Source organism: Primulina tabacum, chromosome 2, assembly GCF_025594145.1.
Source record: "Primulina tabacum isolate GXHZ01 chromosome 2, ASM2559414v2, whole genome shotgun sequence".
Taxonomy (NCBI): domain Eukaryota; kingdom Viridiplantae; phylum Streptophyta; class Magnoliopsida; order Lamiales; family Gesneriaceae; genus Primulina; species Primulina tabacum.
The window spans coordinates 11,169,111-11,232,714 of record NC_134551.1 but is presented as its reverse complement, the minus strand read 5'-3'; the positions used below and the strand labels follow the sequence as shown (position 1 = coordinate 11,232,714).

Genomic DNA, 63,604 nt, shown 5'->3' with positions numbered 1-63,604 from the left:
GCATCTCTGTCTCTCCGAAAGTTTTTGCTCTGTATCGTCACTCTCTCACACTTTTGTTTCTTCTCCTTTGAGTCCTATTTAACATAGAAAAACCAATTTCATTAGGAAACAAACTCTTTTTAAAACAAGGATAATATCTTAAAGATATCATATCTTAAAGATATTACGAGTCATATCAAAATATAGTCTTATATCACATATTGAATTTATAAGAGATCATATCATCAATTTCGAGATTATCCTCATGTCTAGAAAGGCAAAATATTAAAGATAAAAAAGGAAAATATATCAAGGAATAAAATTCCTTTCAGTGAATGCCCTGGATGGCAAGGAAATGAGCAAACAAAATTTCAGAATAAAGTTGATTAATGGAGTCTCCAGTGAGAACTGATGGTCTCCAAAATCCAGGCAGATCACTGGAAGTGTAATGCAATTAGAACAACAATATGAACAACATATACTTCAGCAAGGAGGGAAGGGAACTTACCCAGAAATTGACGAGCTTTTGCAACAAGAAACACTCCTCGATCATCTCGCACAACTTCACTAAAAATAAAGGTATGCGTTTTCCAGTTGCTTTGTGAAGAGTTGAACTCCCGCCGATGACATGACACGGCTATCTTGCCGCTGGATCACCTGAGGAAAGGCTGTAAATCACAAACACGACCATTAGAAAAGGGGTCGGAGGTGAGCTCCAGTGCATCCTTACGACGCTCAAGATAGGTATTTGTAAAAAGTGCATCCAACTAAGAACTGCAAAAAAAAAAAAAAAACTAAACGCAAATAGAACACGAGATGATGAAAACTTGATATTTATAGTGAGGAAAAAGTTACCTATAAAGTTAAAGGTGTATAAGTTCTAATAAATCTTAGGGGTTAAGATCCTAGATCGAGAACTGAGTCCTTCCCAATTTAGGCAAGTCAATCAACCTCCAAGATCTCATCTTACGAGAGAGAGGGTTTTTTTTTTTTAATTAATGTAAAAAAAAAAATTTCAAAAATAATTTTAAAAAAAAAAATTTTGCATAATTACTGTAATCCGCGCTTTGTAAGCGCGGACGCTCGTCCACGTATATATATTATTATTTAATATTATTTATTATTATATTATTATTTATTATTTAATATTATTTATTATTTTTTAGTATTTGCCCGTAAGTTTATTATTATTTTAAATAATTAATTTAATTCGAATATATTATAATTATTATTATTATTTATTATAATTTTTAATTATTAATTTAATTCGAATAAAAAATATGAAATATAAATATTTATTATATATGTTAATTATTAAACATTTTGTATTATTTGGTTGGATGATTGAAAAATTAGACATATTAGAGGATTGAAAAGAGAAAATTAAAGAGAATAAAAATAGTAGTCTTTCACCAATACACCAATAAGAGGTTTAACTTTAGCATATAGTATCGATGAAACTTACGCTGTATTATAATATTTTCATTCTATTATTAAATTTATATTGTTTATTTTCTATTTAAGCTATTATTTTTAATTTAATTTCAATCGCAACATAAAAACTCAAATGACTTGAAAGTATATTTATAAATATATTATTACTTTTATTATTATTATTATTTTTTATAATTAATTTAATTCGAATGAAAAAATATATATAAATATTTATAATATATGTTAATTATTAAATATTTTGTATTATTTGGTTTGGTGATTGAAAAATTAGAGATATGAGAGGATTGAAGGGAGAAAATTAAGGAGAATAAAAATTGTAGTCTTTCATTAGTACACCAATAAGATGTTTAACTTTAGCATATATTATCGATAAAATTTACATTAATTACAATATTTTCATTTTATTCGTAAATTTACATTGTTTATTTTCTATTTAAGCTATAATTATTAATTGAATTTCAATCACAACATTAAAATAAAATATTAATCACAACATAAAAATATAATATTAATATATTATACAAGTAATTATTAATGCTTGCTTGCTTGCTTGCTTCACTTTTGGCCTTATCATTTTTATAGATTGATTTATTTAATAAATCTATTAATAATAATAAACCGATTATATATAATTATATGTTTTACAATTACTTTTTTTTTTTATGAAATATGTGTTTATATAATTTTGAGAGAATTCGAAATGGGTCTTCCTAAAATATCCTTTTGACCAATTGATTTTATTTACGTTTTCTTGAAATAATAATTTAAAAATAAAAAATATTTTTCAGTTCTCTCATATCTCTCTTATTTTTTAAAATGAAACAATAATTTAAAATAGAACAATAAATATTTTTTCAATCCTCTAATATTTTAAAAATATTGATTTTATGTATGTTTTCTTTCAATCCTCTAATATCTCTAATTTTTAAATCATCCAACCAAATAATACAAAATATTTAATAATTAACATATATTATAAATATTTATATTTTATATTTTTCATTTGAATTAAATTAATAATTAATTATTTAAAATAATAATAAACTTACGTGTACAATCACAAAATAATAATATATATTATTAAATAATACATAATAATATAATAATAAATAATATTAAAAAATTATAATAAAATAATAATAAATAATATTAAATAATAATATATATAAAGCGCGGACGCTCATCCACGTGGAGCGTCCGCGCTTTTTAAGCGCGGATTTCAGTAGTTATGCAAAAAAAAAAATTAAATTATTTTTGAATTTCTTTTTTTTTTACATTAATTTAAAAAAAAAACCGAGATAGATATAGAGACATCTATTTGCTGGATCTTCGGTTTTCTCGTGCCCAAATCACAGTGGAAGTTTTAAAAATTTTATTTTTATTTTGACAATCAAAATATTATTTGGATACTCGTATGCTTTAAATAAAATAAACATACAAAGGATGTTTAGTAAATTTACCTTTTGTGAAATTTTCACTTGGCTCCAGCTACTGCGATATTAACGGACATAGTTCTTGTTGTAAATCACTACGAGCATTCTTCGATCTACTAATTCGGTCCAAAACTAAAATATTTATTCCTCTTCTAATTTGTATTAAAAAATATAGAAGATGTTTTGAAGATGAGATCAAGTTTTGAGAGGAAAAGGGACAATTGAATTTTGGAGACCTTCTCCTTTTCCTAAAGCCACGGTCCCCCTCAATCACCAACCAAAGTAATATATTTTATTACGTTAACTAATAATTGCTTTCCTTAATTAATCATATTAATTAAGTTAATGATTTCAACATATATATTAGATTCTCGAAAATTGCACACACCACAATCATGTATAATTCGAAAATATGCATATATATATATTATTTAGTTTGTGTGCAAGTTTTTAAAAACTATAGTATCATGAATATTTTCATATTACATAAATCAATACCATATTTTATAAAAACTTAATGAGCTATATTTTAACTCAATTAAAATATAATTAAATTATTAAAGCTCATTTAAACTTTAATAAATTAGCATGATGGACTTATACTCTTAAAAGTCCATGCTCCCATTATATTAACATCATCATAATCTCGATCGATGATATCATCAACATGACAATTTTAACTTATTTATTATTATGATGCACATTTTAATTTCGAGATCACCAATGTCTAAATAAGGCAAGTGTACTCCTTTTGACTGTTTTAGCAGTCTGCTCTCATGATTTCTATAAGCTTTTATAAACTTTATTTATAAGCATATCGATTGATCATATCAAACTTATTTCTTATAAATTCAACTCATTGAATTTATTATCTCAACGAGAACAAGTAAACTAGTGCTTGTGTGTCCCTCAATAGTTCAGAGATACAGCTAGCCGTGGGTTCACAACTCTTTGTGATTTAGAACATAATCCTTTATTCGAGCTTACCCTAATTTGTCCCATTCTATGTATCAACTATTGATCATGAGAATGTTAGAAATCATATTTCTGATTAAATCCATCGAATCATGGTAAGAGCGTGTAGTAACATCGCCTCATAATTCCCTAGGTATCACTGATAATGTCTGCATGAATCAGTCGGTTATGATTAACGTACAGTACGGTCCTTTCATCTCATATATCCCGATCGAATCTGCAACCATTGGTTCATCGAGGGTTGCATAATAATTTGATAACTATGTGACACATCTTTGAGAATAAATAGTGGCATCGCATGTACAATTGGAGAACTCTTCCTCTAACGTACATCTAATACTCTGGCCAGAGATTCCATTCACTATTATTTAATCAGATTACATATGATATTCACACCCGTAGGTGAGCGGTGAATTCCCGACTACAATGCACTGGCTCCTACATGTGTCGCAACTATACACAATCTCGCCACCTGATGACCCTCTTGGAGTCGGTAAACGAGTCAAAGCACAGTCCTAACATATAGAGCCTCAATGTTGTCCCGAGTCATAAGGACTAATGGTGTACAATCATAACCACGGACTTATCCTCTCGATGAATGATAACCACTTGAAAAGTCCGAGGGAGGGTAGTTCGATATAATCATCATATGACTATCAATCTGCATGTTTGGACATCTCTGTGTCCTTACCAAGAAACACGGTAGACAACATCAAAGATGCTAGTCTCGAACTCAAGCGACATTTATCCATGTTTTAGGCGACTGAATAGACTAGGAACAGATTTAGATTATACAGTGTTTACAATTGAGTTTCAACATCGAATTACGATTCATTTGTATTAAAGTATAATCAAGGTCTTTATCTATGTTGATCACATGGGTATACAAATAAAGAAATAATAAACCATGAAATAATGAACTATATCAAAATAAAGATTGTTTATTACAACTGAGTCAATAAATTCCCTAGCCAACAGTTGGCTTACAGAGCATCTACTCTGACACTATTTTGTCCCATGCAACTAAGTCGCCAGTAACAAAGCTCGATTATGTAGCCGATCTCGGGGACATTACTGGTCTCTATCAGAGATAAATCTATTTGTGTGCTTGATTCAAATATGCATTCGAAAGATCATCGCTCTCACCTACGTAAACCAAATAATACAGATCTTGAAGGATTTGCCCTGCACCAAGGTTGACACATAAAATCACATTCATTAAGATCTTCTCAATCAAGATGAATGCACCCTTTGCACCTGCAAAGTCATGGCTTTATATATATGCCCGAGTTATAAATTAAAAAGTCGAGCTCTCCATCCATGTTGGCAAACCATTTGTTAAAATTAGAACTTGGACTTAACTCATCCCCAAAAACTAGCTCATTTATAAGAATGCCTTTTAATACTCCCCCTCAAGCATGGAATAAATCAAGTATTCCGAGCTTGTATGACATATATCGGTGTTGGCTCTTGCTCAACGCTTTTGTTAACAAGTCCGCTGGTTGTTGATCTGTAGGTATGTGCAACGTCTCGATTAGCTTGTCCCGAATTTTTTCTCGAATTTGATGACAATCGATTTCTATATGCTTCGTTCTTTCATGATACAACGGGTTAGCTGCAATATGCAGAGTGAAGTTTACAAATGACCAAACTATGAGCAGAACGGGTGACTCAACTATGGACTGCTCATCATATAACGGTAGAGCCTGAGCTATGATACCATGTTAAGATTGAGATTTAGACCTAACTCCTCCCTTGAGCTAGCTTTTGGGGTTGAGTTAAGTCCAAATCTTAATTTTAAAACCCTTCTGTATATAGGCCGAGCTCACTAGTGGTGTTCATTCGGTCGAAGCCAAAAAACCGAAACGAATTGAACGATTCGGTTAAAAAAACAAAAATTTGGTTTTTGGGTGGACCGAATTTTTTTTTAAAAAAATTGTTATTATTTATTTATAGTTATTAAATAGCTTTTTTTGAGATCAACTCATGATCGTTCAGGTTTTTCCTGGAAAAGTAATCAAGTATTTGTAATAAAAAAATATTTTAAAATTTCAAATACATGAATTAAATTTGTAATTTCAAGTGACTAAGTTTATTTATCTATTTTAAATATATACTTGTTATAATATTTATTATATCAAAATGACTAAATTAAAAAAATTTAAAAGTACTTAAGTTATTAATTAAGTGAACCTTAAACCGTATTTTTATAACACTGAATTTAAAATATATGTGTAAATATATATCTACTACGACAATAAATTGAAAATGAAAAATATTTATATTGGAAAATGAAAATGATATTTAAAATTTTAAAATATTGTAGCTCTTATTTTCAAAATTTATAATATAACATCTAAATCAAAATACAAATAAAGTGTTGATTATTTAAATATAACATTTAAATTATTAAATATAACCTCTCACTAAATATATTTGAATATAATTTTTTAAAAAAATGGAACCAAACTGGGCCCAGGCTTCTTGGGCCAAACCGACCTCACCCATATCACATTCCGATATGAAAAATTATCCAAACAATCATATTATTCGGACAAATAGCATTTACACCCTCGTGAAAGTCTAAACCCCCATTTATAAAAATTATGAGATTAATTGCCCATTGATTCACAATCGAGTTTTTTCCATTTTTCAAATCTTTCCGCTGGCGATCCAAACAATCTACGTTTGTAGTGTAATACATGAATAATGTGGTTTTTATAAAAAAAAAAAAGACAAATAAATAAGATTAAATTTTTTAACAGTGGCAAATTAGAAAAAAAGAATAAAAAAATATAGATTATATGAAATGAAAGTTGATGAATTTTGATGTCATCGAGAAATAACAAAAGTCAGTGGAGTAAAATTTGAAAGAATATATATTTTTTGCATTTTTGTCTATAAATCGTTAGCAATAATAGTTATATATGAAATTCGATATCTGTGTAACTAAGTCGGAGCAAAACCGTTTCTATGATATGCTAAACTTTGTAATATAGTAAGGGAGTGTTTGGTTTGATGGATAAGGTGGGTTTATTTTTTTTAACCCACCTTATCCCTCGTTTGGTACGCGTGATTATTTAACCAAGTCAATATCTTATATGAATGATTAGGTTATATTAGGTGGGTTAAAATAATACCTCATCACCCCCTATGATTATTTATTCAACTCTTAATCCTTCCTATTTTCCAATCTTACTTTTCTCCTATATCCAAACTCACAACCACTTCCCGTCACGACCGCCGCCGCTGGCCGTCCGTCAAACCGTCGCCGGACCGCCGCCGGCCGTCCGTCGGACCGCCGCCGGACCGCCGCCGGACCGCCGCCGAACTGCTGCCGCCGCCACTCCGCCGCCGCCGTCGCCGTCGCCGGACCGCCGCCGTCGCAGCCGGAGTGGAAGAAGAAAAAAAAAGAAGAAATGACAATTTTGTCATTTCATCAAAAATTCAAAATTATCTTACACTTAAAAATTATACCAAATATAACATCATATATTACATTCATGTTTATTATATAGTAACGATATATAAAATAAAATCTCAAATTTATATTGTTTTTCTTAAATTCATAGAGATTAAGCTTAATGTAAGAGAGTCCGCCGGCCGCTTCTTATACCCCTCGCAAGGGAAAATCGAAATCACCAAAGAAAGACGCAAATGATTGGAGGTGAATTTCATCTACATTACCACCCCCTTAGTTATGTAATTTTCTTGGTGCTCGCCTTTTTTCCCCTTCATTGACCTTTTCTCTCTCTGTCTCCTTGTCATTATTTCTCCATTTTACTAGATGTATGTAGCTCTCTAGCTTATTCTCTTGAATGTTTTCGTTGAGTTGACTGTTTCAAACCAAATGCCATCTGGGTTTTGTTGCTTGTTGCGTTTTTCATTCGAGGAACCCGGTTTCTTGCGTTGATTATCAGCTCTTTTCTGTTCTACTCCGAATTACTGTTTATGTAGGAGTGTTGGATTTGTTATATCAGATTCTTTATTGTGTTGGGTTATCTGGTGTGTGTCAGTGCATGCGGCCTGCTTTAAAATGTGATTTTTGATGAAGTGTTATACATTTGGGCATATTTCTTCCCCTTTTCCATGCCTAGATTTTCTCTGAATTTCCAGTCTTCGTAGTAATAGAAATCAAGGGAGCAACGGTGTTTGAAATTTGGTTCGGTCTTGCTCCAACTTTTTTTTGTTATCGAATTTAGACTTATTGGGGTTATAATGTCGAAAATGGGGTTCTTTACTCATAGATATTTGTTCCTTTTTTTCTTATTAGCCTTAGCAGTGTTCGTATTATCTTGGTTGTTAGTGTTAAGGTCGACTGGCCGAACTTATTCTATTGACTATTCCAAATTTCTTTACATGGCAAAAATTAATAATCTTGACGGAAACCTACCAGCCAGAGCTCCATATAATAAAGAAGCTGTGATCTTTAGTAGAAATTCAAGAAAATGTGGTTCTAGTCAGCAGATTCTCAGGGTTTTCATGTATGACTTGCCGTCAGAGTTCCATTTTAATCTGTTGGGTTGGAAAAGCCTGGAAAGTGGTGTTGTTTGGCCGGATATTCGTTCCGAGGTCCCTGACTACCCAGGTGGATTGAATTTGCAGCATAGCATAGAATATTGGCTGACTCTGGACCTCTTGAACTCTGAATTTACCAAAGACTTGGGAGGCCGCAGTGCTATTAGAGTACCTAATTCTAGCGAAGCTGATGTTGTGTTTGTTCCTTTCTTTTCATCCATTTGCTATAATAGGTACTCAAAGCTGAAGCCAAACCAGAAAAGGAGTACTAATAATTTATTACAGGAAAAATTGGTTACTTTTTTGACGGCTCAGGATGAATGGAAAAGATCTGGTGGAAATGATCATATCATCATTGCCCACCACCCGAATAGCCTTTTAGATGCTAGAACGAAGCTCTGGCCTACAATATTTGTTCTTTCAGATTTCAGAAGGTATCCTCCAACTATTGCTAATGTTGAGAAAGACGTGATTGCGCCTTACAGGCATGTTGTTGGAAGTTATACAGATGATGCATCCGATTTTGATAGTCGCAAGACGTTGCTCTATTTCCAAGGGGCTATTTATCGAAAAGATGTAAGATATATGCTTGTATTTCTGAGGCAAAACACTTGTATATTTTACACGCAGCTTTGAGTATTGCAACATGTGCTGGATATTTAAAAGTTATGTCCCATAAGATTTAGTTCTTACTGATGGGTTAAATTGTGTCTTATTAGAAACTAAAGGATATGTTTTTGTGGTTTCTTCTTGTTTGTCAATTCATACTTGGTATTTAAGTTACTAATTGACCGTGTTCGGAAGATATTTTATCATTTATGTCTTGGCTAATATGCACTATTTGTAGTTATTTTAATCCTCAGTGTTAAAAATGAATGAATCCGTGTGATATTGCCATTGTTTTTTGTTCATAGAAATATGATGATGCTCGTGGCAAATTGCTGAGTTGGTATGATATTTTACTCATCCTTGGAACAGTTAGCTTCAGGATTTCTTTAATTGAACTACGTCAAACACTTTCTTGGCTACTTTCAGGGCGGAATAATTCGTCAAGAATTGTATTACATGCTGAAAAATGAAAAGGGTGTGCACTTCGCATTTGGAAGTGTTCAAAAAGATGGTATCAAACAAGCTTCCACTGGTATGCGCTCATCCAAATTCTGCCTCAACATTGCAGGCGATACTCCCTCATCAAACCGTTTATTTGATGCCATAGCTAGCCACTGTGTGCCTGTCATTATCAGCGATGAAATTGAGCTTCCGTACGAAGATGTTCTTGACTATTCAGAATTCTGTGTGTTTGTCCGTGCATCTGATGCTCTCAAAGAAAAATTCCTACTAAACCTCGTCCGGAACATTACCAAAGCAGCCTGGACCAGAATGTGGGGAAGACTAAAAGAAGTTGAAAACTTTTATAAGTTTCAGTATCCATCACAAGCAAATGATGCTGTCCAGATGATATGGCAGGCCGTTTCACGAAAAATTCCTGCTGTCAAGCTAAAGATTCACAAGGCTGGTCGTTTTTTTTCAAGCAAACACCCCTAGAGAAGAAGGTATTAAGTCTGTTGCTGTACCTAGAAATCTTGCTTGATCGGTTATCGGGCTTTATGGTGTCAGAGGCATAGCTCCCTCCACTTTTTTGGAGATGAAATAGAGGAGTATTAGATTTTAGTTGATCTATTTGTTCATTCTTTTAGCCAATGTGTTAATTAATTTTGTAGGTTCTAGCCTCTGGGATGACATAGATTCTTTGTTAAATTAATTACCGGTAAGAACCACGCATATCCTGCATCTTCGTCACGTTTGTCGGAAGCATTTCACTTGGTTAATCTTAATCTGTATATTGTAAATTGTTCAACGCCAAAAGTCTCGTTCCAGATACTGAAAAATGCATTTAGGCTCTAGTATGAATATTCATATTTTGATAAAAATTACATTTCAGACTAGAAATATATACATATCGTATTTGTCCTTTTATACACTCCAAATTTAAGCTTCAAGATTTGAACATTTAAATTGGGTCAAGAGATGAGAATGAAGCCAAGATCAGACATCGTGAACTGCAAAACCTCGACTCAAAGCAAGCAAATCAAATTCCACACAAAGTGAGGATGAACTAAGCCACAAAAAATCCTCACTCCATTCGTTTTTCTCAAGTTCAACCAAACGTCTCGACGAGGAAACCTATGTAGATGCTCATAAACTTGGCCACAAATGCTGCAAGATAAATCAAGAGAAAGAAATGAAATAAATTCAGAAATTGCTTCAATGGGAAACTGCTAATCTCTATGTTTCTAACGTTGCTGTAGCCTGTAAGATGTTGGGTAAAACAAATAAAAAGAAATAGCGGAGAATTCTGCAGTACGGAGTCGGCTTCACGTCGTGTAGGATCTTGACTTTCTTTTAGGCTTTATTTGCTCTCTGTTTTGTGCAAATAATCAAATCAAATATCCTGTAAGATAAGATGAAGAAACTAGAAGAAATAATGCACTTTGAACTTTCTAGACACAAGATGACATGAATCTGGCCGGGCATGACATGCTAAATCATGCGAGTCGAAGCCTCAAAGAATTCGGCATGCATAGCAATGAAGTTGTAAAATATTTTCAATGTTATTAAAGTGCTAAATAATGAAAAGGAAGTCAAATCAAGACCTGATACCCGAAAGCCCCGCGCTAGGGCGGTCAAACATTACCGCCCCTGTAACATACCGTACTTTTAAACTACTTGAAATTTGCGGAAAAAATAAAAAATTTCTTAAATACCAATAAACTTTCAAATTGTGATCATAAACGAACTGTCCATCCAAAAGTATTTGCAATAAAAGAGATCACCAATAAAGTTTGCTAACAAAAGTACTTGTTTAAACAACGTAAACAAAACGTGAAATCAGAGTATTTTGAACATTTCATAAAACTTAAAATAAGGCGATCCTCGGGTTTAGCCTCCCGCTCAGTCCAAGCCTGCTCACTGATCCTCACCCCTCGTCTCCTCAAATTCATCATCACCTGCATCGATCAAGTCTAGTGAGTCTAAAGACTCGACACGGATAAACTGGGAATAACGAGTAATACGTAATAAAATCACATGTAGCTTTAAAATAGAACGTACATACTGGAACTTGAACTTGCATAAGATTGAGCATACGTACATACATACATAGACCTGCCATCATATAAAACTTTTCTTAAACATGCTTGCATCGTACATACTTGAACATACATAACTTCATCATTTTGCGTAGATGCATGTTTCAAAGCAAGTGACCCATACATAAATACGTCTGATCAGACTAAACCACAATACTGGGCTGACAGGAAAGATCCACTGCCACATACATGAGATCCCCGTTCATAATTTAACGGGTGGATTGGTCCCTGGTCATACTTTACCGCTTTCCAATCCTGATCTAAACTCGTTCATAATTTAACAGGGGTGGATTGGTCCCTGGTCATAATTTACCGGTTTCCAATCCCATACATAATTTTGTCACAAGACATTTAGCATATCCTCAAAAACTTAAAAGTATTTTCTTTGCACGTCGAACATACTTACTTGGTGTTGAGGGATTCACTGGATCACGCTTGGGCCACTGCTGCACATACTATCATGAGTTCAAAATACTTAACTTGCATAACTTAGACGTAGGTATTCGTGCTCACAACTGAATCAAATAAATAGCTTATAACATTCTAGATTACTCGGGACTTGATCTCGTTTAATAATCGTACTAACCGTGATCTTGAACCCCAAATCAAATCTTAATGTGAAATTAAAATCATTCCCAAAAAAAGAAGGTACACGGATTCCGTACCCAGGTCCGGCTCTGGGTCCGTGTATGTTCTGGAAAGACACACCGAAAAGAAGGAAGGACACGCACCCCGTGCTAGGGTCCGTCTAGGGGTCCGTATAGGCATTGGAAAATGGCACTTCAGAAGAAACAAGGGCACGGACCCCGTGCCAGGGTCCGTGTAGGGGTCTGGCTAGCCTCGGGTGAAAACAAACCTGCGGAAATTTTTATATTATGCTTAATTCTCCCAACTTGATTAACTTGATTGAATGGACTAAGAATTGATACTTCGAGACCCATCTTAGGACGCTACGGTATTGACTCCAACCCCTGCCAACAATCCAACAACCCCAACGTCGACAGTCAACAACAAAACGACACAACTCCAAAATTCGACACCATTATCTTCCTATGACTTTTATTGTCTCCCAAGCCATCCCCGACTCGAAACAAAACCTCAAATAGTACCTACACACATCCCACATCATGTCTAAATGCAGTAGTGATGGCCTAGCGATGTCCAACGAAGCCTGCAACTCAAACACTTCAAGAACACATCAATAATATATTTTTCAGAAAGACGCAGTTTGAGTAGTCCCACGAAAACAATCATATCGCACTCAATTTTCATCCAAATATTTCGAATTTTATATCAAATCGAAGGTATCTAAAAGTTCTACGTTTCATATGTTGAAAGCTTTTCCAGAAACTCGACCGAAAAAATCGCAGTAATTCAAATGACAGCAAATTACGAGTTTTAGATCTAAAAACGTTTCAAAAATCGATCCAACAATTTTCTGCTCAAACTTTGCACATCACACATGGATTTTTACGCATAATAAACAACACGACGCATAATATGACGAGATCGACGCATGAAAAATAGAATATACATGCCTTTAAATCTTGAACGTTACCGAACGATGACACTGAAGCGAGAAGGATGCGAGAGGCGATCCGGGACGAACATGGCGTGATTTTCTTTGAAGAAAACTCAATGAAATCTCGCTGGAAAATCAGAGGGCGGGGGCGGCTACTCTATGGTAGAGGAACCCTAGGTTTTTCTCTCAAAATAAAAATCTGATTGTGGAATAGAATGTGTGTGCGTGTGTGATATCGGTATTAGTGTGTGTAAAAGTGTGTGCGTGCGTGAGTTTGATAGTAATTAGGGGAATAAAATTGCTTAATAAAAAAAATAAAGGTGTTGATTAAAAGTTAATCCTCTCTACCTACACCAAATCCCCTAAAAAAATAAGATGCACACTCATTAACTTTTAAAAGTAGTAAAATCATAAGATCACTTAATAATTAAATTAGGCGTTTAAAATATTAAAACTAGGTAAATTAATTAAAACGCCCCAATCTAACTTAAAATAAAATACCACATTTAAAATTGCCAAAATCGTCACCGATCTCTTTTCCTTGATCCCGCATTGAATAATCGTCCGAAACATGAAACTCGAGAAAACATTTTAACGTGCATCACATAAACATAAATAATTTGAAATAATACAATTTAAATAGGTCATGCATCGTTATAAATCATTTTAAACTTAAATAAATAATTTAACTATTAAATAAATGCATGGGTTTTACGTGTACTGATTTTGGGCTCTACAGCCCCAGCGCCAAAGCCATTGTCCAGAAGGCGAAGTGTGAGAACCAAATTTTTTTTTTCCCCACCATATGATTAAACATTTGTAAGGAAATTAAGAGTATGTGATTTTTTTTTATTGTATTAAAATAAGATATGTATATTGAAGAATATTTTATATGAAAAATCCTTAATGTCAAGATATTAATACATGCACTTGTACAAGCATAATTTCGAAAATTTGGGGAAGTAGATTTACAAGATTTGGGATATCAAACAAGTAGAGGAATTAAGGTTAGATATTGCTATAAATTTTCGAAATTTCCCTAGAATATATGGCTAATGATTGTGATGGGTAGATACATAGTTAATTGGAAATAATCATCAAACTTGTGCACAAAGAAAAATCCTTACCCTAGCCACCATATTTTCGAATTAATGAAGGGCAATGGGATCAAGAAATAAATCCCACAACTTAGGTAGCTAAATTTTCAAGAATGGCAAGGATATTTGGAGTCAAATATTATGAGATTTGAGGCAATTTTGGCATGATTTAGCCACCATATTTAGCTCCATCCTCATCTCCTATAAATAGTGCATCAACCCTAGCCATTCTCCCACCACCATTTGAGATCCCCTAGCTGAAACTTTCGAAATTTTCAGCAGCATCCCCTAGCCAAAACTCTGCACAAAATCGTCCAAGAAATCGAGCCGAAGCGCTGTCCGAGCAAGAACAAGAAGCAACCCAATTCCCGAAGCCAAGCACCTATGTTCTTAGCAATTAAAAATACTGTAAGTGGGCTGTTTTTAAATGTTAAAATTTCGGATTATGCATGTGTTCGGTTTTTGAAAAATTCGGTCGAGCACCATCCTTCTGTCTCTACATTTTTGTGAAATTTGGTACGTTTATCTGTTGGCACTGTGAGGATTCTCTGAAAATGGGTGGAATTCCAACATATGGCCCTTCACGGTGGGATAGAACCGTCTTATGACCTCGCCTCCTTGGAGGATTAAAACTTAGGGACTGATATCAGTAAACCATAGAAGGTGAAAAAATCGCAGTGCTATTATGTTACGAATATGATGTTACGTTACGAAAAGCATGATGTATTTATGTGTTGTTTTCGAAAATGGAGCAAGTATTTTTTTTGTGTTGTGCTCGATACGCCCCCACTTGCTGAGTATTCCTAAATACTCATCCCCCATACTCTTCCCTCCCAGATAAATCCGAAGAACTGGTTTAGGAAGAGGAGTCGGACCAGTTTTCGGGATGGTGAAACTCGAGACTTTGAGATTTAGATTGAGTTGAACTTTTCATTTAGTTTTACGTTTCCGCATTAGACTATGTCGTTTTTTTGGGTTTTTTGAGGGTTGTAAAAACAATTGTTATCTCATTTGAATTATGTGGCTGGTTGTTGTTGATTGTGTGATTGTTAAACAATGCCGGTGTCAACCCTGAGTTTCGGGCCGTGACATTTAAGTGGTATCAGAGCCGCCAGGTTCATAATCCGGTTGGGGAAAAATGAGAAAAAAATTTGCAAAAAAAAAAATTCTGTGGAGAATTTTTGAGAAGGACCGATGCTATCCCCTCCGAAACGGTCCAACGAGTGGAAATCACCACTTTGTCATGAGGTAGGGGCTGAAATCGCGACATTCCTTCGTTTAGACCTCCGAAACGTCGTTTTTGCCGTTTTATGAATCACTTCGCAAGAACAGGTGTCCAACCTTCAGTGGAGCTACCGACCCTGAAGTTAGCCAGAGCTGGCTGAAAAGTGTGAAGACTCAGCTGCGACTATTGGAAATTCCCGAGGAACTGAAAGTGGACGTGATAGTGCCTTTCCTGGAGGATAAATCAGGCAAGTGGTGGGAGGCAATCTCGCCAGCCATGACAGCTGCAGGACCAATCACGTGGCAGCGTTTTCGAGAAGTTTTTCTGAAACAGTATTATCCAGCCGAGGTCAGACTGCAGAAACTGAGTGAGTTTGAAAATTTCATTCAAGCTCCGGATATGGCAGTTGTGGAATACACCTCCTAGTTCAATACCCTTGGATCTTATGCTCCGACAATCATGGAGGATGAAGCTTTAAAATTGCATCGCTTCAAGAAGGGATTGAAAAGCATAATCCAGTCGGCTTTGGCAGTCTATCAGCAAGCGAATTTTCAGATTTGATGGGCGCAGCTATCCGAGCTGAAACTGACATCCAGCGCAGGGAGAAGGAATTTAAGAACAAAAGGCCTATGAGTAGTCAATCCTCACATAATGGTCGGAATTTCAAGAGGCCTAACCAGTCCGATGGACCATCTAAAGGGCATTCGCCTGCCACTAACTACCAAGCTATTAAGCCTTGCCCAACTTGCCATTTGCGACACCTTGGAGAGTGTCGTAGAGCGAGCGGTGTCTGCTTTGGATGCGGGAAACCAGGACACCATATGGCAGAATGTCCAGACGCCACCAACAGAGCAACTGGACCGAGTAGAGGAGAAGGGTCAAACTCAGGGGTGAATGCCAATAAACCACGGGAGAACAAACCAAACGCCAGGGTGTTTGCCATGACGCAAGAGGAGGCAGACGACGCGAACGATGTCGTGTCAGGTACCATATTTATTCAGCAAGTGCCTGCTTATGTGTTATTTGACTGTGGTGCTACACATTCTTTTATGTGTAAGAGATTTGCTAAGAAGTTAGGATGTAAGCCCGAGAAACTTAATGAGCCCTTTCGAATAGCCACACCTACAAGTAGGGCCATTGAAATTCACGAAACTTACAAAGATTGTAAAATCAGTATCAGTAATCAGACTTTTAGCGCTGACTTGATACAGTTGATCATGGTCGATTTCGACATCATCTTAGGGATGGATTGGTTAGCAAGAAACAATGCGATAGTAGATTGTAAGGGGAAGAGAGTCAAACTACGAACCCCAGATCAGGAAGAAGTCGTGTTCCACGGTAAATCCAAGGAACGGAAATCGCTGCTTTCCGCAGCTCAAGCTTGGAGAGCCAAGAAATCCGAAGAAGACATCTACCTAGCAATGGTCAGTGAAATAAAGGAAGAAGTCGAGCTGAAACTGGAGGACATCCCGATATTGAGAGAGCTCCCAGACGTTTTTCCAGAAGAACTCTCGGGGACGGTCCCGAAACCGCGAAGTGGAGTTCGAGATCAATCTGGTTACCAGTGCTGCACCAATCTCTAAAGCACCTTACAGAATGGCACCAGCCGAACTCAAGGAGCTAAAAGAACAACTCCAAGAATTGCTAGATAAAAGGCAAATTTGACCAAGTGTGTCCCCGTGGGGAGCTCCAGTACTCTTCATGAAGAAGAAAGACGGGAGTATGAGATTGTGCATCGATTATAGAGAACTGAACAAGATCACAATCAAGAACAGGTACCCACTACCGCGGATAGACGATTTGTTTGATCAACTTAAAGGAACCGCCGTCTTTTCTAAATTGGACCTGAGGACAGGTTACCACCAGTTGAAGGTTAGGGCTGAAGATATCCCCAAAACAGCCTTTCGAACCAGATATGGACATTATGAATTCACAGTGATGCCTTTTGGTTTGAAAAACGCACCGACATCATTCATGGACCTGATGAACAGAGTATTCAAGCCATTCCTGGATCAGTTCATAGTGGTATTTATCGATGATATCATCGTCTATTCTCCTGATGAGACGAGCCACGAAGAGCACCTTCATCTTGCTCTACAAATCTTAAGAGAGAATAAGCTCTATGCTAAGTTCAGCAAGTGTGAATTCTGGCTAAGGAGTGTGTCCTTTCTAGGACACGTGATCTCGAAAGCGAGAGTGTCAGTGGATCCAAGGAAAGTAGAGGCAATTGCAGAGTGGTCGAAACCAAAGAGCGCCACCGATATCAGAAGCTTTCTTGGATTGACATGTTACTACCGGAAGTTTGTCGAAGGATTCTCCTCGATAGCCATGCCACTGACGAAACTCACACAGAAGAATTATAAGTTCATCTGGGGTGAGAGTTGTGAGAAGAGTTTCCAGACATTGAAAGAGAAACTCGCATCTACGTCAGTGTTGATCCTGCCCGCAGAGAATAAAGATTTCACTATTTACAGTGACGCCTCTAAGGAAGGTCTAGGATGCATACTCATGCAGGAAGGAAGAATGATCGCCGACGCATCAAGGCAGTTGAAACCGCACGAGCAGAACTACCCTACTCATGATCTGGAGCTGGTAGCGGTTGTCTTCACCTTAAAGATTTGGAGGCACTACCTCTATGGTGCTAAATGTTAAATTTTCACAGACCATCAGAGTCTCAAGTACTTGTTCACCCAAAAGGAGCTGAATATGAGGCAAAGACGATGGATCGAACTTCTGAAGGACTATGACTTGATCATAAGCTACCATCCGGGTAAAGCAAACAAAGTGGCTGATGCGCTAAGTCGGAAGGGCCCAGGCAAAGTGACTCTAGCTTCCCTCTCATCCCAGCCATGTCTGCAGGAGATCGTCAAGTTAAACCAAGATCGAGACCCGGTACTGACTAAACTTAAGGAGTAAGTCAGAGAAGGGAACTCTCAGGATCATCAGATTGATAACAAGGGAATCTTATGGATGAAAGGAATACTGTGTGTGCCCGACAGTGATAACCTTCGCCAAGAGATAATGGCAGAGGTGCACAAGTAAAAATTCTCAGTCCATCCAGGCAGTACGAAAATGTACAGAGACCTCAAAAATAATTTCTGGTGGAATGGCATGAAAAGAGATGTAGCCGAGTTCGTCTCCAGATGTCATGTATGCCAATAGGTCAAAGCAGAAGACCAGAGACCTCGAGGATTACTGCAACCTCTAGAAATCCCCGAGTGAAAATGAGAGCATATTTTCATGGACTTTGTGGTAGGATTGCCAAAGTCTAGGCAAAGCCACAATGGTATATGGGTGATCGTGGACAGATTCACGAAGACTGCACACTTCATACCCATCTGCATGAATTACAATCTCGACAAGTTGGCTTTACTATACATGGACAACATTGTGAGACTGCATGGAGTGCCAGTGAGCATCCTATCGGATAGGGATCCGAGGTTCGTCTCGCGCTTTTGGAAGAGCTTTCAAGAGGCCATGGGAATGAAAGTAACCCTAAGTACGGCCTATCATCCTCAAACCGATGGACAAACTAAGAGGACCATACAAACCTTAGAAGATATGCTAAGAGCATGCGCCCTTGAATTTAGTAGCAACTGGAGCACTCATCTACCCTTAATTGAGTTTTCTTACAACAACAGCTATCACAACAACATCGGAATGGCTCCATACGAAGCTCTTTATGGAAGGAAATGTCGGTCACCACTTTATTGGGATGAAGTGGGAGAGAAAGCTGTGGTGGGACCAGAGCTAGTACAGATGATCGTGGACAAAGTTAAAATCATTCGGGAAAGGCTCAAAGCAGCTCAAGATCAACATAATAGCTGGGCAGATCTTAAAAGAAGGCCTGTAGAGTTCAACATGGGCGAGAAGGCTTATGTGAAAGTCTCGCCTATGAGAGATGTTGTCCGATTCAGTAAGGCGGGGAAACTGAACCCTCGATATGTTGGAGCCTTTGAAATCTTGGAAAAAGTGGGCACGCTGGCATGCAGACTGTCACTGCCACCAAACATATCAAGAATCCACAACATGTTCCATGCGGCCCAACTGAGAAGGTACATTCCAGACCCGAGTCACGTGTTGGAGATAGAACCGCTCTTGATCGAAGGGAACTTGGGAGAAGAACTGAAGTACGAAAAAGTCCCCATCCGAATTGTGGACACGAAGGAACAAGTTCTTAGACGACGTATTATTCCTTATGTCAAAGTGCAGTGGTCCAACCACACTGAGCGAGAAGCAACTTGGGAAATTGAGGAGAAGATGCGAAAGGAATATTCCTACCTATTTGGTGACCAAGCCAACTCAAGTTTCGAGGACGAAACTTCTCATAAGGAGGGAGGGATGTAAGAACCGATTTTTTTCCCACCATATGATTAAACATTTGTAAGGAAATTAAGAGTATAGGATTTTTTTATTATTGTATTAAAATAAGATATGTATATTGGAGAATATTTTATATGGAAAATCCTTAATGTAAAGATATTAATACATGCACTTGTACAAGCATAATTTCGAAAATTTGGGGAAGTAGATTTACAAGATTTGGGATATCATATGTAATGCCCGAGAATTTTTTTATTGTAATCTGAAATGATTTATTGATAATTGATGTGATTATAGACGGAAATGATCAGACCGGGGAAGACCAAAAGAAGACTTGAATATGTGTGAGGCTGGACCCCTCGCGCATATGCGCGACCGGACATGGCGTATATGCGCGAGGTAGGCAGAGAACCTCGTGCATAAGCGCGACCAGGACCCATGCATATGCACGAGATTGACAGAGAACCTCGCGCATATGCACCGGGTGAGGGCGCGCATATGCGCGAGCTGCCGAGAAGACATGCGCCGAGACAGAATGTCTCGCGCATATGCGCGAGACGTGCAACTTAAAGGATGAGCCATTTGCCCTTAGACATGCAATATATAAGTATAATTCCTCCATTCTTTCAGATTTGGCAGAGGAAAAGAACGAAAGTCCCTGGAGAATTCCCAAGCTTCGATAATTTATAATTCGATTTGCGGAAGATCTGTCCGTCTGATTTTAAATCCGATTTCAGTACTGTGTTCCTATCGACAAGAGCTTCAACTGGACATTGATATCGAAGGTTTTGAAGACAGATCAGAGCCGAACCCCAACGAAAGAAAGGTATAAATCAATGTTGAACCGGGAAGATATGACTCGAGTTTGATTTGACTTGAGTTTCCCAAAACCACATACTGTACTTTATTGCATTGATATTTGCAATTTATGAGATTGATATGCTTAGTCTATTGATTTATAGTAGAGCATATATTGAGTCATGGGCTGATGTGCCTAGTCATTGGCTGAGATGCCAAGTCTCTGGCTGATGTGCCAAGACACTGGATGTTGGTTTATATCGATGTTTGCTTAGGAGCGGATCAGCTTCTATCGCTGAGATTTAGTATATTGTGCCAATGTTCAAGAACTGGGATCCCTAGATTAGAGATGAGTCGAGTATGAGATGACGAGTCCAGAGTTATTTACATCTCTATATCGATTCATGTCTTTCAGATTTGGTACATGCTATTTATATCTGTTTTATGCTTTTATATATATTTATATGATTGCATGTATACATTGTTTATACTGGGATGTATTCTCACCTGAGTTATTCGGCTGTTGTTGTGTTTGTATGTGTGCATAACAACAGGTGGGACAGGATCAGGGTCACGAAGAGAATGAGAGATTCAAGATTAGCGTGGAGATCCGGACTTAGAATAGATTGATTTTCAGTACTTGATGTAGTGGGTGAACTTTAGTTTGAGATAAACATATGTTGTACAAGACTTTTACTTTATTGTTGATTTGTATATCAGATGGCTTTCATTATGTTCCGCATTTATGTATTTAAAAAAAAAATTTAGACCCAGATTAATTAAATGATCCTAATAATGATTAAGAAGATGAATTAGGTTTGGGTCCCCACAGCAGGTGGTATCAGAGCAGTAGGTTACTTTAGACTGAGATAGAAGCTAGTGAGCGGGGTAGATTGAGTTTTCTTTCCTGCTTTTGCTATGCTAGCATGTCTTATTGCTTTGAAATGCATGTTTACGTGATTATCTGATTTGATTGGAAACATGTGTTATTGAGAATGAATCAGAAACGATTCTTGATCAGCAGTAAGATGATCAGAGGAGGACTGAAACATGTTTGTTGTATCTGGTTACTAACCATTTTGATAATCAGATATGCCTCCTCGAAGAGTACCAGAACAGGATAATACTTCTGCTAATACGATGGATGTGACAGAAACTCCGATGGAAACGTTACTGAAGAGATATCAGTCGTTTAAACCGCCAACTTTGAAGGGTACAGAGAATTCTGTTGAGTGCGAGAGTTGGCTTGATGATATAGAGATGATATTTGATTCATTGGATTATACTGATGAGCGCAGAGTCAGACTGATTGGGCACCAATTGCATGACATTGCAAAGAATTGGTGGATCACGACTAAAAGGGCTTTGGAACATCGAGGTACGGCTATTACATGGAAGATCTTTAAGACTGGAATTTTATCAAAGATTTTTCTCAGTTTCGTACAGGAAAGACAAGGGTGCAGAGTTTGCCAATCAGAGACATGGTCAGCTGAACATTGAAGAATATGTGGCCGAAGTTCTCTACCTTGTTACGTTTTGCTCCACATGTCCCTGAGAACGACGAAAATGTTGCTGATCAGTTTATCAATGGACTGAATCCTGATATCTTGACATTGGTAAACACTAGGAGACCGAATAATTTTGCTGATGCCCTGAATAGAGCCAAAGGAGCTGAAGCTAGCCTGATTAGGCAGAAAGGAGCTTCGTATGTTCCTCCAGTACCGAGACAGCAACAAACTTCTACTCCATCCCAGCAACCCCCTCCCTGATTTGAGAGTGACAGTAGCAGTGGTGGGAAGAAAGATTTCTTGAAAGCCCGAGGAAAACAGTTCAAGAAGTCAGGGAGCAGTTCATCTAGTTCCGGTGGTTCTCGACAGAGCCAGAGTAGTACAAGGGTCTATTGCAAAACTTGCGGAGGAAGACATCCCACAGAGTAATGCCAAGGAGTATTTGGTAGTTGCCGTATTTGCAGACAGCAGGGATATTTTGCTAGAGTTTGTCCCCAGAGAAGTTCTCAAAGATCCCAAGGAGCAGAATCATCTGGATCAGTGGCTCAGACTGATAGACGATCATCAGCTGTTCACTCCTTCCAGCCACCACCGACTACTCCTCAGTCACAGCAGAGGCCAGGAGGAAGCCAGACGGTTAGCCAGCCTCCGAGACAGCAGGCCAGAGTATTTGCTTTGATTGAAGAACAGGCACAGGAAGCACCAGATGATGTTGTTGCAGGTAACTGCTCCTTATGTGGTTATCCTGCTTACATATTGATTGATACGGATGCGTCCCATACATTTATTTCTGAACGATTTGCATTGATTCATGCGTTGCCTATTGAGTCATTATCTGCTGTAGTATTTGTCTCTTCTCCTTTGGGGACATGTTTGATTTCAGTGAATTCTGTGAAACATTAGTGTACTAAATATGACGGTCATGAGATTGAGTTAGACTGTATTGTACTTGGGTTGTCTGATTTTGATTGCATTATTGGTATAGATATGCTGATCAAGTACAGAGCTACCGTTGATTGTTTCCATAAGATTGTGAGATTCAAACCTGAGATGGCTGATGAATGAAAATTTTACGGTAAGGGTTCTAGATCGAGAATTCCTTTGATATCTGCTATGTCTATGACTCGATTATTACAGAAAAGAGCAGAGCGTTTCCTTGTGTATTCAGTTGATGTACTGAAATCGAGCCCATCATTGGCTGATTTGCCAGTGGTATGTGAGTTTGGTGATGTTTTCCCAGATGAGATTCCGGGTTTGCCTCCGATTCGAGAGATAGACTTCAGCATTGAATTGGTACAAGGTACAGTTCCAATTTCTAGAGCTCCGTACAGAATGACACCGATTGAATTGAAAGATTTGAAAGAGCAGTTAGAAGATTTAATGGCCAAGGATTACATCAGACCGAGTGATTCTCCTAGGGGTGCTCCAGTACTGTTTGTAAGAAAGAAGGACGGGTCAATGAGACTTTGTATTGACTACCGGCAACTGAACAAGGCTACGGTAAAGAACAAGTACCCTTTGCCTCGTATTGATGATTTATTTGATCAGTTGCAGGGTTCTTCTGTTTATTCCAAGATCGATCTGAGATCTGTATATCATCAGTTGAGAGTCAGAGATTCTGATATCTCGAAGACAGCTTTCAGAACCAGGTATGGCCATTATGAGTTTATTGTCATGCCATTTGGGTTGACTAATGCTCCAGCTGTATTTATGGGTCTGATGAACCGTGTGTTTCAGAAGTACCTTGATGAGTTTGTGATTATTTTCATTGATGATATTTTGATTTATTCGAAGAATATGATTGATCATGCTGAGCATCTGAGAACTGTATTGAGAATTTTGAGGGCTGAGAAATTATATGCAAAATTGTCCAAATGTGAGTTTTGGCTGAGACAGGTGATATTTCTGGGGCATATTATATCTGGAAACGGTATTTCTGTTGATCCTAGCAAGGTTGAGGCCGTGATCAGTTTGCCTAGACTGACATCTGTGCCAGAGATACGCAGTTTTATGGGTTTAGCAGGCTATTACCGTCGATTCATTAAAGATTTTTCGAGTATTGCTAAGCTTATTACGCAGCTGACTCAGAAGAATGCTCCATTTGTTTGGTCAGAAGACTGTGAATCTAGTTTTCTTGAATTGAAGAAGAGATTGACCAGTGCTCCGGTGTTGACTATCCCGTCAGGTACTGGTGATTTCGTTGTTTATTGTGATGCTTCTCACAGAGTATTGGGTTGTGTTTTGATGCAGCGAGGACATGTCATTGCTTATGCCTCGAGACAGTTGAAGCCACATGAGTCTCGCTACCCAATTCATGATCTTGAATTGGCAGCCATTGTATTTGCACTGAAGATATGGCAAAACTATCTATACAGTGAGAAGTTTGAGATTTATTCTGATCATAAGAGTCTGAAATATCTGTTTTCACAGTCCGAATTGAATATGAGGCAACGAATATGGCTTGACTTAGTGAAAGATTTTGATTGTGAAATCAAATACTATCCGAGAAAGTCGAATACAGCAGCTGATGCACTGAGTCGAAAAGTATGTTCTTTATTCTTATCGACGATTGGTGTTTCGAATTTGATTGAAGATTGTTGTTTGTCTGGATTAGTATTTGAAACAGATTGTAAGCCATTGAGATTATATGCTGTTCAAGTCGAACCAGAGCTGATTTTGAGAATTAAAGCGGCTCAGAAAGTTGATCATAATGTTCAGAACTTGATCTCGATGGTCAGAGCAGGGCATCGGTCAGAGTATCAGGTACGTGATGGTGTACTATATGTGAATAATCGTCTTGTTGTGTCGAATGTTTCATATTTGAAACGACAGATATTGTCAGAAGCGCATAGCAGTCGATTCAGTATTTATTCTGGTGGCAGAAAGATGTACAATGATATGAAAAGATAGTTTTGGTGGAAACAGATGAAAGCTGATATTGCTGAATTTGTATCCAAATCTATGAATTGACAACAGGTAAAAGCCGAAAGAAAGAAACCTGGAGGACTGTTACAGAGTTTGTCCATTCCAGAATGGAAATGGGATCACATTTCCATGGACTTCGTGACGAAGTTACCACGTTCCTCCCGAGGTTGTGATGCGATTTAGGTTGTGATTGACAAATTGACCAAATCAGCATGCTTTATTCCGTATAAGATGACGTACAGACATGACCAGATGACATAGATTTATGTCAGAGAGGTGGTCAGATTGCATGGAGTGCCAAAGTCGATTGTTTCAGACCGTGATCCTTGGTTTACTTCGCACTTTTGGCATAGTTTACAGCAGGCTCTAGGTACGAAGTTACATCTGAGTACCGCATATCATCCTCAGACCGACGGACAGTCAGAGCGGACTATCCAGACACTGGAGGATATGCTGAGAGCTGTAATGCTAGATTTTGGCACTAGTTGGCAAGAATCTTTGCCACTTTGTGAGTTTTCGTACAACAACAGCTATCAGACGAGTATTGAGATGGACACCGTTTGAAGCGTTGTACAGCAAGAAGTGTGAGAACCTGAAATTCCAGCAGTAGCAGCAGCTAGCAAATTTCAAGCAGAAGCTAACAATTCCAGCAGCAAGTTAGATTTCAGAAGATGGTATTTTTCCAGCAGACAAAATCCAGCAGACAGAATCCAGCAGCAGAAGAGTTCAGTAGCGAGATTCAAGCAGATAGCTACTGGTTCTGCTCAGGACTTGTAACTTAAGCATTTAACATGGAATAAAGGCTGTTAATGGAAGATTATGGTCATTAATTGGAAGGCTAACAGTAAGATTTTGGCCTATAAATAGCACTCTCAATCTCTGAATTGATGTTACCAAAATCTAGAGTTATCACTTGAAATTAGAGCTAAGAGAGTGCATTCTTCGAAGCTGTAAAATCCAGTAGCGAGGCAAGCAGATTTCCAGACTTCAACCGAAAACTCTAGCAAATTACAGGTAAGTGGGCTTATATATAAATATCTTGAAATCCGTTTGATAATTCTGTTTTAAAGTTCAGTTTCTGTATGTTTGATTTTTGATTTTGAAGCACTGAAACTCCATAGTGAACTAATGGTAGGAATATATATTCTGAACATTTCTGAATTCTGATTCTGATTCTGGCCTCACCTCTTAGAGGAAAGAACATATAGGGGACTGATATCAGTTTAGCCATGAAATTCACTAACGTGCTCAGTGCTTACTAATTCTGATTTCTGTTCTGAAACCTGTGATTTCTGAATTCTGATTTCTGTTCTGAAAATAAGAGTTTTCTGCATATTACTGTTTTACTGTCCTGTTGAAAATGATTTCGAAAATTGGGAGTTATTCCCGCCCCTGCTTACTGAGTGACAATCATATCACTCACCCACCAAACCCATCTCAGATAAGAACGAGGAAGAAAAATTAGAAGAAGAAGAGCAGATTCAATTTTGGGGCTGGTGTTATTTTTATGTTAATTTCGCTGTATCTGTTAAGACACTCTTATGTCTGGTTTTACATTTCCGCTGTAAAACGTCAGTATTCGAGTTGTAACAGACAATTAATTTATTTCGTATTATGAATAAAAGGACTTGTTTCTGAATTCTGTACTCTGAGGCTGGTTGTTTTCGAATGCAAATTTGAGAGCAACGCCGGTGTCAACCAACCCCCGTCTCGGGGCGTGACATTGAAGTGGTATCAGAGCAAACCAGGTTTCATAATCTGGGGAGGAGGAACTAGAAATAATAAGTTCTAATAGACTTCTGAAAATAAGTTCTGAGAACTACTGTAATAGACTACTGAAAATAAACTACTGTAATAGACTACTGAAATGCTAGACTAACTACGTACAGTTAGGAAAATCAGTAAGGGAAACAAATCAGAATACAGTAGAGCTCTTAGTGTTTCATTAGCATGTCTGAAATAAGCAGCATGTCTGAAATGAGTAAAAAAAAAAAAAATTAGTAGACCCAAAACCAATAGCCCGAAACCAGAACCAGTAGATGGAAACCAGTAGGTCTGAATGCAGAAGACTGGGCGCAAACTTCAAACGGCCATAACTTTTGATCCAGGATGAATTTTTACTATTAAAAGTATGCGTTGGAAAGGTCTCGACGAGGAGAACCTAACCTAGAACTAAACTTTCGTTCTAGAACCGCCAACGAACCCCAAAATCCTTCTTTAAGATAGTGATATCATCATTCCCGTAAAATTTTTCAATTTTTCAAAACTTTGAGGAATTTTCATTTCCAAACGGCTTAGCATTTTTACACCAAACTTGGTACCATTCATGTTCTTGATGTGAAGGATTTTTAATAAACTTTTCACGGAATTTTGAGACCGAAAAATTTTGAGCTATTTTCTTCCATTGAATGCATAGACAGTACTGATTTTGTTCATTCCAGTAATTGTCTATAACTCAACCTGTACTCTTGAGATCAATTTTGAACATTCACTCTCCTGTTTTGGATGAAGATTATGACTGATCAGAGTAGCTACATTAAGAGCTTAGAGAAGAAGAAGTACCTATAGATGTAGTGGAAAAAGAACAGTGATGATGGAGAGATGGTAAGGTAGACTAGATTGCTATTATCATACGAAAAGAAAGAAGTGTAATATTCTTTGGGAATGTACCAAGATAAGTTGAATCATATTGGGAATGTACCTATCTGATACAAGTTGACTGACATTTTTGGGAATTTACCTATCAAAGATAAGCTTCTGACTTAAGATGAATTGTTTGACTCGCGGATAATATATTTTTTATGAAAATATGAGATAAGGATTATATAAGCTTTGAAATTCAGATGTAGGAGTAAAATTTTTATCAATAATTAATGGTATGTACATTAAATTTGGGATGCTAAGAGAAAGACATCCAATGAGACTTGTTTGTGTTAAAATATGCTGGACTCATAGTCTTGATTAAGGAATGATTTAGTAAAAGAAGAATTGTCTGAGGATTTAGTTTCTTCTGTTCAAGGTTGAAAGAAATTTTAACTAAGTTATAATTATTGGGACTTGAAGCAATCGGCTGATAAGGAGTTATATTCTATGATTCTATATTGGTTTCAAGATTTGAATTAGTAATCGTGGTAAATTTAAGTTAGAATAAAATAAGTATGGATACGCATATATATTAAGTGCCGATCTTATACAGTGTACTATGGGAATTGATAGGTTGGACAAGAATCATGTAATGTTAGATTGTCGGGGTAAGAATGTCAAACCCCAATCCAAGAATAAATCGTACTTCATGGTAAAGTTAAGGAACATAAATCCTTCTTTTCTACTTCTCAGACCTAGAAAGTCTAACTAGCAATGATCGATCAGCGAGGTAAATAACGAAGTTACTCTAAAGATAGAGGATATTCCAGTTATTTAGGAATTTCCGGACGTCTTTCCTGAAGAACTCCCCGGCGAACTTCCCGACGGCGAAGTGGAATTTGAGATTAATTTAGTGCCCAATGCTGCACCAATCTCAAAAGCACCATACCGAATGGCTCCGACAGAGTTGAAAGAACTCAAAGAGCAACTTCAAGAATTGTTGGATAAGAAGAAAATCCGACCAAGCGCATCTCCGTGGGGAGCTCCTATCCTATTAGTAAGAAGAAGGATGGAAGCATGATGATGTATATTGATTACAGAGAGCTGAATAAGATCACAATCAAAAACAAGTATCCGCTTCCAAGGATAGATGACCTGTTTGACCAACTCAAAGGAGCTTCAGTCTTTTTCAAGCTCGACTTAAGGTCAGGCTACCACCAATTGAAGGTCAAGACAGACGATATTCCGAAGACAGCTTTCAGAACAAGATATGGACACTATGAGTTCATGGTAATGCCATTCGGATTAACAAATGCTCCGGCAGTATTCATGGATCTTATGAATAGAGTGTTTAAACCGTTTCTTGACAAGTTTGTTGTGGTATTCATCGACGACATTCTAGTGTATTCGTTAAGTGAAGAAGATCACAAGGAACATCTTCGTCTCCCTCTCCAGAAGCTGAGAGAAAAGAAACTGTACGCCAAGTTCAAGAAATGCGAATTTTGGCTAGAGAGCATCACATTCTTGGGACACATAATATCAGCAGCAGGAGTATCTGTGGACCCTAAGAAAGTAGAGGCAATCTCAGATTGGCCTAGACCAAAGAATGTGACAGAAATTCGAAGCTTCTTGGGACTAGCAGGCTATTATCGAAAATTTGTTGAAGGATTCTCTTCAATAGCCATACCCCTCACCAAGCTCACACAGAAGAACTCTAAATTTCAATGGAGTGAAAAATGTGAGCAAAGCTTCGAGACTTTGAAGAAGAAGCTTACATCCACGCCAGTGTTGGTATTGCCAACTGAAGGCAAAGACTTCACCATCTACAGTGATGCATCTAAAGAAGGTTTAGGTTGTGTACTCATGCAAGAGGGAAGGGTGATTGCATACGCATCAAGGCAGTTGAAGCCGTATGAACAAAATTACCCAACGCACGACCTCGAACTAGCTACAGTGGTATTCGCACTAAAGATTTGGAGACATTATCTTTATGGAACCAAATGTGAGATTTTCACTGATCACCAAAGTCTCAAATATTTGTTCACTCAAAAGGAACTAAATATGAGACAAAGATGATGGATCGAACTCATGAAGGATTACGACTTGACGATAAGCTACCATCCAGGCAAAACCAACAAGGTAGCAGATGCTTTAAGTCGAAAGAATATGAGTAAGGTGATCCTGACATCACTTTCAGCACAACCATGTCTTCGAGAGACAATCAAGATAAGTCAGGATAGAGATTCCGCTTTGGTGAAACTAAAAGAGCAAGTTAAAGAAGGGAAAGCACCAGATTTCGAGACGGATAACAAAGAATCTTGTGGATGAAAGGACGATTGTGCGTACCAGACATCGATAACCTTCGACAAGAAATAATGTCTGAAGCACATAAGTCGAAATTTTCAGTCCATCCTGGCAGTACCAAGATGTACAGAGATTTGAAGAAAAAAATTTTGTGGAGTGGAATGAAGAAAGACGTGGCAATGTTTGTTTCCAAGTGTCACGTGTGCCAGCAAGTCAAGGCAGAGCATCAAAGACCTGGAGGACTTCTGCAACCTCTAGAAATTCCAGAATGGAAATGGGAACATATCTCCATGGACTTTGTTGTCGGGTTACCAAAGTCTAGACAAAGTCATGACGGCATCTGGGTAATCGTAGATAGACTCACGAAATCTGCTCATTTCTTACCTGTCCGCATGAATTATAATTTGGACAAGCTAGCCACATTGTACATGAATGAGATCGTACGATTGCATGAAGTTCCAGCTAGCATACTATCCGATAGAGACCCTAGGTTTACATCTCGATTTTGGAAGAGCTTTCAACAAGCTATGGGGACAAAAGTTACTCTTAGTACGGCGTACCACCCTCAAACTGATGGCCAAACTGAGAGGACAATTCAAACTCTAGAAGATATGCTGAGAGCATGTGCTCTAGACTTCAGTGGTAATTGGAGTGAGCACCTACCTTTAATCGAGTTCGCCTACAATAATAGTTACCACAACAGTATTGGGATGGCACCATACGAAGCTCTGTATGGACGAAAATGTCGATCACCACTGTATTGGGATGAAGTAGGGGGAAAAGCCATCGTTGGACCTGAACTAATCCAAGAAACAGTGGATAAAGTCGCTTTGATCAAGGAGATATTAAAAGCTGCACAAGATCGACATAAAAGCTGGGCTGATCATAAAAGACGACCTGTGGAATTTGAAGTTGGAGAAAAGACATATGTGAAAGTGTCACCCATGAAGGGTGTAATCCGATTCAATAAGGCTGGGAAACTGAATCCAAGATACGTCGGAACATTTGAAATTCTTGAGAAAGTGGGAACACTTGCTTACAGATTAGCACTTCCCCCTGATATGTCAAAGATCCATAATGTTTTCCACGTGTCACAATTAAGAAGATATATTCCTGCTCCAAGTCATATTCTTGACGTTGAACCACTGTTGGTTGAGGGCAATTTAAATGAAGAATTGAAGTATGAAAATATTCCGATTCGAATTGTGGATAACAAAAACCAAGTACTGAGAAGACGAACTATTCCATATGTAAAAGTACAATGGTCCAACCATACCGAAAGAGAAGCTACTTGGGAGTTGGAAGAAAAGATGCGAGAACAATACCCTTATCTCTTTGAAGATCATGCATAGCCAAGTTTCGAGGACGAAACTTCTCATAAGGAGGGAGGGATGTGAGAACCTGAAATTCCAGCAGTAGCAGCAGCTAGCAAATTTCAGCAGGAGCTAACATTCCAGCAGCAAGTTAGATTTCATAAGATGGTATTTTTCCAGCAGACAAAATCCAGCAGACAGAATCCAGCAGCAGAAGAGTTCAGTAGCGAGATTCAAGCAGATAGCTACTGGTTCTGCTCAGGACTTGTAACTGAAGCATTTAACATGGAATAAAGGCTGTTAATGGAAGATTATGGTAATTAATTGGAAGGCTAACAGTCAGATTTTGGCCTATAAATAGCAATCTCAATCTCTGAATTGATGTTACCAAAATCTAGAGTTATCACTTGAAATTAGAGCTAAGAGAGTGCATTTTTCGAAGCTGTAAAATCCAGTAGCGAGGCAAGCTGATTTCCAGACTTCAACCGAAAAACTCTAGCAAATTACACTAAGTGGGATTATATATAAATATCTTGAAATCCGTTTGATAATTCTGTTTTAAAGTTCAGTTTCTGTATGTTTGATTTTTGATTTTGAAGCACTGAAACTCCATAGTGAACTAATGGTAGGAATATATATTCTGAACATTTCTGAATTCTGATTCTGATTCTGGCCTCACCTCTTAGAGGAGAGAACATATAGGGGACTGATATCAGTTTAGCCATGAAATTCAATAACGTGCTCAGTGCTTACTAATTCTGATTTCTGTTCTGAAACATGTGATTTCTGAATTCTGATTTCTGTTCTGAAAATAAGAGTTTTCTGCATATTACTGTTTTACTGTCCTGTTGAAAATGATTTCGAAAATTGGGAGTTATTCCCGCCCCTGCTTACTGAGTGACAATCATATCACTCACCCACCAAACCCATCTCAGATAAGAACGAGGAAGAAAAATTAGAAGAAGAAGAGCAGATTCAATTTTGGGGCTGGTGTTATTTTTATGTTAATTCCGCTGTATCTGTTAAGACACTGTTATGTCTGGTTTTACATTTCCGCTGTAAAACGTCAGTATTCGAGTTGTAACAGACAATTAATTTATTTCGTATTATGAATAAAAGACTGGTTTCTGAATTCTGTACTCTGAGGCTGGTTGTTTTCGAATGCAAATTTGAGAGCAACGCCGGTGTCAACCAACCCCCGTCTCGGGCGTGACAAGAAGTGCAGATCCCCTAAGTATTGGGATGATATCTCTGAGGTACCTGAGATTGGGCCTGACATGATTAGAGATATGACTGAAAAAGTGAAACTGATTTGTCAAAGAATGAGGACAGCGCAATGACAGACAGGCCAAATATGCCAACGTTCGACGTCGACCTCTAGTATTTGAGACAGGAGACATAGTATTTCTGAAGATTTCTCCTTTAGAGGCGTGGTCAGATTTGGCAAGAAAGGGAAGTTGTCTCCTCGATATATTGGGCCGTATGAGATTCTTGAGAAGATAAGAGTTCATGCTTATCGACTCGCCTTACCGCTTTCTCTATCTGGAATACATGATGTCTTTCATGTATCTTTATTGCGGAAATATATTCTCGATGCATCCCATAATATCCAGCCAGACGAGGCCGAACTTGATGAGACATTGAGTTACTTCGAGAAGCCGATTCAGATTCTTGATCGTAAAGAAAAGCAACTCAGAACGAAGACTATTCCGCTTGTGAAAGTTCAGTGGAGTCGTCATGACATTGAAGAAGTTACGTGAGAGACTGAATCAGATATGAGACAGAAATTCTCAGAGTTATTTCACTGATGTGAGTCTTCTTATTTAGCTACTATTCTCTATTTCTTATGGTATCTGATTTGATATCTGATTTGATTGTCTGTGATTTCGGGGACGAAATCAGATCTTAGGGGGGGGGGGGGGGGGGGAGAAATGTGATACCCGATAATTTTGTTATTGTAATCTGAAATGATTTATTGATAATTGATGTGATTATAGACGGAAAGGATCAGACCGGGGAAGAACAAAAGAAGACTTGAATATGTGCGAGGCTGGACCTCTCGCGCATATGCGCGACCGGTCAGGGCGCATATGCGCAAGGTAGGTAGAGATCCTCGCGGATATGCGCGACCAGGACCCACACATATGATCGAGATTGGCAGAGAACCTCGCGCATATGCGTCGGGTAAGGGCGCGAATATGCGCGAGCTGCCGAGAAGACACGCGCCGAGACAGAATGTCTCGCGCATATGCGCCGAGGAAGGTCGCGCATATGCGCGAGACGTGCAACTTAAAGGATGAACCATTTGTCCTCAGACATGCAATATATAAGCATAATTCCTCCATTCTTTCAGATTTGGCAGAGGAAAAGAACGAAAGTCCCTGGAGAATTCCCAAGCTTCGATAATTTAGAATTCGATTTGCGGAAGATCTGTCCCTCTGATTTTCAATCCGATTTCAGTACTGTGTTCCTATCGACAAGAGCTTCAACTGGACATTGATATCAAAGGTTTCGAAGACAGATCAGAGCCAAACCCCAACGAAAGAAAGATATAAATCAATGTTGAACCGGGAAGATACGAATCGAGTTTGATTTGACTTGAGTTTCCCAAAACCACATACTGTACTTTATTGCATTGATATTTGCAATTTATGAGATTGATATACTTAGTCTATTGATTTATAGTAGGGCATATATTGATCATGGGCTGATGTGCCTAGTCATTGGTTGAGGTGCCAAGTCTCTGGCTGATGTGCCAAGACACTGGATGTTGGTTTATATCGATGTTTGCTTAAGAGCGGATCAGCTTCTATCTTTGAGATTCGATATATTGTGCCAATGTTCAGGAACCGGAATCCCTAGATTAGAGATGAGTCGAGTCTGAGATGACGAGTCCAGAGTTATTTACAGCTTTATATCGATTCATGTATTTCAGATTTGGTTCATGCTATTGATATCTGTTTTAAGATTTTATATATGTTTATATGATTGCATGTATACATTGTTAATACTGGGATGTATTCTCACCGGAGTTATCCGGCTGTTGTTGTGTTTGTATGTGTGCATAACAACATGTGGGACATGATCAGGGTCACGAAGAGGATGAGAGATTCAAGATTAGAGTGGAGATCCGGACTTAGAATAGATTGATTTTCAGTACTTGATGTAGTTGCTGAACTTTAGTTTAAGATAAACATATGTTGTACAAGACTTGTACTTTATTGTCGATTTGTATATCAGATGGCTTTCATTATGTTCCGCATTTATGTATTTAAAAAAAAAAATTTAGACCCAGATTAATTAAATGATCCTAATAATGATTAAGAAGATGAATTAGGTTCGGGTCCTCACATCATACAAGTAGAGGAATTGAGGTTAGATATTGCTATAGATTTTCGAAAGTTCCCTAGAATATATGACTAATGATTGTGATGGGTAGATACATAGTTAATTGGAAATAATCATCAAAATTGTGCACAAAGAAAAATCCTTACCCTAGCCACCATATTTTCGAATTAATGAAGGGTAATGGGATCAAGAAATAAATCCCACAACTTAGGTAGCTGAATTTTCAAGAATGGCATGGATATTTGGAGTCAAATATTGTGAGATTTGAGGCAATTTTGGCATGATTTAGCCACCATAAAAAAGAATACCAAAAATTCGAAAATTTTCCATTGTTTGGTTTTTGAATTTTGTTCAATTCTCTTGTTGGAGCCATATTCAAGTATCTCTCACAATCAAAAATAAAATAAAATTTGTGCTATTATTTAGCATTAAATCTTGTTCTTATCTCTATTGTGAGTCATATTCAAGTGACCCTCACAATAAAAAAAAATCAAATTTCTCGTTTTACGCAGTCCGTGTAAGTCGATCTTCAAGTGTCGTGAAATTTGAACTTGTGAGTTTGATGCACACAAGCTAAAAAGCCTGAAAGCATAGCCTACGAGAGAAACCTCAAAATCGAGTGACATACTTGAGGGCGAGCGTTTATTTCTTGGAGTGATGTGCGATGTATTTGTAGTGAGTACAAAAAAAAATAGAGTCGAGTGAATTTTCATTGAAGTGACCAGTGTGGATTCGTGGTGAGAAAACTTGATCTTTTATTGTTTTATACTAACCATTTTTTGCAGGTATAATGTTTGACGAAAGTCAATTTCAAACAATCCTAAGAGGGTTGGATAGAGTGTGGGAGAAGAAATTTAAGCCTCTACGTTAGAGGCATAGGAGGTGTGAAGAAGAGGAGACATATAGTAGGCATGTGGATGAGAATATATGAGGTAGTAGAGTTGAAAGAAGTAGAGCGTTGCATTTGCATCATGATGATGATAGGCGATGTGAGGAGAATAATGGGTATAAAAACCGAGAGAGAAAATCATTGTTAGGCCAATAGAGCAGTCAAGATGTGAAACTACAAGATATGAATATCAAGGTACATTTAAAAAGTCAATTTCTCGTACTTGTGATATTATATGTTATTGGTGCTCAGAGGTCGGGCATGATATCAGTCAATTTTCACGTGAGGTGGTGACCATAGGAGAACCATCTATTGAGCTTGAACCTCAAATTGTGGTTAAGGTTGTAATTCAGCCTGAATCTAAGGTTGCGGTTGAGAAAGTTGTTGATGATAGTATTCCACTAGTTGGAGAGTCGAGTGATGTTAAATGGTGTATAATAGAAGCTGAATCATTAGGTGGAGAAAAAGTGCATGATTTGTCTATTAAGGAGCAGGAGATTAAGCAAGGAGAAACTATTGTACATCAATTTCTTGAGGAACAAAATGTTTCACTGGTCCAATTGAATCCAAATGTTCTTGAGGATCAATTGAAATTTATTCATGAATTGAGGGAAAAGAAATGTGAAATGGCCGAAAGAAAGAGTGAGCAAAAACCAGAGATGGCCATAGAAAAGAAGAAAGAGAGAAAAGATGAAAAAGGAAAAAGAGGCCAAAGAAAAAGAAAAGAAAAAGAAAAAGATAAGAAAAATAATTTAAAGGCCCAAAAGAGTTAGGTTGAGAGTTATTTAATTTTGTATAAACCTCTTAAAGTACCTTTGTACAAAGAGGTTTATTATCACTGTGGTGATATCGCCGGTTCAATCCTGAGCATTGTTATTCCATTCTTGCAGGATTATGGAGATGTCATGATGAGGAGGCGAGCAAGAACTGATGGTGGAGGAATGCCATGTGTTGATGAACATGATGTTGGAAGTAATCAAGGTGAGGTAAGGTTAGTTGCCAACACAATAACCATGAGGTATGACTTTCGTCCTTATCTTAATTCATTGTTGTGTTGTTTCAAGAATTTGGAGTGAATGTTTAAAGTGTTATGTCCAAAGAGTCTAACTGTGAATTAACGATGTTGTCGAGGAGTAACAGAGTTGAGAGTGGTAAGGCATTGATTGAGTTAAGTTCAGATGTTATTGTTTTTGATTTCTCAAAAGCCTTAAAATTGATTAAACTTAGTCATGTCAATGAATTATATGCATTAGACTTAAATCTGTGTGCTGTGTTAAAGGATTGCATGAATGGTACATTTGACATGTTATATTGGCATGATTATTATTTGATTGGTGATAGTTGTGAAGATTATATGATTGATTATAATGATTTACATGATCATGATAAATATTGGGTTAAAGAGAAAAAATTATTTGGTCCATATTCATTTCATGATCAACGTGTTCTTGAGAAACATAATGGTGGCTTGATCGTTTATATAATCCATGATTATATGTATTGGTTGCATATGAAGAGGTATGTTAAGTGGTGTAGTGAAGGATGCATTGCATATAGGGAAAAGACACCTAAGCTTGATTCTTATGTGTTGCATGAATTAATTCTTATTCCTAGTGAACTATGGTTGTGCACGTGTGTAGAAATTTTTGTGTTGTTAACTAGGTCTAAGAAGGGGAGGAATTTAATTTTTATGATTCTTAACGAGTTATTTTCATTATCATTTCATATCACTTGTTATTTGATGTTTGGTGTAATTGATGATTACATAGAGAGGGCAACCAAGGAATTGGGATTCCAAACAGTGATGGAGCACGCGGGTGAACGCGCCTACAATCTAGTTTTGAAGGATAAGCATGTTGATAATTTAATTCTTTTTATTACGAACTTGCTTCGTTTTTTTTTGCGTAGGTAGCCAAGATTTGAGGACACATCTTTTTGAAGGGGAGCATGATATGAATCTGGCCGAGCATTACGTGCTAAATCTTACGAGTCGAAGCCTCAAAGAATTCGGCATGCATAACAATGAAGTTGGAAGATATTTCAATGCTATTCAAGTGCTAAATTATGAAGAAGAAGCCAAATCAAGACCCGAGACTCGAGAGCCCCGCGCAAGGGCGGTCAAAAATTACCGCCCCAACGCCAAAGCCATTGTCCAGGAGGCGAAGTCCAGAGAGCCTTGCGCTAGGGCAGCCAAAGAGTATCGCCCCAGCTCGCCCAGTCCAGAAGCCTTGGCGCTAAGGCTGCCAAACATTACAGCCCCAGCGCGCTGCCTACATGAAGGAATCCTAGTTTCCTAGTTAGAGTCCTAATTAGTTTGGTAACTAGATTTTGCAATCTTTTAGGTTAGTAAATAATATACACACGAAAATTGGTTATTGTAAATAATGAATTCTTGAGTTTTAATCATATTGATTGAGCTTTCTCTCAAATTTCAAAGTTTGGCTTTGTATACACCTTTGTGTGTTTCTCAAATCAAACTTATCAAAGTTTAATACTTTGTGGCGTTTGTCGCTTGTTCTTCACTTGGATTGTCAAAGATGAGTTCTTTGAATGTTCGTTTGAATTTCGATTGTTATCTTCGTTAATATTTGTTGCTAAATTCTTCATAATTTAGAGGTGAATATTATACAGTTACTTTATTCAAAAAGTTTGGGACAACACAACTGTTTCTTTGTCTCATCGAATCAAGGGCGTGACCATGTTTTCGAGGGTGTTTGCTTTTCGTGGTCGAAGAATCGCATCACAAGACACGTAAGAAAGTTTCTTGCAATAATATTCAATCCTTGTACAAAGATTTTCTACAGCAAATATAACTCAAGTTGACCCCTTCTATAGGCTTCAATAATTGATAAATTAAACATTGCAACTTTTCATATATGATCTTTCAAAAAGGTGTAAACAATTACTTTTGAAACTGTATTGTTTCAGTACAAATACAACTTTTCATACACACCTTTTCAATATATACAAGTATATCTAATAATCCCCTGCCATTTTCTATATATTGAAATTCCTTCAAATAATCACCGAATATTCTTGAGAATTCATGCATCAACAATGGTATCTTTCGATTGGACCATTATCTTAGTAAATGTTCTTTAAAATTACTCCATGAAAATAGGTAGACAAGCTTTGAATCATCGGTATATGAGAATAACCACATAGACCAATACACACAAATTTAAAACTTTCATTTGTCATAAACGATACATTAGGTCTTGTATCTCTATCCTTTCGTGAGTGTTTACAAAGTCTAGTCCATGAAACTTTGTGGATGCCCTAAATCCAACACCCATATGTGGCATTTAACAAGACTTGTTAAGAAAATTATATAATCTTTAACTACTAGAAATATTACCAACACTGTGTTCAAATCACTATAACACGGCACTTTAAATCATTTAATTCAAGATTAGAAGATATATCTAGCATTGAATTGAGGTTTCCATTGTTCATGTTTTATTGGTTGGGCTTTAATCTCATCTTTTTTGATGTTTGCAACACCATTTCTCTATTCAACCCTTTTGTCAAAGGATCTGCTAGATTTCCTTTTGATGGTACAAAATCATTTGTAATTATTCCACCTGTAATCAAGCTTCTTACTATACTATTTCTCAATCCAATGTGCCTTGATTTACCATTATACACTTCACTGTAAGCTTTCGCTACTGTAGAGGCACTATCACAATGAATAGATATTGGTGCCATTGGTTTGGGCCACATTGAAATTTCAAGAAGTAAATTTCGAAGCCATTCGGCTTCCTTGCTAGTTGATTCTAAAGCTACGAATTCAGATGCCATGGTGGAGTCTTTAATACATGTTTGCTTCTTAGAACCCCAAGAAATTGCTCCTCCACCAAACATAAAGATCCAACCACTTGTGGACGAGTGGTCATCTTTGTTAGTTATCCAACTAGCATCTGAATATCCTTCAAGAACATAAGGATACCCACAATATTGTAGGCTATAGTCTTTTGTGCCTTCAAGATAACTAAGTATCCTAGTTATTCCAAACCAATGTTGCTTATTTGAATTGCTCGTGTACCTACTTAACATGCCAACATCATAAGCTATATCGGGTCTTTTGCAAGTCATTGCATACATTAGACTCTCAACAACTTCAGCATATTCCAACTGAGATATTGAACCACTGTAGTTCTTGACATAATTGATCTTAGGATCTATAGGAGTTGAGGCATGTTTGCATTCTAAATGATTGAACCTCTTGAGAATTTTCTCTATGTAATGGGACTGTGAAAGTTGAATTGATTTTCGATCCCTTACAATTGTTATTCATAGGATAACATTTGCCTCACCTATGTCTTTCATTTCAAATTTTCTAGATAGCAATTCTTTGGTTTTAATGACTTGTTCTAATTCGGTGCCAAAAATTAGCATGTCATCTACATACAAGCATATAATAACACCTTTGCCTTAGATATACTTGTTGTAAACACATTTTTCTGATTCATTTATCTTGAATCCATTAGCAGTAATAACACAGTCAAATTTTTGATGCCATTGTTTCTGTGCTTATTTTAATCCATACAAATATTCACAAGTTTGCATATTTTTCCTTCTTGACTTGATAGAATTTCCGATTTTTTCATATATACTTCTTCTTCTAACTCACCATTTAGAAATGCTGCTTTTACATCCATTTTTTGAATTACCCATTTTTGGGTCGAAGCTAAAGCAATAAGTAATCGAATTGTAGCTATTCTAGCTACCAATGAATAAGTATCAAAATAATCCAAGCCATGTTTTTGAGTAAAACCTTTGGCTACTAATCTGGCTTTAAACTTGTCTATTGTTCCATCCGTTTTCATCTTCTTTTTGAAGATCCATTTAAAGTCAATAAGTTTGGAACCGTGTGGTAAATGCACTAATTCCCAAGTTTTATTAGCCATAATTGAATCCATCTCATCATTTGTCGCTTCTTTCCAAAACGAGGCATCTTGAGAATTTATTGCCTCATCAAATGTTTTGGGATCACTTTCGGTAATAAAACAATAAAGTATTTTGTTACTTAGTTCTTGTCCTGTTCCTTCAGTAAGAAGATGTGTTACATAATCTGAGCCAAATGACTTAGTTCTCTAGGCTCTTTTTCTCCTTCTTAACTCAATAATCTCTTTCTTGTCATTTGAAGCTTTTAATGTTGTGAAGTCTTGTTTTATTTTATCATAGACTTCCTTGCACATTGAGGAGAACCTAGACTCATAAAAAATGGAATCTCTTGATTCAATTATAGTATTAACTGAAACCGAATCATGAGGTACTACAACAATAAATGTATAGGCTTTGCTATTTTGTGCATATTCCAAAAATATGATTCAACACCTCTTTCTCCCAACTTTCTTTACTTTGGTTTAGGAACCTTCACTACAGCTCTACAGCCCCAAACTCTCAAATATTTGATGTTTGGTTTTTCATTGAACCAAAATTCATATGAGGTGATAGAATTTCTCTTAGTAGGAATTCTATTTAGTATATAACAAACAGTTAAAAGTGCTTCTTCCCAATATCCTTGACTTAATTTTGAGTTTGACAACATGGCATGCATTAATCCATTTCGATTAACACTCTATTTTTCCTTTCAGCCACATCATTTTGTTGTGGCGTATACGAAGCAGTTACTTCATGTTTAATACCACTAGTTTCAAAGAAATTGTTTTGATAGTATTCACCTCCTCTATCGATTCTAAGACATTTTATTCTAGATTCACAAAATAACACAACTTCAGCCTTAAATATTTTAAAATTTTCAATTATTTCATCATTAGTATGTAATAAATATACATAGCAAAATCTACTATAGTCGTCAATGAAAGTAGCAAAGTATTTTTTGCCTCCAAAAGTTGGTGTACCATGTAAATCACATATATCACTGTGTATCAGTTCTAATTTTGAAGTTTTTCTGTTTATTTTAGGAAATGGCTATCTAGTTATTTTTGTGAGCATGCAAGTCTTGCATTTTCATGCATCTTGTTTAATGCATGGCAACAAATCAAGTTTTATCATTTGATCGATTCTTTTATAATTCACATGCCCTGATCTATTATGTCATAATGTAAAAGGTGACTAAATCAAGTACACAAAAGAAGACATATTTTTATTCTTGTTTATCGACATGCCATTTAATTTGAACATGCCATTACAAAAGTAACCATTTCCAATAAACATTCCTCTCTTGCTAAGGACAAACTTATCAGCTTCAAATACAACTTTGAAACTAAACTTGTTAAGCATACTACCACTAACAAGATTCTTTCTTACTTCTGGTACATACAATACATTAGTCAAAGTTACAACATGTGTAGAAGTAAAATTTAAATCTACTTCTCTAGTACCTAAGATAGAAGTAGCAGATGCATTTGGCTACCATGCTCTGTATAACTTCTTTTGGTGCTTCACCTTGTTAGTTTTTTTTTCAAAAGGCGACACTCAAACTTGTAGTCCCCTTCTTTGTTGTAGTGATAACACTTTCCTTTTCTCCTTTTTTTTCGAGTTGATCATCTTTAGACTGATGTGCCCTCTTTCCTTTGTTGAACTTACTAGTCACTACAAGAATTTTGGCATACAACAACGTACCTACGACAACGGTTTTAGTGAAAAACCGTTGTCTTAGGTGTGTTTTTTTGGGGGTCAAAGAAAACAGTTTTTCTTTGAGTGTTTCTTGAGGGTCAAAATGTCTATTAGCGTGTTTTTTTGGACAATCAACTATAGTTTTAATAAAACCGTCGCAATTTTTAAATTAACGACGTCTTTAGCTTAATAGCGACGGTTACTGTCGCTAATAGCGACAATTTAACCATAAAATGTCGTTAATAGCGACGGTTTAATAAAAAACCGTCGTAAATTGTCTATAAATATCCGCACCCTCGGTCCATTTTCTTCACACCATAAATTTTTCTCTCTTAGATGATTTTAAATTCGAAATGGGATAAGTTCTTTCGCCACAAATCTTGGTAAATTTCCAAGTGTTAGTTAAGATAATGAATGTTATTAGTTTAGTCAGATTGTAAGTTTTTTTTGGAAGATTTATTAAATTATAAAGTAATTTTTTTATTTTACGTAAAAAAATCGCGACGGATTTAGTTAAAAACCTCCACTAATTAGCAATGAGTTAATCAAAACCCGTAGCTAATGATTAAACAGTCGTTAATTAGCAACGATTTTGTAAAAAACCATCGCTAATTTTAGCGACGGTTTTTGACTAAATCCGTCGCTAATTAGCGTAAACCGTCGCTAATTTGCGACGGTAATTAGCGATGGTTTTTCAAAAACAAAAAACAAAAAAACCGTCGCAATATGATAGCTACGACAACAATTTTTAACCGTTGTCTTTAAACGTACTTTCCACAACACCCTCAGTTACGGAGTCGGCTTCAAATCGTGTAGGATCTACACTTTCCTTTGGGCTTTATTTGCTCTCTGTTTTGTGCAAATAAATCAGAGCAAATATCATGTAGGATAAGGTGAAGAAACTAGAAGAAACAATACACTTCGAATTTTCTAGACACAAGATTCGTAAGAAAGTTTCTTGCAACAATATTCAATCCTTGTAGAAAGATTTTCTGCAGTAAATCTAACTCAAGTTGACCCTTTTTATAGACTTAAATAATTGATAAATTAAACATTGCAACTTTTCATATATGGCCTTTCAGAAAAAGTGTAAACAATTACTTTTGGGCTGTATTGTTTCAATAAAAATACAAATTTTCATACCCACTTTTTCAATATATACGAATATATCTAACATAAGATCAAGTCCGTAAGATGGTACATAAGGAAATTAACTAATATGCATTGAATTATACGTACGGAGAATAAGATATCCTTCCATTACAAATCAAACGATGCCACTGTTCAGATGGATTTTGATAACAACTAAACGATACACATTGTAACATTGGAGAGGTTGGATATGGATAATGGTCATGTAAGATAAATGCATGGCATACCTTCAAGATGAAATATTGCTTTCTGGCCAAGACGTAATCTGTGTTCCTGAGAATGAGAAGTTTATTCAATACATAAAACATGCAATTCCTGGTATAGAATTTTACAACAGTTAATCATCATGGATAACCCCATTCCCGTGATTAGGACACTGTTCACCTGTGAAAACGGCTGACACGTATCCCATTTTCTTCGAGGTATTAGGAATCCCATTTTGTACAGTGCCCAAGCCAACGCCTTATTTTTCCATAAATGCCCTTTCCCTTACTTGAGATTTAATCTGCGAATAAGAACAAGGTGAGTGATTCACTCGTTGTATCAGAGGCCGCCGCTATGGCTTCCGCAATTTGAAGGTGACAACGATGACAAAATTTTGAAGAGAAAGCAAAACAAAGGTTACGAGAAGGTGAGTGATTGGCAGTTTAAAGAAATTGTTACAAACTTCATCTTCTCACCATGTTTGTCGTCAATTTGATTTTTTCTTTCACCTTCATCTGAACTAATTTATTTTCTCAGCCCTATTGAAATCAGTGGAAGAGAGTTGCAGTACACGCATTTTCTGTTCAACTTGAAGAGCATTAGCCACAACATTGTACGAACAGGTTTACATTGTAGTGTGATGGCTTTCTTTCTAACTTCCGTATAAGTCCATAAGTGGCGAAAACAATTTTTTCAATAAATGTTGTATCAATGTTTTGTTTGTAGTCTTAATTGTGCGACTAAATGTGAATGTGTTCTCATTTGTTGAGTGTTGTGGCAAAGATGGACATGAAACGTAGAAACATGCTACTGGTTCTTGTGGTACAACAACTGTTGTTTCGAAATTTATTGCTGTTGTTTCTTCTAATCCGACAACGTACGAGAATGGTTGGGCAGCGACGTCGTGTCCGTAATCGAACACCGGTATCGTACACAATGACACAAAGAATCAATGCTCAAGTAATCCATTTGAATATGATCATTGATGCTGGGGATGTTCAGTGTGTGGTGAATCTGAGAATGAATCGCAATGCCTTCGGAAGGTTGTGCTATCTTCTAATGAATGTAAGAGGACTAACAGATTCTCGATATGTCCGAGTGCAAGAGAAGGTGGCAATGTTTTTGTCTATTTTGGCGCATCATAAAAAAAATCGGGTGACTAGTCATGATTACATGCGAAGTGGACAGACAATCAGTTCACATTTTCATGATGTTATGCGTGCCTTGATGAGGTTATATCCATTATTTCTTGTGAAGCCTTCCCCAGTGGATGAGAACTGTGACAATGACTCTTGGAAATGGCTTCAGGTATAATTTCTAACATACTTAATTGAGATGTAGATCTAAGTAAAGAGATGTGTTGTGTAGATCAAGGTATTGTGTAAATAATATACTCAACAGGGGTAAAACGGGAAAGTATATTTTACCATCTCAATCAATCACAAGGTTAACAATGGAAGCAAACAAAAATCATTTTTTATGCAAGGTATTATATCTCATGCAATACCACCTTATAATCCACTGTATTGTCTACATATTATTACTCCCATCATGTCTACCAAACGTAACGTCAAAGTATTTTAATCCATTAAAACATAATACGGGCTGTTAGATTTTGTTGGCAGTATGATAAGCCCAAATCTTATAGAGATTTTTAGTGATTTTATTTGTGCTTATCTAGACTTTTTATCCCAATTTATGTGCTTAATTGAATTAATAATTGTAGATTTAAATAAAAGATGAAAAATGATTAAATTTGGAAATAAAATAAATATACAAGACTTCAAAGGAAATAAAATATTTTTATCTTGATATTATTGAAGTTCTTGATAAAGATGAAGTCTAATCTTTGAAAATAAAATCTACAATCTTATTATCTACAAGGTTTAAGTGGAGATGGGCTTAAAAAGAATACAAGGAGAGGCCCATTTAAATGAATAAAAAGGAAGAAAAGCGTACTAAGAAGCAGCCAACACAGGAAGAAAGAAGCGCAGAAGACCGCGGAAGAGAGGAGAACAGAAGCTACTGTGAAGTAGTATCACTGCGGAAGAAGAATATAAGGGAGGAAGAGTGAACGGCAGAAGCAAGAGGAATTCCGCACACACGCTACAAATCATTGAGAATTCTTTTCCTTCTTTCTTAACTATGTTTTCTTCATTGAATTTAAACACTGATTTTGACTTTTATTTTAAGTTTATGGAGTAGATTTTTATAGACTAAGTCATGATAGGGCCGAGACATATTATTTTTTTGATGTTTTGAGTTTAATTCAATTAGATTTTTATTTTATTCATTGATTGATGTCGTTTATCACGTGTTCTTTTAATCTTGCCAATTAAATTGAATATTTGTTGGTTAACCTAAAACCGGAAGGCGATAGATTAATATTTGCTTCACACATCAATCAACACATGGTTAAATTGACTAGAAATAGTATTCGATTTCAGTGTGCGACTTTAGGTTGAAAAACTGGAATTTCACAGCGATCTAATACGGTTGAATCAAATTAAATTCAGTTAGGAATAATTGGACTGTTAGATTTAATTACGTTTATTAATTCGAGAAATCGTTTAATAAATAATTTTGGGAATTCCGTCGTGAATTTAATAATTAATTTAATGAATATGAATTTGACACGTAGATTATAAGTTGTCTCGGTACCGTTGTGCGCCTTAGTCGTGTCTAAAAAATTTGAATTTTCGTCTAAATTAATAGTTTGGATTATTTTTGCTTTAGTCAATTTATTTAAAATGTTTTATTTAGTTTTAATTAATTTATCTCCTATCATTTGAATTTTATTAGCCTAAATTAGGAAAAATAATTCACATTCTAGTGATTAAATATCAATCTCTGTGGGTACGATACCGGACTCATCTCCAAATACTATTACTTGACCTAGTCCGTTTGCTAGATTTATTCCCAACCAAAATCGTCGGTCAAGTTTTTGGCGCCGTTGCCGGGGACTGAATTGTTTAATATTAGGATTTATTATTTTCTTGAGATTAGGTTTTTATTTAATTTTGTTGATGTTACGCATATTCGTACGTTTAAAGTTTGTTTATTTTCAGGAATTATCTTACTATGCATGAACCGTGCTAGAGGAGACACAAAATTAGAGCCATTTGATCCAGAGATTGAGAATACTTTTCGACGGAGACGTAGAGCACAAAGGGAGAATTCCTCAGACTTTGACGTGGAAGAACAATTAAAACAAGAGGAGAAAGTTGAAATAGCAGGGATTGAAGCAATGGAGAACGAGGAAGATGATCTCACTGTCTATGATCTCACTAGACAAACCACTGGAGGTTATGGTTCTAGCATCACTTGCCCTACTGTGGAAGCAAATAATTTTGAGTTGAAGCCATCCATCATTCAAATGATACAATATCAAGTGAGATTTGGAGGATCGCAGACCCAGAATCCTAATGCACATCTGGAGGGATTTCTATCTATCTGTGACACAACCAAATTCAATGGAGTGAGCACGAATGCCATAAGATTGAGACTATTCCCTTTCTCTTTGCATGGTGAAGCAGCAGAATGGCTTAGAGATCTACCAGCTGGCTCTATTACTACATGGAATAGTTTGGTGGAAATGTTCATGAATCCATATTTTCCACCCACCAAGCTAGCACAACTGAGTATGGATATTTCATCTTTTCGCCAGAAGGATGGGGAGACATTACATACAGCTTGGGGAAGATTTAGAAAGATGTTGAGGAGGTATCCTCAACATGGTTTCTCTTCATCTGAACAAGTTCAGATTTTCTATAGCGGAGTAGATCCTTCCGTGCGTTCCATGCTAGATGCGGCAGCCAATGGTAGCTTATACAGGAAGACTCCACGAGTTTCACTTGAAATAATTTCAAATATGGCTGAAAATAGTGCAGGTTGGACAGATATTAAACGAGAAAAGAAGGCTGGAGTTCTTGAAATGGATGTGTTGAATGCACGTACTGCTAAGATTGATTGGTTGGCCATCAATTCTCTCAGCTGAAATCAAATCAAGCAAATCAGGTCCAAGGAATATTCATCGAGGAACAACCCATCTTTGATGAAGAAGCAGTGAATTTTGTGGGGAATCAATGGAGACAGCAATCCAATCCATACAGTTCCACATACAATCCAGGATGGAAGAATTACCCTAATTTGTCTTGGAAGAATACGGAGAATTCCCTTAATCCAACACATATTCCTCCACTGCCCATTCCTCAAAAAGTGAGACAACAAGGATTATTGGTACCTGCAGCACCTCCAGGATTCAAGCAAGAATATCAAAGACCAATTTATGAGGATTTTATGATGAAACATGTTATGGGAATGGAGACAAGACTGTAGAATCATGACGTTATCTTACGAAGGTTGGATGCTCAAATGGGTCAAATAGCCAATCAATTAGCAAATCGACCCCTTGGAACACTACCGAGTGATACTGAGAAAAATTCGAAAGGAGTGAATGCAGTGAGTACAGTGATCGAGGCCGAGGAAGAGGAACCAAAGAGGCAGAATTCTACAAATATGGAGGCAAAGAATGATGGAGGAATGAAACCAAAAATGGAAGATGCTAAGGAACAGAAGACTCAGACTACACGGAAGACAAGTAAGAAAGGTAAGGAATTTGATTCTAATGATAATATTGATATTAATACACTTCTTTTTCCTCAAAGAGCAAGGCAACTACAATTGGATCAACAATTTTCGAAATTTCTTGAAGTTTTTAAGAAATTGCACATAAATATTCCTTTTGTTGAGGCTTTGGCTCAAATGCCTTCTTATGCTAAATTCTTGAAAGATATTTTGACTAAAAAAAGGAAACTTGTTGATTTTGAAACTGTTAAGCTTTTTGAGGAATGTTCAGCTATTTTGCAAAATAAATTACCTCCAAAGCTTAAGGATCCAGGTAGTTTCTCCATTCCTTGCATTATAGGAAATTCTACTTTTAACAAGGCATTGTGTGATCTTGGTGCTAGCATAAATCTTATGCCTTATTCTTGTTTTGAGAAATTGGGGATTGGAGAAGTTAAACCAACCACTATTTCCCTTCAACTTGCTGATAGATCTATTAAATATCCTAGAGGGGTTGTAGAAGATGTTTTGGTTAAGGTTGATAAATTTATATTTCAGTTGACTTTGTTGTGCTAGACATGGAGGAGGATCGTGAGATCCCCCTAATTTTAGGTCGTCCTCTCTTAGCTACTAGAAGAGCTCTCGTAGATGTGCAAAAAGGTGAGTTAGTTTAGAGGTTGAACGATGAGAATGTAACTTTTAATGTTTTTTGTAGTATGAAATATCCCGTTGGACCTTCTGATTGTTATAGAATTGATGCTATTGATGATATTGTTGAGTGTAGCGTGCAGGATACTTTAATTGAAGACCCACTGAAAAAGTTTTTGGTTAGCCCAAAGTCCACAGAATCCAATAGAGAAGAGGTGGAGGAATGTATGAACTACTTGGAGGGATCAAAGCCTTTGCCAAGATCGTTGAATTCGAAGATTGGAGAGCTGGGGCATATTCCAAAATCACTTAAACCTTCCATAGAAGAACCCCCATTCCTCGAACTCAAACCACTTCCTCCTCATTTAAAATATTTATTTTTGAAGTAAAAAGATAAACTGCCAGTAATTGTTTCTTCTTCCTTGACAGGTGATGAGGAAGATAAGCTCTTGAGAGTGTTGAAGGATCACATATGTGCCATTGGATGGAGCATAACTGACATCAAGGGGATTAGTCCATCCATGTGCATGCACAAAATTTTAATGGAGAGGGAGCACTCTCCCACTACTCAACCTCAAAGGAGATTGAATCCAGCTATGCAAGAGGTCGTCAAAAAGGAGGTAATCAAACTCCTTGATGCAGGTATGATCTTTCCTATATCCGATAGCAAGTGGGTAAGTCCTATGCATGTTGTTCCTAAGAAAGGGGGAATCACTGTCATTGAAAATGAAAATAACGAATTAATCCCCACTAGAACTGTGACTGGGTGGCGTGTTTGTATTGATTATCGCAAATTGAATGATGCTACAAGAAAGGATCACTTCCCCTTACCTTTTGTTGATCAAATGTTAGAGCGTTTGGCAGGTCATGCTTTTTATTTTTTTCTAGATGGTTATTCTGGATATATGCAAATCCCAATAGACCCCGAAGATCAACATAAGACAACTTTTACTTGTCCCTACGGTACATTTGCTTATAAAAGAATGCCATTTGGTTTGTGTAATGCTCCTGCTACTTTTCAACATTGTATGATGTCGATTTTTCATGATATGGTTGAAAAGTATATTGAGGTTTTCATGGATGACTTTTCTGTTTTTGGTTCTTTCTTCGACTCTTGTTTGGTTAATTTGTTAAAAGTGCTAAAGAGATGTGAAGAAACAAATCTTGTACTTAACTTGGAGAAATGTCATTTCATGGTAAGGGAAAGAATTGTCCTTGGTCACAAAATTTCTGAAAAAGGTATTGAAATGGATAGAGCTAAGGTAGAGATAATAGAAAAGCTTCCTCCTCCTACTAATGTCAAAGGAATTCGTAGCTTTATTGGGCATGCAGGTTTTTATAGGCGATTTATCAAGGATTTCTCGAGTATTACCAAGCCTTGAACTAATTTGCTAATGAAAGATGTTCCTTTTGTTTTTTCTGAGGATTGTATACAAGCTTTTCAGGTATTAAAGCAAAAATTGACCACCACACCGATCATTGTCGCACCAGATTGGAATCTACCTTTTGAATTCATGTGTGACGCAAGTGATATTGCTTTAGGGGATGTTTTGGGGCAAAAGAGGGAGAAATTCTTGTATGTAATCTACTATGCAAGCATGACATTTTCAGGAGCTCAATTAAACTATGCTACTACAGAAAAAGAGTTGTTGGTTGTTGTGTTTGCTTTGGACAAGTTTCGGCCATACCTTGTAGGGAGTAAAGTGATAGTCCACACGGATCATTCAGCTTTAAAGTATCTCTTAAACAAGAAGGATGCCAAACCAAGATTGATAAGATGGATCCTTCTGCTGCAAGAATTTGACATAGAGATCATGGATCGCAAGGGGACTGAAAACCAAGTTGCTGATCATCTATCGAGATTGGAGAAGCCTGAGGAAGGTTATCAGCGTCTTCTACAACTCAATGAGCTGGAGGAATTTCGTCTTGATGCATGTGAGAATGCGAAAATCTACAAGGAAAAGACAAAGAAGTGGCATGATGCAAGGATTGTGCACAGGGAATTTGAGTCTGGACAAAAAGTTCTTCTTTATAACTCTCGTTTGAAACTCATGCCAGGTAAACTTCGTTCCAAATGGTCCGGGCCTTTTACTGTTACTGAAGTTTTTCCCTTTGGTGTTGTAGAAATCCGTGGAGATTCTGGAAATCCCTTTAAGGTGAATGGACATCGACTGAAAATTTTTCATGGAGGAATTGTGAAGCAAAAAGAGCCGAGTACTCCTTTGCACGATCCAACCTAATTTATAAAGGGAGTTGTCTAGCTATAGACAAGAAATTTAGCGCTTGCTGGTTGGCAACCCAGTGATTTATTTTATTTCGTTTCATTTTTTTTATTTTTTTACTTTATCATTCTATTAGGTTAATCCTCTGTGATTTTGGTGTGTGTAGGGAATATTGGAATGAAGTAAGATGACTTAAACTCTGGAAAAGCTAAACTGTTGAAATAAGAGATTATCAGCACTGAGGAATTCTACCATCCCCATGTTGTCTCCATGGATATTAAAACACACTGCCAGGGAAGTGTTCTCTTACTATTCTACATCCAAATTCTATATCCTTTTTGAATGGCATGACACTGAGGGTAGTGTAAATCTAAAGTGTGGGGGGGATTTGATTCGTGTTTGTTTCACGTCACAACACTTAGCATGTACTTAAATGTTTAATCCTCGAGCATGAAATTTTTTTTTTTTGGTTATTCTTTGAGAAACCGCACTAGTGATTACATGATACACTAATTGACTTTCTAGATTTTTGAACACTCGAGAAATTACATCACACCTAGAATTGATTGAGACGATCTGTAGTTGTACCAGAAGGATTTGAGCACAAACTAGTTTTGTATCATATTTTGAGACATAATCTATGCACTTTAGGTCATACTTATATGAATTAATCGTGAATTGGTAAAAGGTGAGCTCATGAAAAAAAATCGAAAAAAAAGAGAAAGAAAAGAAATAATCTAGAACTTGTCTGATTATTTTTCGAGGCGAAAATACGGAGGAGAATGACTTAGGGATGATTTAGGCGATCTTTGGACTGTTTGAGCCTTTCGAGCCTACCCAATGCATCATTCATATCCCTAGTATTCCCTTTTGAGCTTAATAAATCGAATGGAGTGTGTCAAAGATATACAATTAGCCCCCATTCGTATTCCTTCAAAATCCCACATCAACTACCCAATTTTAGCTCATACACTATTCCTCTACCTTAATTTTGAGAGAAATAAACTCTTTAGTGCTTTAAAATTTTCAATAACTCTCATGTGCTGATTGATAAGAAAAATTGGAGGAGTTTGAAAAAAAATCATGAAGAATGAGAAAGGAGTTGATGAAATATATATATAATTATAAAAGAAAAGAAGGAGGATTGAACATTGTATGATGTGGTGATTGAAAAACTTAAAAGGGAATGTTGTTGAAGATTGAAAAAAACTGGAGGAAGAGAAAAAAATATGGGGGAATATGAATGAAAGTTCAAGGAAGATGAAAAAGTTAGGTGAATGAATGATGAAATTCCATAAGGGAAGGAAGATAAGAGATGAAGGAGTTCGCTGTATGATTAAATTGTTTACTTTCTCTCATTTTGAATCTCCCTACCATTATTGTAGCCGTGGCCTAACATTATAAGCTTGAAAAGACCTATTGATCGGGTCATATTCCTCCAACATTTAGTGGAGAAAGATATGAAAGATAAGTTTATGGAGTGTTTCTTTATATGAAAAAAAATCAGAAAATATGAGCACTCCTTGAACTAAAACACCTTTGAGAAATATGAGTATTGACTTCCACACTACACACGTCTCATTATCTTGATCTTTTCTAGTGAATGCTTGAGTTTTAAAATTGCAACGAAAGTGAATTTTACGATTTTCGAAGTGTGATCTTTTGATTGAGTGTGAAGGAATTTAGTATGTTGAAAAGTGTTGATTGTGTCATTTTTTGTGGTGAATCATTGAATATTCCTTCGGTATATTTTATTCTCTGATTTGTTCGAGGACGAACAAAGGCTAAGTGTGGGGAGATTGATAAGCCCAAATCTTATAGAGATTTTTAGGGATTTTATTTGTGCTTATCTAAACTTTTTATCCCAATTTATGTGCTTAATTGAATTAATAATTGTAGATTTAAATAAAAGATGAGAAATGATTAAATTTGGAAATAAAATAAATTTACAAGACTTCAAAGGAAATAAAATATTTTTATCTTGATATTATTGAAGTTCTTGATAAAGATGAAGTCTAATCTTTGAAAATAAAATCTACAATCTTATTATCTACAAGGTTTAAGTGGAGATGGGCTTAAAAAGAATACAAGGAGAGGCCCATTTAAATGAATAAAAAGGAAGAAAAGCGTACAGAGAAGCAGCCGACACAGGAAGAAAGAAGCGCAGAAGACCGCGGAAGAGAGGAGAACAGAAGCTACTGTGAAGTAGTATCACCGCGGAAGAAGAATATAAGGGAGGAAGAGTGAACGGCAGAAGCAAGAGGAATTCCGCACACACGCTACAAATCATTGAGAATTCTTTTCCTTCTTTCTTAACTATGTTTTCTTCATTGAATTTAAACACTGATTTTGACTTTTATTTTAAGTTTATGGAGTAGATTTTTATAGACTAAGTCATGATAGGGCCGAGACATATTATTTTTTTGATGTTTTGAGTTTAATTCAATTAGATTTTTATTTTATTCATTGATTGATGTCGTTTATCACGTGTTCTTTTAATCTGGCCAATTAAATTGAATATTTGTTGGTTAACCTAAAACCGGAAGGCGATAGATTAATATTTGCTTCACACATCAATCAACACATGGTTAAATTGACTAGAAATAGTATTCGATTTCAGTGTGCGACTTTAGGTTGAAAAACTGGAATTTCACAGCGATCTAATACGGTTGAATCAAATTAAATTCAGTTAGGAATAATTGGACTGTTAGATTTAATTACGTTTATTAATTCGAGGAATCGTTTAATAAATAATTTTGGGAATTCCGTCGTGAATTAAATAATTAATTTAATGAATTTGACACGTAGATTATAAGTTGTCTCGGTACCGTTGTGCACCTTAGTCGTTTCTAAAAAATTTGAATTTTCGTCTAAATTAATAGTTTGGATTATTTTTGCTTTAGTTAATTTATTTAAATTGTTTTATTTAGTTTTAATTAATTTATGTCCTATCATTTGAATTTTATTAGCCTAAATTAGGAAAAATAATTCACATTCTAGTAATTAAACATCAATCTGTGTGGGTACGATACTGGACTCATCTCCAAATACTATTACTTGACCTAGTCCGCTTGCTAGATTTATTCTCAACCGAAATCGTCGGTCACAGTACAAGCACCGCATGTGGACATTATACCTAGATGCTGAAACAGCAAGAACAAAATAACTTTAAAACTACCAAATAAGTTCACGGGAAGAATTTGATAAAAAGAACTAAAACAGCAAGAACAAAATAACTTTTCTGGGAAACATCCCTACAATAGTTAAAATTGAGATGCTTTTTAAATATGGAAAATGGCAAAATAAAACAGAAATGAACAGCGCTTATACTCCAGAGCAAGATCCATTAGATTTTTATAACGTATGACAGAGAAGAAAACTATGGACTAGACTCTTTAACTTACATAATATGCAGCCCATTGAGAGATCTCATGCTTTAGATCAGAATCCAATTTCTGCAACAGTTCATAAACCAACCTCTGTAGAAAAATCAAAATATTCAACTCACAACTACAAATATGAATAATAAAAGTGTTCAACTCCAGGTAGAGGTAATAAAGAGAGTAGATTATGGAACCTTTAAAATAATCTCTGATGGAATGCAATTAATGAGTAGTTCATACAGCTTTCCTTCGGACCTAAAACAACCTAAAAAAATAACTCAAATTTAAAATATTTGTCCCAACATAAACAATAAGGTTAAACACCACAAATACACAAAACTGCCGACAAGAAAGGCATTATTGCATTAACAGGGGTACTTCATTATGGTAGAGGTTCTTTCAGCAGTTACATTAAGTTCATTGAACTAAGCTAATGTCCTGTGCTTTACTGATTAAAATGGTCTGCCGATAACACATTTCTTCAGTTCAGTTGTCTGTAAGAAATATGACACATATTAAAAGCGGCGTGACGTGTAGGAATTGACGACGGCTAAGAAGCCTAACATTTTTTGACGAACAACACATGCAGCCTCAAATTTTAGAAAATTGAGACGTGCACGCACCTCTTCCTTTGACAATCAAGCTCCCACAATTAACTCGTTGATGGTATGAGATGCCTATAAATAGCAGTGATTGAGGTCCCTAAACATACAATCTCATACATAATAATACACCATCTATAGAGAGATTAGAGTGTTTAGAAGGCTTCAAATCGGAGGAAAATCAGAATACTTAAAGATGATTCAATGGCCGGATGTAACGCTCGATTTAGCTTCCGCATATTTGTTTATCATGTTTATATACGTTCATAAACATGATTTTTAGAGAAAATCTCTAACACTTGGTATCAGAGCAACTAAATGCCTCTACCTTGAAAAATTGTTTTCATATCATGAAATTTTGAAAATTTTTCTTTCTGAAATCTACGTAAGAAGCTTGAAGATCGGATAAAATAACTTACCTGAAAATTTGTTCTCGGTTGCACCTTGAAGTCTTGAGATGAAAATATTCAGTTTTCTGATTTTTTTAAAAATTTTTTGAGAACAGAAAATTTCATTACGAAAGTTTCTGAAATTTTTTATTTTGAACGAGAGGATGAAGAAGACTTCGAAAGTTTACAAATTGTGGCAATTTAATTCATGCATTTCACGTATCTTATGAATTCAATTATTCAGAAGACAAAGCATTCAATTGCAATGGGACCCACAATTAATTAATATGGGACCTACAATTTGACAATTGAAATTGAAAGTGTCGGTTTTAATTATTATTTTTTAAAAATAATAATAATAATAAATAAATAATGATTAATGTGTTATTTAGTTATATGTACAATTCGGTATACATATATCATTTGTTCAAATAATTTGTTCACATTAAAATAATTTCAAGTTCGACGTAATTTCTAATACATGTTTAGAAATTATTTTTGCATGTTAGGTATAATGTCAAATGTTATGGATAAGTGTTTGATGTATACATGCAAATTTAATATTATGTTTGCATGTATTATTGAAATTTAAAATGCAAATAATATTGAAAAATAATTGGTACATCAATATTCACATTGTGTTCATATTAAATTATATTAAGTTGTTTATAATTTGAAATGAACATATCAAGTAAGATGTGAATATAATATTATAAAATATTTCAAATATTCAAAAATGAACAAATAATCCTCACTTTATCACTACTCTGATAGAAGAGAAAAACTGATTGAGAACGTATTTGTTCATATTAAGTAAAAATATGAATATAAAGTTATTTAATGAAAAATTTTGGCTTATTAAGATTCACATAAATATGGATAATTAAGTTGAATAATAATTATAAGATGACGTAAGAAAACATGATCTGAGGGAGTTCTTCATAGATCAGTTTAAACTGCCTTGACTTGCCACTGGTCTCCTTGAGGATTGTTGCTCTGACTAAGAGTTAGGTATTTAAAGGGCATTATCACTACCTATCTTTCTTGGGAGCACTCTTGGAAAGTGTTGATTGTGTTACTAAATATTATTATATAAAGATTTAAGTAAAGCCAAAATTTTTGTCTAGTGATCCGTATAATTTTAAATAATTAAGGTTTAGCCACATCACCCTTAATTATGAAAAATTATACATTAAGTCAGGTCTGGATCACATTAAGGGGGCATTTATTAAGTATAAAAATAAATAAAATTGTCCAGTGATCCGTATAATTTTAAATAATTAAGGTTTAGACACATCACCTTTAATTATGATAAATTATACATTAAGTCGATTAAAGATCACATAATGGACATTTATAAAATCAAAATTTATGTCTAGTCAACCGTCTAATTTTAAATAATTAAGGTTTGGCCACAACAACCTTAATTATGCAAAATTATACATTAAGTGGACTGAGGATCACAGTAAAAGACATTTATTAAGAGCATAATTATTTAAAAATTTGTGATTTAATGTCTTAGTGATTCGTATAATTTTAATTTATTAAAGAATATCTATAACATCTTTAATTAAATTAAAATTATACATTAATTTTTAATCACATTTAGTTATAACAGACATAAATTACATAAAATTATTCATCATTTATGTAGCGTCTACTCGTTTTAAAAGTGCGGAAATATTTTTTTTAAAATAAAAGCTCTCATTTTCGAAATAACATTTAAAATAATCGTAATCATCTTACCGTAAAAATAGTGCAGTTTAAATTAACCAAACTTATCCAAAATCATATGTAAACATAAACGAGTAAAAATCTTAAATTCATCAACGTATGAAAATATTCATATCCTCTTCATATCATAAATCGTAATGCGGAAAACATGTGGTCCTCGGGTCGTGTCACCCCACCAAGTCTGCCTACTAAGAGTTCGGTACCTCCAAGTCTCCTCAGCATTTAGCTCACCTGCATCACACACGCCTAGTGAATCTAAAGACTCAACACACCTGTACCAGAAATAACAAGTACATATACATAGCACACAGTGAAAAATATCATACTCAACATATCTTTCATGAACTTAAAAGCATAACGTAAACGTCTCGTGTAAAATCATATCGTGTCAAAGTATGTCATCTCATGTCATCATATACGTAAACGTGTCGTGTAAAATAATATCGTATTAAAGCATGTCATCTCATGTCATCATATACGTGTTAAAGCATGTCATCTCATGTCATAATATACGTAAATATTTTCTTTTTAATTGAATTCAGTTCATTAGTTGTGACTTTCGTATAAGCTCTATCGTATCATCTCTATCGATGGATCCATCTATAAAACCGTGGTACCCGGCGGCGGGGACATCAGCGACAGCATTACCCGTCCACTGAGCCTTGGTCTCAGCCCATCATATCTGATATCATCGTATACATATACATCGTCAGTCACAACCAATTCACATCCTTCAAAAATATGCTTATATTCATCACTTAATAAAAACATACATATACGTAACTTTTCCTTTAAACCAAGCATGCAACGTATATTTTCATGAAATCTTACAAATCGTGATCATGATGCATAAGCCTTTAAAACATAGTAAATTTTTGCTCAGGGCGCTGTCTTGACCAAAATCTCACCCCGGGTGCAAAATGACCATTTTGCCCCTGAAAACTCAAATATTATCATTTTGCCCCTAGACGTAAAATTTCATGTTTTTGACATTTTCTTAATTTCATTGAATCTAACATGTCCCAAATAATTATTTAAGCGTACAGAATTTTCCCATATTTTTATTTCCCTTAAATCGATGAATTTTAAATTAATCTTTAAACATAACATATTAACGCGCTTTAATCCCGAATTAAATCAAACCTTAACCTAAAATTTTCAAATTAAAAACTTAGACTTCTAATAATTATTTGAGTTTAAATATAATTTTTCATAATTTTATTAAGCTTAAATATAGGCGTTTCAATAAATTCTTTACTTAACGTTTCATGTTGCGACTAAATCCCGGATAAATCCAAAACTCATTATTTTGATCCGAACCTTACCAAATTCCTTAAAATATCCCAAAACATATTTAAAAGCATCCCTAGACGTAAACTCGAGCCCATTTCATAACTTAACCAAATTGTTCTAAAACTTGGACCGGGGTTTCGGTTTTAACCCGAATCGACTCGAAACTTAACCGAATTTTTCCTAACTTGTTACCATATCTTAAAAACATTTAAAAGATCCTGAAATTTAATATCATGCTTATGATCTCAAGGCTGATAATTCAAGAAAACACTATTATTATCGGCCCTCCCTTAATTGGCACCTTATTTCCCTCATCTTCCCATAATCATGTTTCTTACCTACCACCAGCTGTTCTAGTCCCGAACCAAGACCTCTAGGACCTTGACCAGACCTTTAAGAACCTACCAGAACCAAGCAACTCGTCCCATGCACCCTCCTCCCTTTTATGAACCGAGACTCATCAACAGCTCCTACCTCGGCTCACCCCTCTTCCCTTGGCTCGAGCGATCTTTCCGTCCACTAGCACGGTTTGAGCCATTCCAGACCCCAACTCAGACCCACCATGGTCTGGTCCAGGGCTGGAGAAGGCCCTCACGCGGCCAGAACATGGAAAACGCGATCGAGCACTCCACCTCGCACAAACCACAAAATCTGATCGGCCCTCGCAACTTTGCTGATCTCGACCCAGCTGCACACACCAGCACCTAAACCTCAACAACCAAGATCTGCACAGCCCCCTGCCATCCTAATACAGCAGCCCCTTGCACCATAATTCAGAAAGCGTGAGTAATATTAAAAGAAATGCATGGCATGAACAAAAACCGAAGATCCTCCATGCTCTCGGTTAAATCGAGAATAATTCATGCATAATACATACAAATCAGATATATATAACGTGAATGATGCAGAAAAGAGGCTACAAAGCGTGCCTGATGATTTTTCACGCAAGGAGATCGAAGATCAACGTCGGGAGAGCGCCGGGGAATTTCTTTTTGCAAGAAATGTGATTGCCGAAGCTTGGCTATGGAAGGGGCTGAAACTGAGAGGATTTTATTGAGGAAGGGGGAAGGTGTCGGCTAGTGCAATTATTGGTGGAGAAAGGATAGGTGTAGAGTTAATTAAGTATTATTTAATTAGTTTAACAATTAGCTCATAGACCCTAAGTTACTAATTAAAAGTTAAAAATGATTTTTAAGCCCAACAAGTTTAAAAATAGGCTCATTGAATCCAAACACGCTCCCGAAAAATATTTCGTATTGGAAAGATTTTGAAAATATTAGCCGAACCCCCAAAAAATCTTCCCGATTTGATAAAATTTATGTACCGATAAAAATTAAAATCATGCGGGTAAAATACCCCAAAATTCCATTTCTTGAAAAATAACTTTAAAACATCTTATATTAATTAATAAAAAAATTACCCATTTAATTAAATAATTTTTTCCTGAAAATTATCCGGTCTCCGTTCCTCGTTCGAGCACGAAATGAAACTTAAAAATCATAGTGCATGAACTTTTAAAATTTCATGAATTAAATCCTATCATGTAATAATAATGCATAAAAATAATTAAACTCAATTTAATAAAATAAAAATACGTTTATGCTTTAAAAGAATTTAATAAAATACCAAAGAATATAATAATTTGCATGCACGTGGTTCACGTGGACTTTCCAATTTTCGGGACGTTATAATCTCCTCCCCTTAAATTGAATTTCGTCCCCGAAATTCGCTTATCCTCGATAAACAAAAAGTTTAAACTCTTAATTCTAGAATCCCAATATTCCACGCTTCCGCTGCGCTACTATGATAAAATAAATGTTAAGCTGTCATTACATTTTCCTCAATCCTAATAAACTCTACCTTCTAAATCATCGTTTGCAAAACTCAACTTATAACGACCCATGATAACCTAGTTTCATTTTTTCTATAACCTCAAATTTCAATTTTTCTTAAACTTCCCAATATTAGAAATGACAGTCCGAATTTTATTGCGTCTTACTTTCTTATACTATATCCAGAATGTTCATTGACCTATTACATTCGCATTTATGCATTTCAACTTAAGAAACCTTAACACAAAATGTTACTGATCGATTCATATCCTTGATAATACACTCAAATTTAAACTTTATCTCAACCCCATAATAATATTAGCCTAAGATCCTTGAATCGAATCTTTATCCTACTGCACCAAACTTTCGTAACTTAACTATTTACAAGTACATCCCCAATATAAAATTGTTGCAAATCTTAATCTTCGAGTAACGTTAATCTATAAAACCCAAACATACAATATCGATCTTCTACCTATATTTTAAATCCCTTAAATTCCAAATTACATGCTTAAACTATTTCCTTTTCAATTATAATATAGTTGAGGCCTAAGACTCTTAGACTTTCCTCCTTGAAACGAATGTCGCATTCTTACATATTCCTAATGCTAATTAATATTAGCGTATAAAACTTAATAAGTTATCCCATGGTAGCATTAGACTAACTTTAATAAATCAATTTCACTTATAACCCATAGAGTTCTAGAGTCCCCATATCAAGCTTTTAGATTTCTTACTCGATAAAAATTTTAATATTTATTCATTGATAACTTATGTTGAACACAACTAATTCTTTTTTGTTTTTATTTCAGCCAAAAATTCCGTACGAACAAATATCCTATAAATTTAAAATTCAAATTTATCTAATCCAAATAGATTTGGACAAAATAATTCCAATACACATATCCGTTTAGCCCCAAGTTTATTAATGACTTTCAAAATTCCTCAAGACAAGATGTCTACCTCACCTCCTACATGCTTCTATCAAATATCTTAACCATTAATAACACTCAACTTTCTAGAAAAATTAAATTCCAACAAAGGTATAATTTTAACTCTTAAGATCACGATTAAAAATCATGATACATCAAACTTAAGTTCCCAAAATTTTGTTAACTTCATGTCTACTCTTATAACTTAACTAACCGATCAACTTAACCTTAAATTGTCATCACTTTAAATTCTTAATTTTCCACCACATTATTTCACTAATACTTAAATTTTTAAGCTCAAGATAGATGCATCCTACAATGTCTTGAGTATCATTTCTTATAATATTATAACCCAAATATTTCAAGGATCCAAATATCCCTTCAAATCTAAATCATCAAAAATTCATGTCATTTAAACAATTTGCTTCTCACTTACTGCTAAACAAATCCCCCAAATTTCTTAAAAATTGCAAAATTAGTTCTTACTTTCCTCGAATATTATCCGATTTGTCCTTAATTTCAAGAATCCAATAATTACCTATAAGTTCTTGGCGTTCCTAATCCCACTTTATAAGTTTCTCGTAACCTAAAGTTCAATAATCTTAAGACTATTAGACCCAAGATCAATTCTCATAACATCAAAATTCTAAAGTTCTCAAAAATTACATTTTTGGCCCTACAACTATTCGAAATTTGCATTTTTGTCCACCTAAAATTTTCGACTTAGCCTCCTTAAACCTTAAATTTCTCGAAACTCAAAATTTAATCCCAAAGTTTGGTAAATTCGAAAATAGTCCATTAGAATTTTATTTTTGCACTTAATTCCTCAAATTATTGGTTATTACAATTTGGTCCTTAAAATCCTCAATCCATGCAATTCAATCCTTAGGTCCCACTAGGTAGAGCATGCATTCTAAATAAATTCTACGTTTTTATACTTCCAAAGATCGTCGTAATATTCGAATCGTTAATCCTTACATTGAATCCTCAAAAAGTAATTCAACTAGGAATCACGTACCATCAGTAATTTTTTTTAGAAATTCTAAAAGTCCCAAAAGCATTCATAACTTTCAAGATTAACTTATTACCCCAAAGAGTAGAACATCAGTACTTCTAACCTAAAAATCGGTATAATCAAATCATTATCAACTTCTCCTAAAGACCAATATTCGAATTCTTAGACACGTCCATTTCCAAATGTAACAAACATGCAATTTAATCTAGTTTTTAAAACAGTAAATACTAAAATCATAAAAGCAGTTAAACATATACCGTAGATCATCATAAAGCGTAAATCAGGTTAACATTCATGTGATATGAGTAAATCATTTAAAACATTTAAATCATAAAAGCTTACAGACTTGAGGCTTGAAGACTGAGCGGCAGAAGCTGGAGGTGGCACAACCCTATACAGGACCCTTGCTCTGATACCAACTGAAGCGTCTACTCGTTTTAAAAGTGCGGAAATATTTTTTTTAAAATAAAAGCTCTCATTTTCGAAATAACATTTAAAATAATCGTAATTATCTTACCGTAGAAATAGTGCAGTTTAAATTAACCAAATTTATCCAAAATCATATGTAAACATAAACGAGTAAAAATCTTAAATTCATCAACGTATGAAAATATTCATATCCTCTTCATATCATAAATCGTAATGCGGAAAACATGTGGTCCTCGGGTCGTGTCACCCCACCAATTCTGCCTACTCAGAGTTCGGTACCTCCAGTCTCCTCAGCATTTAGCTCACCTGCATCACACACGCCTAGTGAGTCTAAAGACTCAACACGCCTGTACCAGAACTAACAAGTACATATACATAGCACACAGCAGTGAAAAATATCATACTCAACATATCTTTCATGAACTTAAAAGCATAACGTAAACGTGTCGTGTAAAATCATATCGTGTCAAAGCATGTCATCTCATGTCATCATAAACGTAAACGTGTCGTGTAAAATAATATCGTATTAAAGCATGTCATCTCATGTCATCATATACGTGTTAAAGCATGTCATCTCATGTCATAATATACATAAACATTTTCTTTTTAATTGAATTCAGTTCATTAGTTGTGACTTTCGTATCAGCTCTATCGATGGATCCATCTATAAAACCGTGGTACCCGGCGGCGGGGACATCAACGTCGGGAGAGCGCCGGGGAATTTCTTTTTGCAAGAAATGTGATTGCCGAAGCTTGGCTATGGAAGGGGCTGAAACTGAGAGGATTTTATTGAGGAAGGGGGAAGGTGTCGGCTAGTGCAATTATTGGTGGAGAAAGGATTGGTGTAGAGTTAATTAAGTAGTATTTAATTAGTTTAACAATTAGCTCATAGATCCTAAGTTACTAATTAAAAGTTAAAAATGATTTTTAAGCCCAACAAGCTTAAAAATAGGCTCATCGAATCCAAACACGCTCCCGAAAAATATTTCGTATTGGAAAGATTTTGAAAATATTAGCCGAACCCCCAAAAAGTCTCCCGATTTGATAAAATTTACGTAACGATAAAAATTAAAATCATGCGGGTAAAATACCCCAAAATTCTATTTCTTGAAAAATACCTTTAAAACATCTTATATTAATTAATAAAAAAAATTACCTATTTAATAAAATAATTTTTTCCTGAAAATTATCCGGTCTCCGTTCCTCGTTCGAGCGCGAAATGAAACTTAAAAATCATAGTGCATGAACTTTTAAAATTTCATGAATTAAATCAT

At 35.9% G+C, this 63,604-nt stretch overlaps 2 long non-coding RNA genes and 1 pseudogene across 3 annotated transcripts; 1 reads left to right on the top strand and 2 right to left on the bottom strand.

Annotated features, from left to right (window-relative positions):
- The first annotated feature begins 7,453 nt into the window (after positions 1-7,453).
- Positions 7,454-10,202, top strand: LOC142530331 (putative arabinosyltransferase ARAD1; annotated as a pseudogene).
- A 71-nt stretch (positions 10,203-10,273) lies between these two features.
- On the bottom strand, positions 10,274-54,439 carry LOC142530317 (uncharacterized). Of its 2 annotated transcripts, XR_012816123.1 has the most exons (4): positions 54,299-54,439; positions 54,126-54,200; positions 43,309-43,354; positions 10,274-10,577 (listed from the first exon to the last, which is right to left on the bottom strand). It is a non-coding gene; the product is annotated as an uncharacterized LOC142530317 (long non-coding RNA). The 2 variants fall into 2 exon arrangements; XR_012816122.1 differs by lacking the exon at positions 10,274-10,577 and having other exon boundaries at positions 43,279-43,354.
- A 2,451-nt stretch (positions 54,440-56,890) lies between these two features.
- Positions 56,891-59,190, bottom strand: LOC142530326 (uncharacterized). Its single transcript, XR_012816124.1, has 2 exons — positions 59,052-59,190; positions 56,891-57,060 (listed from the first exon to the last, which is right to left on the bottom strand). It is a non-coding gene; the product is annotated as an uncharacterized LOC142530326 (long non-coding RNA).
- Positions 59,191-63,604: the final 4,414 nt, after the last annotated feature.